The sequence below is a fragment of the Homalodisca vitripennis genome, chromosome 5, assembly GCF_021130785.1.
Source record: "Homalodisca vitripennis isolate AUS2020 chromosome 5, UT_GWSS_2.1, whole genome shotgun sequence".
Taxonomy (NCBI): domain Eukaryota; kingdom Metazoa; phylum Arthropoda; class Insecta; order Hemiptera; family Cicadellidae; genus Homalodisca; species Homalodisca vitripennis.
Window position 1 is genome coordinate 36007304 of NC_060211.1, and position 72089 is coordinate 36079392.

Below are 72089 nucleotides of genomic sequence, written 5' to 3' on the forward strand. Positions count from 1 at the left end.
TTTAACACCCTATATAAGAAAATCCCTGTCAGAAATTTAAAGTTGTTAAAAACGTTTTTAAGAACATCTCATTACATTTATAGAACTTAGAAACCGTGGAAGTCTACCATCTTGGCCCAGGTTGGTACCAATCTAGATTTATGACTCTATTGCATCAAATGAAGAGCCTTCGAGGAAACAAAATATTTTATAATTTTCCAAAAGAAACCATGCTACAAAGCTTAAAAGGTATAAATTACTTGGTACTCTGATGTTAGTCAGATCCAAAGCCATCAGTCCATTGCCATATATCTGGGTGAAACTGTAACATTCTGAGTTATTAAAATTATAATGGTTTTTTGATTATATTTATAGTGAAATTTTCATGAACTTAAAATGCTCAAGCATTTCCAAGAATAGAATTAAGTTATAGCTTTAAGAGCTAGTAATGCAATATTCGATTAATTTATTAACTAAATTCATGTGATTTTATTATTAGAACTCGCCTTCGGGCTCGCTGGGGCTACGCCCCCAGGCCCCCAAAGTAAACGCTTGCAAAATTCGGGGATAAGCGGAATTCGGTGACTGGTTTAAGTCCGGACATTAAGTAAAATGACAAGGGATTTAAAAATTGAACCTTTTTTTTCATAGATTTTTTTCCGGATTCGTAAAAACTTTTTTGAACTTTGAGGGTCATTTTGCGGTTAAACCGTTAGAGATACGACAAAAAGTGAACTGGACCTTTCTTGTTGGAAATTTAATTTTGTCTTTCGATTGTGCCCTCAGATCTGATCTACGACCTATGGTTTAGCCAGAAATGAGCTCGGGAGAAAAGTCTGCACGGGTCAGCTATCTTGAATTGTTTAGTATAAACATAATAAAAACCGACCTCAAGGCAGTATTTTAAGTCGAACAGGGGGTTTTAATATCACCAGGAGACTATCTAGTCAAGGCGAGAAATTCCCTGGGTGGGTGATTAATGTTAAGGAGGTTAAGACAAGAGGGGGTTTAATTTCGTCAGGATATTGTCTGGTCATATGAACAAATTCCCAGGGGGGTTAACGTTACCGGGGGATAAGTCTCCAGGGGGTTATCTGGTCATACCAGGATCTTCCCAGGGGGGGGGGTTAAGAGATTTGGTGACTGGTAAAATTTGGACATGAGGTCATGGCAGGAAATTCCCTGGGGGGGTTTAATGTTACCAGGGGGGTTAAACACATCAGGGGGTTGAATGTACAGGAGGTTATCAGGTCATACCAGGAAATCCCCGGGGGGGGGTTAATATTACCGGGGTTAATGACACACTTTGGGCCTTTTTTAGAGGGTATTGTGTCTGTGAACATAATAAATATTCCTCTGTCCCTATCTACTATTGACGCTTAGCTAACGCTCAGCCAACTCCCGAAGTCACTGAACCTTTTCTGTAGATCACGTGATTTCCTAAATCCCGTTTAAAATTTGTTTTTTGAGTTACGACCACCGTTTAAGCCGCTATCAAGCCCGGAATGTAAATTTTTTAGGCGAAAATGTCCAATATTTTCACTTAATCGCGTTTTGCGGTCAAACTAAGGGAAATATAGTAAAAAGTCACTGGACCTTTTTTTGTAGGTCATCTTATTTCCTAAATAAAACGTTAGTCTTATTTTGACCTCCGACCAAATGGTTTCGCCGCTATCGACCCCAAAAACAAAAGTTTCGCGTAAAAGTTACAACAAAATTGTACATAATCACGTTTTTCGGCCAAACCAATCGAGATAGGGCAAAAGATTACTGGGACCTTTTCTGTAGATCGCGCAATTTGCTAATTTTTATGGGTCAATCAGATTTGAGCTACGACCAACGGTTCGGCCGCTATCGGGCTTGAAACATTATTTTTTATCGAAAAAATCTCTGGAATTTCAAATGTTCGAGCGTTTTGTCGCTTAAAACCATGGAAGATAGAGCAAAAAGTCATTAGACCTTTTTTGTAGTTCACTTCATTCCTGACCATGAATTTTCCGTCAGATCCGAGCTAGCTCCAACGGTTCGCCCGCTATCGGGCTTACAAAAAATGCCTGCAGGGGTGAAGAATGCGCGATTTTTTGGGAATTTTTTTGAGGGGTTGAAAATGAAAAATTCTCACTTTTCGGGATTTTCCTGTGGTTACACGTGGAAAGCTATCTGTGTACCAAATTTCAAGTCTCTAACTCATCTGGAAGTAGGTTAGAATTAGTATACGTGAGTGAGTGAGTCAGTCCAGTCAGTCAGTCAGTTACACATGCGGTTGTATAATATATTAGACTCGCCTTCGGCTCGCTGGGGGCTACGCCCCCAGGCCCCCAAAGTAAACGCTTGCAAATTCGGGGATAAGCGGAAATTCGGTGACTGGTTAAGTCCGGACATTAAGTAAATGACAAGGGATTTAAAAATTGACCTTTTTCATAGATTTTTTTCCGGATTCGTAAAAACTTTTGACTTTGAGGGCATTTTGCGGTTAAACCGTTAGAGATACGACAAAAAGTGACTGGACCTTTTTCTTGTTGGAAATTTAATTTTGTCTTTCGATTGTGCCCTCAGATCTGAATCTACGACCTATGGTTTAGCCAGAAATGAGCTCGGGAGAAAAGTCTGCACGGGTCAGCTATCTTGAATTGTTTAGTATAAACATAATAAAAACCGACCTCAGAGGCAGTATTTTAAGTCGAACAGGGGTTTAATATCACCAGGAGGACTATCTAGTCAAGGCGAGAAATTCCCTGGGTGGGTGATTAATGTTAAGGAGGTTAAGACAAGAGGGGGTTTAATTTCGTCAGGAATATTGTCTGGTCATATGAAACAAATTCCCAGGGGGGGTTAACGTTACCGGGGGATAAGTCTCCAGGGGTTATCTGGTCATACCAGGATCTTCCCAGGGGGGGGGGGTTTAAGAGATTTGGTGACTGGTAAAATTTGGACCATGAGGTCATGGCAGGAAATTCCCTGGGGGGGTTTAATGTTACCAGGGGGGTTAACACATCAGGGGGTTGAATGTACAGGAGGTTATCAGGTCATACCAGGAAATCCCCGGGGGGGGGTTAATATTACCGGGGGTTAATGACACACTTGGGCCTTTTTTAGAGGGTATTGTGTCTGTGAACATAATAAATATTCCTCTGTCCCTATCTACTATTGACGCTTAGCTAACGCTCAGCCAACTCCCGAAGTACACTGAACCTTTTCTGTAGATCACGTGATTTCCTAAATCCCGTTTAAAAATTTGTTTTGAGTTACGACCAACCGTTTAGCCGCTATCAAGCCCGGAATGTAAATTTTTAGGCGAAAATGTCCAATATTTTCACTTAATCGCGTTTTGCGGTCAAACTAAGGGAAATATAGTAAAAAGTCACTGGACCTTTTTTGTAGGTCATCTTATTTCCTAAATAAAACGTTTAGTCTTTATTTTGACCTCCGACCAATGGTTTCGCCGCTATCGACCCCAAAAACAAAAGTTTCGCGTAAAAGTTACAACAAAATTGTACATAATCACGTTTTTCGGCCAAACCAATCGAGATAGGGCAAAAGATTACTGGACCTTTTCTGTAGATCGCGCAATTTGCTAAATTTTATGGGGCAATCAGATTTTGAGCTACGACCCAACGGTTCGGCCGCTATCGGGCTTGAAAACATTATTTTATATCGAAAAAATCTCTGGAATTTCAAATGTTCGAGCGTTTTGTTTTGTCGCTTATAACCATGGAAGATAGAGCAAAAAGTCATTAGACCTTTTTTGTAGTTCACGTTCATTTCCTGACCATGAATTTTCCGTCAGATCCGAGCTAGCTCCAAACGGTTCGCCCGCTATCGGGCTTACAAAAAATGCCTGCAGGGGTGAAAGAATGCGCGATTTTTTGGGAATTTTTTTTTGAGGGGTTGAAAATGAAAAATTCTCACTTTTCGGGATTTTCCTGGTGGTTACACGTGGAAAGCTATCTGTGTACCAAATTTCAAGTCTCTAACTCATCTGGAAGTAGGTTAGAATTAGTATACGTGAGTGATGAGTGAGTCAGTCAGTCAGTCAGTTACACATGCGGTTGTATATATATTAGACTCGCCTTCGGCTCGCTGGGGGCTACGCCCCCAGGCCCCCAAAGTAAACGCTTGCAAATTCGGGGATAAGCGGAATTCGGTGACTGGTTAAGTCCGGACATTAAGTAAATGACAAGGGATTTAAAAATTGAACCTTTTTCATAGATTTTTTTCCGGATTCGTAAAAACTTTTGAACTTTTGGAGGGCATTTTGCGGTTAAACCGTTAGAGATACGACAAAAAAGTGACTGGACCTTTCTTGTTGGAAATTTAATTTTGTCTTTCGATTGTGCCCTCAGATCTGATCTACGACCTATGGTTTTAGCCAGAAATGAGCTCGGGAGAAAAGTCCTGCACGGGGTCAGCTATCTTGAATTGTTTTAGTATAAACATAATAAAAACCGACCTCAAGGCAGTATTTTAAGTCGAACAGGGGGTTTAATATCACCAGGAGACTATCTAGTCAAGGCGAGAAATTCCCTGGGTGGGTGATTAATGTTAAGGAGGTTAAGACAAAGAGGGGGTTTAATTTCGTCAGGATAATTGTCTGGTCATATGAACAAATTCCCAGGGGGGGTTAACGTTACCGGGGGATAAGTCTCCAGGGGGTTATCTGGTCATACCAGGATCTTCCCAGGGGGGGGGGGTTAAGAGATTTGGTGACTGGTAAAAATTTGGGACATGAGGTCATGGCAGGGAAATTCCCTGGGGGGGTTTAATGTTACCAGGGGGGTTAACACATTCAGGGGGTTGAATGTACAGGAGGTTATCAGGTCATACCAGGAAATCCCCGGGGGGGGGGTTAATATTACCGGGGGTTAATGACACACTTGGGCCTTTTTTAGAGGGTATTGTGTCTGTGAACATAATAAATATTCCTCTGTCCCTATCTACTATTGACGCTTAGCTAACGCTCAGCCAACTCCCGAAGTCACTGAACCTTTTCTGTAGATCACGTGATTTCCTAAATCCCGTTTAAAATTTGTTTTGAGTTACGACCAACCGTTTAGGCCGCTATCAAGCCCGGAATGTAAATTTTTAGGCGAGAAATGTCGCAATATTTTCCACGTTAATCGCGTTTTTGCGGTCAAAACTAAGGGAAATATAGGTAAAAAAGGTCACAACTGGACCTTTTTTGTAGGTCATCTTAATTTCCTAAATAAAACGTTAGTCATTATTTTGACCTCCGACAACCCGCAATGGTTTCGCCGCTATCCCGGACCCCAAAAACAAAAAGTTTCGCGGTAAAAAAGTTACAACAAAAAATTGTACATAATTTCACGTTTTCGGCCAAACCAATCGAGATAGGAGCATAAAGATTACTGGACCTTTTCTGTAGATCGCGCAATTTGCTAATTTTAGTGGGTCAATCAGATTTGAGCTACGACCAACGGGTTCGGCCGCCTAATCGGGCTTGGAAACATTATTTTCTATCGAAAAAATCTCTGGAATTTCAAATGTTCGAGCGTTTTGTCGCTTAACCATGGAAAATAGAGCAAAAAGTCATTAGACCTTTTTTGTAGTTCACTTCATTCCTGACCATGAATTTTCCGTCAGATCCGAGCTAGCTCCAACGGTTCGCCCGCTATCGGGCTTACAAAAAATGCCTGCAGGGGTGAAGAATGCGCGATTTTTTGGGAATTTTTTTGAGGGGTTGAAAATGAAAAATTCTCACTTTTCGGGATTTTCCTGGTGGTTACACGTGGAAAGCTATCTGTGTACCAAATTTCAAGTCTCTAACTCATCTGGAAGTAGGTTAGAATTAGTATACGTGAGTGAGTGAGTCAGTCAGTCAGTTACACATGCGGTTGTATATATATTAGACTCGCCTTCGGCTCGCTGGGGGCTACGCCCCCAGGCCCCCAAAGTAAACGCTTGCAAATTCGGGGATAAGCGGAATTCGGTGACTGGTTAAGTCCGGACATTAAGTAAATGACAAGGGATTTAAAAATTGACCTTTTTCATAGATTTTTTTCCGGATTCGTAAAAACTTTTGACTTTGAGGGCATTTTGCGGTTAAACCGTTAGAGATACGACAAAAAGTGACTGGACCTTTCTTGTTGGAAATTTAATTTTGTCTTTCGATTGTGCCCTCAGATCTGATCTACGACCTATGGTTTAGCCAGAAATGAGCTCGGGAGAAAAGTCTGCACGGGTCAGCTATCTTGAATTGTTTAGTATAAACATAATAAAAAACCGACCTCAAGGCAGTATTTTAAGTCGAACAGGGGGTTTAATATCACCAGGAGACTATCTAGTCAAGGCGAGAAATTCCCTGGGTGGGTGATTAATGTTAAGGAGGTTAAGACAAGAGGGGGTTTAATTTCGTCAGGATATTGTCTGGTCATATGAACAAATTCCCAGGGGGGGTTAACGTTACCGGGGGATAAGTCTCCAGGGGGTTATCTGGTCATACCAGGATCTTCCCAGGGGGGGGGGTTAAGAGATTTGGTGACTGGTAAAATTCGGACATGAGGTCATGGCAGGAAATTCCCTGGGGGGGTTTAATGTTACCAGGGGGGTTAACACATCAGGGGGTTGAATGTACAGGAGGTTATCAGGTCATACCAGGAAATCCCCGGGGGGGGGGGGTTAATATTACCGGGGGTTAATGACACACTTGGGCCTTTTTTAGAGGGTATTGTGTCTGTGAACATAATAAATATTCCTCTGTCCCTATCTACTATTGACGCTTAGCTAACGCTCAGCCAACTCCCGAAGTCACTGAACCTTTTCTGTAGATCACGTGATTTCCTAAATCCCGTTTAAAATTTGTTTTGAGTTACGACCAACCGTTTAGCCGCTATCAAGCCCGGAATGTAAATTTTTAGGCGAAAATGTCCAATATTTTCACTTAATCGCGTTTTGCGGTCAAACTAAGGGAAATATAGTAAAAAGTCACTGGACCTTTTTTGTAGGTCATCTTATTTCCTAAATAAAACGTTAGTCTTATTTTGACCTCCGACCAATGGTTTCGCCGCTATCGACCCCAAAAAACAAAAGTTTCGCGTAAAAGTTACAACAAAATTGTACATAATCACGTTTTTCGGCCAAACCAATCGAGATAGGGCAAAAGATTACTGGACCTTTTCTGTAGATCGCGCAATTTGCTAATTTGATGGGTCAATCAGATTTGAGCTACGACCAACGGTTCGGCCGCTATCGGGCTTGAAACATTATTTTTATCGAAAAAATCTCTGGAATTTCAAATGTTCGAGCGTTTTGTCGCTTAACCATGGAAGATAGAGCAAAAAGTCATTAGACCTTTTTTGTAGTTCACTTCATTCCTGACCATGAATTTTCCGTCAGATCCGAGCTAGCTCCAACGGTTCGCCCGCTATCGGGCTTACAAAAAATGCCTGCAGGGGTGAAGAATGCGCGATTTTTTGGGAATTTTTTTGAGGGGTTGAAAATGAAAAATTCTCACTTTTCGGGATTTTCCTGGTGGTTACACGTGGAAAGCTATCTGTGTACCAAATTTCAAGTCTCTAACTCATCTGGAAGTAGGTTAGAATTAGTATACGTGAGTGAGTGAGTCAGTCAGTCAGTCAGTTACACATGCGGTTGTATATATATTAGACTCGCCTTCGGCTCGCTGGGGGCTACGCCCCCAGGCCCCCAAAGTAAACGCTTGCAAATTCGGGGATAAGCGGAATTCGGTGACTGGTTAAGTCCGGACATTAAGTAAATGACAAGGGATTTAAAAATTGACCTTTTTCATAGATTTTTTTCCGGATTCGTAAAAACTTTTGACTTTGAGGGCATTTTGCGGTTAAACCGTTAGAGATACGACAAAAAGTGACTGGACCTTTCTTGTTGGAAATTTAATTTTGTCTTTCGATTGTGCCCTCAGATCTGATCTACGACCTATGGTTTAGCCAGAAATGAGCTCGGGAGAAAAGTCTGCACGGGTCAGCTATCTTGAATTGTTTAGTATAAACATAATAAAAACCGACCTCAAGGCAGTATTTTAAGTCGAACAGGGGGTTTAATATCACCAGGAGACTATCTAGTCAAGGCGAGAAATTCCCTGGGTGGGTGATTAATGTTAAGGAGGTTAAGACAAGAGGGGGTTTAATTTCGTCAGGATATTGTCTGGTCATATGAACAAATTCCCAGGGGGGGTTAACGTTACCGGGGGATAAGTCTCCAGGGGGTTATCTGGTCATACCAGGATCTTCCCAGGGGGGGGGGTTAAGAGATTTGGTGACTGGTAAAATTCGGACATGAGGTCATGGCAGGAAATTCCCTGGGGGGGTTTAATGTTACCAGGGGGGGTTAACACATCAGGGGGTTGAATGTACAGGAGGTTATCAGGTCATACCAGGAAATCCCCGGGGGGGGGGGTTAATATTACCGGGGGTTAATGACACACTTGGGCCTTTTTTAGAGGGTATTGTGTCTGTGAACATAATAAATATTCCTCTGTCCCTATCTACTATTGACGCTTAGCTAACGCTCAGCCAACTCCCGAAGTCACTGAACCTTTTCTGTAGATCACGTGATTTCCTAAATCCCGTTTAAAATTTGTTTTGAGTTACGACCAACCGTTTAGCCGCTATCAAGCCCGGAATGTAAATTTTTAGGCGAAAATGTCCAATATTTTCACTTAATCGCGTTTTGCGGTCAAAACTAAGGGAAATATAGTAAAAAGTCACTGGACCTTTTTTGTAGGTCATCTTATTTCCTAAATAAAACGTTAGTCTTATTTTGACCTCCGACCAATGGTTTCGCCGCTATCGACCCCAAAAACAAAAGTTTCGCGTAAAAGTTACAACAAAATTGTACATAATCACGTTTTTCGGCCAAACCAATCGAGATAGGGCAAAAGATTACTGGACCTTTTCTGTAGATCGCGCAATTTGCTAATTTGATGGGTCAATCAGATTTGAGCTACGACCAACGGTTCGGCCGCTATCGGGCTTGAAACATTATTTTTATCGAAAAAATCTCTGGAATTTCAAATGTTCGAGCGTTTTGTCGCTTTAACCATGGAAGATAGAGCAAAAAGTCATTAGACCTTTTTTGTAGTTCACTTCATTCCTGACCATGAATTTTCCGTCAGATCCGAGCTAGCTCCAACGGTTCGCCCGCTATCGGGCTTACAAAAAATGCCTGCAGGGGGTGAAGAATGCGCGATTTTTTGGGAATTTTTTTGAGGGGTTGAAAATGAAAAATTCTCACTTTTCGGGATTTTCCTGGTGGTTACACGTGGAAAGCTATCTGTGTACCAAATTTCAAGTCTCTAACTCATCTGGAAGTAGGTTAGAATTAGTATACGTGAGTGAGTGAGTGAGTCAGTCAGTCAGTTACACATGCGGTTGTATATATATTAGACTCGCCTTCGGCTCGCTGGGGGCTACGCCCCCAGGCCCCCAAAGTAAACGCTTGCAAATTCGGGGATAAGCGGAATTCGGTGACTGGTTAAGTCCGGACATTAAGTAAATGACAAGGGATTTAAAAATTGACCTTTTTCATAGATTTTTTTCCGGATTCGTAAAAACTTTTGACTTTGAGGGCATTTTGCGGTTAAACCGTTAGAGATACGACAAAAAGTGACTGGACCTTTCTTGTTGGAAATTTAATTTTGTCTTTCGATTGTGCCCTCAGATCTGATCTACGACCTATGGTTTAGCCAGAAATGAGCTCGGGAGAAAAGTCTGCACGGGTCAGCTATCTTGAATTGTTTAGTATAAACATAATAAAAACCGACCTCAAGGCAGTATTTTAAGTCGAACAGGGGGTTTAATATCACCAGGAGACTATCTAGTCAAGGCGAGAAATTCCCTGGGTGGGTGATTAATGTTAAGGAGGTTAAGACAAGAGGGGGTTTAATTTCGTCAGGATATTGTCTGGTCATATGAACAAATTCCCAGGGGGGGTTAACGTTACCGGGGGATAAGTCTCCAGGGGGTTATCTGGTCATACCAGGATCTTCCCAGGGGGGGGGGGTTAAGAGATTTGGTGACTGGTAAAATTCGGACATGAGGTCATGGCAGGAAATTCCCTGGGGGGGTTTAATGTTACCAGGGGGGTTAACACATCAGGGGGTTGAATGTACAGGAGGTTATCAGGTCATACCAGGAAATCCCCGGGGGGGGGGTTAATATTACCGGGGGTTAATGACACACTTGGGCCTTTTTTAGAGGGTATTGTGTCTGTGAACATAATAAATATTCCTCTGTCCCTATCTACTATTGACGCTTAGCTAACGCTCAGCCAACTCCCGAAGTCACTGAACCTTTTCTGTAGATCACGTGATTTCCTAAATCCCGTTTAAAATTTGTTTTGAGTTACGACCAACCGTTTAGCCGCTATCAAGCCCGGAATGTAAATTTTTAGGCGAAAATGTCCAATATTTTCACTTAATCGCGTTTTTGCGGTCAAACTAAGGGAAATATAGTAAAAAGTCACTGGACCTTTTTTGTAGGTCATCTTATTTCCTAAATAAAACGTTAGTCTTATTTTGACCTCCGACCAATGGTTTCGCCGCTATCGACCCCAAAAACAAAAGTTTCGCGTAAAAGTTACAACAAAATTGTACATAATCACGTTTTTCGGCCAAACCAATCGAGATAGGGCAAAAGATTACTGGACCTTTTCTGTAGATCGCGCAATTTGCTAATTTGATGGGTCAATCAGATTTGAGCTACGACCAACGGTTCGGCCGCTATCGGGCTTGAAACATTATTTTTATCGAAAAAATCTCTGGAATTTCAAATGTTCGAGCGTTTTGTCGCTTAACCATGGAAGATAGAGCAAAAAGTCATTAGACCTTTTTTGTAGTTCACTTCATTCCTGACCATGAATTTTCCGTCAGATCCGAGCTAGCTCCAACGGTTCGCCCGCTATCGGGCTTACAAAAAATGCCTGCAGGGGTGAAGAATGCGCGATTTTTTGGGAATTTTTTTGAGGGGTTGAAAATGAAAAATTCTCACTTTTCGGGATTTTCCTGGTGGTTACACGTGGAAAGCTATCTGTGTACCAAATTTCAAGTCTCTAACTCATCTGGAAGTAGGTTAGAATTAGTATACGTGAGTGAGTGAGTCAGTCAGTCAGTCAGTCAGTTACACATGCGGTTGTATATATATTAGACTCGCCTTCGGCTCGCTGGGGGCTACGCCCCCAGGCCCCCAAAGTAAACGCTTGCAAATTCGGGGATAAGCGGAATTCGGTGACTGGTTAAGTCCGGACATTAAGTAAATGACAAGGGATTTAAAAATTGACCTTTTTCATAGATTTTTTTCCGGATTCGTAAAAACTTTTGACTTTGAGGGCATTTTGCGGTTAAACCGTTAGAGATACGACAAAAAGTGACTGGACCTTTCTTGTTGGAAATTTAATTTTGTCTTTCGATTGTGCCCTCAGATCTGATCTACGACCTATGGTTTAGCCAGAAATGAGCTCGGGAGAAAAGTCTGCACGGGTCAGCTATCTTGAATTGTTTAGTATAAACATAATAAAAACCGACCTCAAGGCAGTATTTTAAGTCGAACAGGGGGTTTAATATCACCAGGAGACTATCTAGTCAAGGCGAGAAATTCCCTGGGTGGGTGATTAATGTTAAGGAGGTTAAGACAAGAGGGGGTTTAATTTCGTCAGGATATTGTCTGGTCATATGAACAAATTCCCAGGGGGGGTTAACGTTACCGGGGGATAAGTCTCCAGGGGGTTATCTGGTCATACCAGGATCTTCCCAGGGGGGGGGGGGTTAAGAGATTTGGTGACTGGTAAAATTCGGACATGAGGTCATGGCAGGAAATTCCCTGGGGGGGTTTAATGTTACCAGGGGGGTTAACACATCAGGGGGTTGAATGTACAGGAGGTTATCAGGTCATACCAGGAAATCCCCGGGGGGGGGGTTAATATTACCGGGGGTTAATGACACACTTGGGCCTTTTTTAGAGGGTATTGTGTCTGTGAACATAATAAATATTCCTCTGTCCCTATCTACTATTGACGCTTAGCTAACGCTCAGCCAACTCCCGAAGTCACTGAACCTTTTCTGTAGATCACGTGATTTCCTAAATCCCGTTTAAAATTTGTTTTGAGTTACGACCAACCGTTTAGCCGCTATCAAGCCCGGAATGTAAATTTTTAGGCGAAAATGTCCAATATTTTCACTTAATCGCGTTTTGCGGTCAAACTAAGGGAAATATAGTAAAAAGTCACTGGACCTTTTTTGTAGGTCATCTTATTTCCTAAATAAAACGTTAGTCTTATTTTGACCTCCGACCAATGGTTTCGCCGCTATCGACCCCAAAAAACAAAAGTTTCGCGTAAAAGTTACAACAAAATTGTACATAATCACGTTTTTCGGCCAAACCAATCGAGATAGGGCAAAAGATTACTGGACCTTTTCTGTAGATCGCGCAATTTGCTAATTTGATGGGTCAATCAGATTTGAGCTACGACCAACGGTTCGGCCGCTATCGGGCTTGAAACATTATTTTTATCGAAAAAATCTCTGGAATTTCAAATGTTCGAGCGTTTTGTCGCTTAACCATGGAAGATAGAGCAAAAAGTCATTAGACCTTTTTTGTAGTTCACTTCATTCCTGACCATGAATTTTCCGTCAGATCCGAGCTAGCTCCAACGGTTCGCCCGCTATCGGGCTTACAAAAAATGCCTGCAGGGGTGAAGAATGCGCGATTTTTTGGGAATTTTTTTGAGGGGTTGAAAATGAAAAATTCTCACTTTTCGGGATTTTCCTGGTGGTTACACGTGGAAAGCTATCTGTGTACCAAATTTCAAGTCTCTAACTCATCTGGAAGTAGGTTAGAATTAGTATACGTGAGTGAGTGAGTGAGTCAGTCAGTCAGTCAGTTACACATGCGGTTGTATATATATTAGACTCGCCTTCGGCTCGCTGGGGGCTACGCCCCCAGGCCCCCAAAGTAAACGCTTGCAAATTCGGGGATAAGCGGAATTCGGTGACTGGTTAAGTCCGGACATTAAGTAAATGACAAGGGATTTAAAAATTGACCTTTTTCATAGATTTTTTTCCGGATTCGTAAAAACTTTTGACTTTGAGGGCATTTTGCGGTTAAACCGTTAGAGATACGACAAAAAGTGACTGGACCTTTCTTGTTGGAAATTTAATTTTGTCTTTCGATTGTGCCCTCAGATCTGATCTACGACCTATGGTTTAGCCAGAAATGAGCTCGGGAGAAAAGTCTGCACGGGTCAGCTATCTTGAATTGTTTAGTATAAACATAATAAAAACCGACCTCAAGGCAGTATTTTAAGTCGAACAGGGGGTTTAATATCACCAGGAGACTATCTAGTCAAGGCGAGAAATTCCCTGGGTGGGTGATTAATGTTAAGGAGGTTAAGACAAAGAGGGGGTTTAATTTCGTCAGGATATTGTCTGGTCATATGAACAAATTCCCAGGGGGGGTTAACGTTACCGGGGGATAAGTCTCCAGGGGGTTATCTGGTCATACCAGGATCTTCCCAGGGGGGGGGGGTTAAGAGATTTGGTGACTGGTAAAATTCGGACATGAGGTCATGGCAGGAAATTCCCTGGGGGGGTTTAATGTTACCAGGGGGGTTAACACATCAGGGGGTTGAATGTACAGGAGGTTATCAGGTCATACCAGGAAATCCCCGGGGGGGGGGTTAATATTACCGGGGGTTAATGACACACTTGGGCCTTTTTTAGAGGGTATTGTGTCTGTGAACATAATAAATATTCCTCTGTCCCTATCTACTATTGACGCTTAGCTAACGCTCAGCCAACTCCCGAAGTCACTGAACCTTTTCTGTAGATCACGTGATTTCCTAAATCCCGTTTAAAATTTGTTTTGAGTTACGACCAACCGTTTAGCCGCTATCAAGCCCGGAATGTAAATTTTTAGGCGAAAATGTCCAATATTTTCACTTAATCGCGTTTTGCGGTCAAACTAAGGGAAATATAGTAAAAAGTCACTGGACCTTTTTTGTAGGTCATCTTATTTCCTAAATAAAACGTTAGTCTTATTTTGACCTCCGACCAATGGTTTCGCCGCTATCGACCCCAAAAACAAAAGTTTCGCGTAAAAGTTACAACAAAATTGTACATAATCACGTTTTTCGGCCAAACCAATCGAGATAGGGCAAAAGATTACTGGACCTTTTCTGTAGATCGCGCAATTTGCTAATTTGATGGGTCAATCAGATTTGAGCTACGACCAACGGTTCGGCCGCTATCGGGCTTGAAACATTATTTTTATCGAAAAAAATCTCTGGAATTTCAAATGTTCGAGCGTTTTGTCGCTTAACCATGGAAGATAGAGCAAAAAGTCATTAGACCTTTTTTGTAGTTCACTTCATTCCTGACCATGAATTTTCCGTCAGATCCGAGCTAGCTCCAACGGTTCGCCCGCTATCGGGCTTACAAAAAATGCCTGCAGGGGTGAAGAATGCGCGATTTTTTGGGAATTTTTTTGAGGGGTTGAAAATGAAAAATTCTCACTTTTCGGGATTTTCCTGGTGGTTACACGTGGAAAGCTATCTGTGTACCAAATTTCAAGTCTCTAACTCATCTGGAAGTAGGTTAGAATTAGTATACGTGAGTGAGTGAGTGAGTCAGTCAGTCAGTCAGTTACACATGCGGTTGTATATATATTAGACTCGCCTTCGGCTCGCTGGGGGCTACGCCCCCAGGCCCCCAAAGTAAACGCTTGCAAATTCGGGGATAAGCGGAATTCGGTGACTGGTTAAGTCCGGACATTAAGTAAATGACAAGGGATTTAAAAATTGACCTTTTTCATAGATTTTTTTCCGGATTCGTAAAAACTTTTGACTTTGAGGGCATTTTGCGGTTAAACCGTTAGAGATACGACAAAAAGTGACTGGACCTTTCTTGTTGGAAATTTAATTTTGTCTTTCGATTGTGCCCTCAGATCTGATCTACGACCTATGGTTTAGCCAGAAATGAGCTCGGGAGAAAAGTCTGCACGGGTCAGCTATCTTGAATTGTTTAGTATAAACATAATAAAAACCGACCTCAAGGCAGTATTTTAAGTCGAACAGGGGGTTTAATATCACCAGGAGACTATCTAGTCAAGGCGAGAAATTCCCTGGGTGGGTGATTAATGTTAAGGAGGTTAAGACAAGAGGGGGTTTAATTTCGTCAGGATATTGTCTGGTCATATGAACAAATTCCCAGGGGGGGTTAACGTTACCGGGGGATAAGTCTCCAGGGGGTTATCTGGTCATACCAGGATCTTCCCAGGGGGGGGGGGGGTTTAAGAGATTTGGTGACTGGTAAAATTCGGACATGAGGTCATGGCAGGAAATTCCCTGGGGGGGTTTAATGTTACCAGGGGGGTTAACACATCAGGGGGTTGAATGTACAGGAGGTTATCAGGTCATACCAGGAAATCCCCGGGGGGGGGTTAATATTACCGGGGGTTAATGACACACTTGGGCCTTTTTTAGAGGGTATTGTGTCTGTGAACATAATAAATATTCCTCTGTCCCTATCTACTATTGACGCTTAGCTAACGCTCAGCCAACTCCCGAAGTCACTGAACCTTTTCTGTAGATCACGTGATTTCCTAAATCCCGTTTAAAATTTGTTTTGAGTTACGACCAACCGTTTAGCCGCTATCAAGCCGGAATGTAAATTTTTAGGCGAAAATGTCCAATATTTTCACTTAATCGCGTTTTGCGGTCAAACTAAGGGAAATATAGTAAAAAGTCACTGGACCTTTTTTGTAGGTCATCTTATTTCCTAAATAAAACGTTAGTCTTATTTTGACCTCCGACCAATGGTTTCGCCGCTATCGACCCCAAAAACAAAAGTTTCGCGTAAAAGTTACAACAAAATTGTACATAATCACGTTTTTCGGCCAAACCAATCGAGATAGGGCAAAAGATTACTGGACCTTTTCTGTAGATCGCGCAATTTGCTAATTTGATGGGTCAATCAGATTTGAGCTACGACCAACGGTTCGGCCGCTATCGGGCTTGAAACATTATTTTTATCGAAAAAATCTCTGGAATTTCAAATGTTCGAGCGTTTTGTCGCTTAACCATGGAAGATAGAGCAAAAAGTCATTAGACCTTTTTTGTAGTTCACTTCATTCCTGACCATGAATTTTCCGTCAGATCCGAGCTAGCTCCAACGGTTCGCCCGCTATCGGGCTTACAAAAAATGCCTGCAGGGGTGAAGAATGCGCGATTTTTTGGGAATTTTTTTGAGGGGTTGAAAATGAAAAATTCTCACTTTTCGGGATTTTCCTGGTGGTTACACGTGGAAAGCTATCTGTGTACCAAATTTCAAGTCTCTAACTCATCTGGAAGTAGGTTAGAATTAGTATACGTGAGTGAGTGAGTCAGTCAGTCAGTCAGTTACACATGCGGTTGTATATATATTAGACTCGCCTTCGGCTCGCTGGGGGCTACGCCCCCAGGCCCCCAAAGTAAACGCTTGCAAATTCGGGGATAAGCGGAATTCGGTGACTGGTTAAGTCCGGACATTAAGTAAATGACAAGGGATTTAAAAATTGACCTTTTTCATAGATTTTTTTCCGGATTCGTAAAAACTTTTGACTTTGAGGGCATTTTGCGGTTAAACCGTTAGAGATACGACAAAAAGTGCCCCCCACCCCCCCCCCCCCCCACCCCCCCCCCCCCCCACCCCCCCCCCCCCCCACCCCCCCCCCCCCCCACCCCCCCCCCCCCCCACCCCCCCCCCCCCATTTATTACAAAAAAGTATATTTATTTATATGTGGTCAGTAATGATAGTACTAAGTTTTTATAATAATTATTAATTGCTTATATTTGTCATTTCATTTCGGGAATTATCAAGTCCTGGAGACAGGGGACGCTTTTTAATACACACCCCTGTTTAAATAAAAACAGGCCATCTTTACCCTCTTACACTTTAGGAAAAAAGTGATAAAGGAAAGGGTCCAAGTCCAAAACAAATGCTGCAGGCTATTTTTAGAGCGGTAACTTATAGAGTCAAGTTACAAGAATGTGGTTTTTTCAATATCCAGTATTTCCAGGTTTCAGTGATCAAAATTAATGATTTTTGAAAAGTCCACATCCAAGCAGAAAAACTGGACTGACTCCTCAACAATGAAGCCTGTTTTCATTCAGTCTTTCTGGACAACGTTTTCATGATGTAAGTAAAATCCAACTGCACGTGACGTACCTCTAATTTGAAACAAGAAATGTAAGATGTAAAAAGTACAATACACACCTATCATTTTGGTGTAAGAAAAACTTTAACTTTTTTACTTGGAAAGTATGAATTTTAACTTTAAATACACAGTATAAATTTCCTGTTGAATTAGTTTATGAAAATTGAGCATCTAACTGTAATTGATTGGTACTAACCCAATATAACCATTATATGGTTTGAGCTAGCTCCCACTTGTTGTCATACATTCACGTCCAAGCACAAATCTACCTACCCTTGTGAAGAGCTTCTTGTTGCTCTCTAGGTCCTGCGCATAAAATTAAACTAAACCGAGGAAAAATCATTTTTTTCAATTTTAAATTAAAACATTTTAGATAATCTGTTTTAAAAGCCTCCTTGAATATTGTATTTATTCATCTTCAAAAAACATTGTAACTTAGAAGATACTTTCCCATAAACAAAGACCTAGGTTTGATTAATGCTGACCAATAAATATTCTACTTATTTTTAATATTCTAGAAGACAACTACAAAAGTTTGTTCTTATTCACATATTAAAAAAGTTTATTTGTAAGATCATATGTTTCAACAATTATAGAAGGTGTGTTTATTTACCCAAGATATCTATGTTAATCTTAGCATGGGCTTTAACATCAAGTACTTGACTGAAGAAAAAAGTGTGTGAGACACAGACAACTTAACTTATTTACCGTGTATTCCTGACCAAATAATGGTTGCATATAGTGGATAAAATATTAGGTGAAGCAGCAATGTTTATTTATTTACTTACCAATTGGATAAACCATTTATATTTAAAATAACTTGCCATAATCATTTATTCTTCATGTTGCTTAATAAATAGTTAATTAATTATATTCAATAAAAATGAGGAGATATAAGGTGTGAGGGAGTCTGGGATTAAGGAAATTAAAAAAATTTAAAAAAATGGGTATGAAGTCCACCCATGGAAAATTAAAAAAAAAAATTATCTTCTAAAAACTTAACTTCAACTTTGATTCAAGTTCCAATCCTAGTATTTGGAAAATAAGGGACTCACACTTGAATTAAAAAAAAAGGTTTTATATAAGAATTTGTTTTAAATGCTATTTCGGTACATACAAATATTATATAGGTACTGTATTATTACTTTCATAGATCAAATAATGTAAGATTAAACAGATAAAAACATTTATTTCCACATATGTAAAAAGCACTGTATATACATTAATAAATGTGATAAATTAATTTAATGTGTTTGTTACCAACCTCATTATACAGGGTGATTCAAAACTAAACGGCAATCTCTCGAGAGCTTATTCTATAGCTAAAAACAAGTAAAAAAGTTCATATAACCATATGCCCGGAAACGCTTCGTAAGCGAGTTACGCCTAGCGAAAGATTTCGCCTGATTTCAGAACCCTTGGTAAAGTCAGGCCGTATAAAAATGGTAAAGGTAGATTACAAAGATACAAATACGATTGTTTTTTATGTTTTTATATCTGACAAATTTATTAAAATTCGTCCCAGAGCTGTAAAATGCAATACTTTCAGAGATATCTTACGTAAAACACAAGAATTGGTGCAAAGAAATAACAAATTTTTGTGTTTAACGTAAGCTTACTTCCATAAATGTTAAATAAAGGTCATTTTTTTTCTTAAACAGATTTGTAGAACATTTAATTCTGAAAAGATTCATGTGAATTACTTAGGAAAAAAATTAATAATAGGTATTGAAATTTAGCTTTATTTAAAAATAAAACAGACACACAAAAATGCATATTCTTATCTGCATAAAATATTAACTAATGTTTAGGTTGTGAGTAACAGCTGATCATTTATTCAACACTTTTTATCGTCATATTTTCTTTGCAAAGGTTGGCAATATCAGCTGATCAACAATTAAGTTCATGAAGTAATATTTGAATAACCTTTATGGAGGTTTTTGTATTGTGGCGTGTGAAGATTGTATTTTTGTGAGATCCTGTGATTATTTGGAAATATTTTATACAAGTGTATAAAATATTTTATTAAATATTAATTTTTAAAATATTTTATTTAAATATTAATTTTTAAAAATATTTTATTAAATATTAATTTTTAAAATATTTTATTAAATATTTTTATAAAAGTGTATGTAATTATCTTAGTAAATAATGTGCAGATAAATGTAAATGGTATGTATTCGTTTGAAGATATATACGGACATGATACTGATTTACGGCAAAGTTAACAAGAATGGTTTAGCTGCAGTTTCAGGAATATCGTGATACTTTTCCACATCGAAGAACACCTGATCGCAAAACATTTGAAGCTGTGGAGAGACGACTTAGAGAAACTGGTAGCTTTAAAACCGAAGCGAATAGATACTGGTCGTCAACGTAGCGCAAGGAACTATAATAATGAACAAGCAATAATAAATGCTGTAGAATTATCACCAACCACAAGCACCAGACGATTATCACGTCAGTTAAATATTTGCCAGTCAAGCGTATGGCGGACACTTCATGAAGCACAGTTGTACCCATTTCCATATAACACGTGTTCAAGAACTTATTACCGCAAGATCTTAATAAACGGAAGATGTTCTGTCTTCTGTTCTGCCGCTGGTTAAGAAGAAATTGTTTTACGACATCAGTATTTTCTTCGGCGTATTTCGCGTTACTGATGAATCCTGTTTTACTAGAAATGGAATTGTAAATTTTTCGTAATACCCATACTTGGGCGTACGACAACCCACATGAAACCGCGACGAGGCATTTTCAACATACATTTTCAGTCAATGTATGGCTTGGTGTTCTGGGTGATAATTTGATTGGTCCATTTTTCCTCCCTAATCGACTTAATGGAGTAGCGTACTTAAATTTTTTAAGAACAAACCTGCCTACCCTCTTGGAAGATATTCCTGTTCAAAACAGAATAAAATGCATGGTTTATGCACGACGGCAGCACCTCCACATTTTTTTCTAAATGTTGTGAAAAACTAATTTTAAATGATACATTCGGTAGACAATGGATTGGTCGAAATGGACCAGTAAAATGGCCACCACGTTCTCCTGACCTCACGCCAGCAGACTTTTTCTTATGGGGTTGGATGAAGTCAATTGTTTATTCAAAACGGATTAACACCATAGAGGAGTTACGTAATCGCATTACAGAGGCGGCAGAAACTATCAAGAATGCTCCAAACGTTATGAAACGCGCTAGAAAAGAGTGGATTCGTCGTGCGAAAACGTGCATTGCTAACAACGGAGGACACTTTGAGCAACTATTATAGGTGATTATTACAGTTTTTATAAAGGTAAATACATTTTATGTTAATGTTCAGTCTAGAATAAAATGATCAGCTGTTTACTCACAACCTAAACATTAGTTAATATTTTTATGCAGATAAGAATATGCATTTTTGTGCGTTGTTTTATTTTTAAATAAAGCTAAATTTCAATACCTATTATTAATTTTTTTTTCCTAAGTAATTCACATGAATCTTTTTCAGAATTAAATGTTCTACAAATCTGTTTAAGAAAAAAATGACCTTTATTTAACATTTATGGAAGTAATCTTACGTTAAACACCAAAAAATGTGTTATTTCTTTGCACCAATTCTTGTGTTTTACGTAAGATATCTCTGAAAGTATTTGCATTTACAGCTCTGGGGACGAATTTTAATAAATTTTGTCAGATATATAAAAACATAAAAAACAATCGTATTTGTAATCTTTGTAACTACCTTTACCATTTTTATATGGCCTGACTTCACCAAGGGTTCTGAAATCCGGGCGAAATCTTTCGCTAGGCGTAACTCGCTAACGAAGCGTTTCCGGGCATATGGTTATATGAACTTTTTTACTTGTTTTTAGCTATAGAATAAGATCCCGAGAGATTGCCGTTTAAGTTTTTGAATCACCCTGTAATATATTGACTAACACTGCACTGAGTATACCTGTTTCAGAAGCTTTTCATAACAATTGCAATAATATTCTTATAACCATGAAGAAGTTACAAAATCACATCCCTGCAGTCAAAAAACATCAGGTAGTTTTAATGGAATTTCTTCAAAAATATATGAAAATAAATAAATAAATCTTTCATCAGGGAGTTTTTTCCAAGCATGTTGAAAGTTGTAAAGGTTTGTCCAAAATTTAAGAAAGGCGAAACAAAAAATCAAGAAAACATATCAGTTTCTCCCGACTGTATCTATACTTCTTGAGAAAATCACTCACACAATGCTGATGCATTACATACTAACAAACAATCCTATACCAGAAGAACAGCATGGATTAATACCTGGGGTCACTCTATATCAACAGCTTTAATCCACATTACAGAATCTTAAGAAATCTTTAGAGGAAGATGATACAGCAACTGCTATTTTACTAGATTATAGCAAGGTTTTCTGGCAGTCTAAGTCATGAAATGTTGCTATGCAAGTTGGAAAATATCGGTTTTAAAAAACTAAAGAAATTAATGTGCTTCAAGAGCTTTCTTAAAAATCAAACCCAATCTGTTGAAATATATTAACTTTGAAACAAAAAGACCCAAAATAGCTGTGACCACAGGTGTGCCACAAGGATCTATTCTGAAACCAATTTGTTTCATAATATATGTAAGTGATCTTCCAAGCTACTTTAGCGAATATTGTGCATCCTTAATGTGGATGGACGACACTGATCTCCTTCTCCAGAACCGGACACTTGAAACACTGAAACCTGAAATCAATCATACATTGCAGTTTGTATGACCCAATAGTACTGTAGTGCAAATTATTGGTTCTTAACAAAATCAAAAGTCAGCAGATTTTCTTTGTAGGATTAAAAAGATGAGACAGCTGAAATACCTGAGCTGACTAGAGTGTACCAGACAAAATATCTTGGAGCATTGATAGATGACTAACTATCCTGGAACCCTCATGTAAACCAGATTTGTAAAAAATAAGCTCCTCTTTATATATATTAAGAAGGCTTAAGCAGATGAGCAGTCCCAAAACAGTTAAAATAGCCTACCATTTTTTGTTTGAAACCCATTTAAGATATGGTCTCACTGCTTGGGGAAACTCCTCTAAAGGAAAACCTTTATATGATCTTGGTACTCCAAAAAAAGGCAATACACATTCTCTCTAGGCCACTGGACTCTTTCAACAACTCATTTTAAACATCTCAATATCCTAACTTTTCATCCTGAAGATAGTTAGTTACTTATGGAAACTAGCAAAATCTGACAAGAAGAGCAAACATCCCCAATTACCAGACAAGGAGGCAAAAAAGTTATGCCCTCCTATCCATTGCCTTACAAAACAACCATTATACATTGGTGCCAAATACTGAAACATTTTTCTTGATAAAGTCAAAGTTCATTGCTTACACCAGTAATTGAGGAAAAGGATCTACCAATGATTGCTGAACCGGTCATATTACAGACTAGAAGAGTTTTTTAAACCTTGACACTTTATATTAATCGTATGGATATGACATATCTTCAACATTGTATTACCAAGATAAAAGACACTATGGTAATGACTACGGATTAGAGACAAAGAAGACACAGGAACAAAGTTGGGGCTAAATAAAGATTGAGCTGTTACGAGTTAGAAGTTAGCATCCTCTTGTTTATTTCTCGACATGGTTTCCTCATCAGAACATAAACTTCCATGTCTAGAGTACTGTACACATGAAACTCTCAACCAATATCATCACCTAATTGTTTCATTATATGTCACCTGGGATTGTTTGAGAAGTACAAAAACCAATGCCCAACCTTTACTATTGTTTCCATCATATTCTATGTTTCTTAGGTGAAATTACTTCTTTTATAAGTGAATAAGGTTCACAGTGACACCAATGTCATCCCACCACTCACCAGTACCAGGTAACAAGCTCTTTTAAAGACTCAGCAGCATTTGAATTGTTTTGTACACATTTTTTCCTTCACGTTTATCACAGTTTTATATCTGATAAACTTGAGGGTTTGAAATACGTTGAATCACTCGATTTGTATTATAGTTTGACAATGGTGTGAATCTCCTATGATGTTTTTTAACTTTATTTGAAACTGCATTCTGTTTCAAGTTTCAATCTTTATTTAACAAGTATTATACATAAAGTTACAAATAAATGGTGTCATTAATACATAAAACATTCTTCTAAGCCTAATATGAACCAAAGGTTTTTAAAGACTACAGAAAAAATTCTTCAAAAGAAACCATTTAGTTGTAGAAGTAAAGACTGTCTTATTTTTACCAGGTTAGGACTAAGGAGCTTTAACACTTAACCTGGAGACTAATGGCTTAAAGGTGACTTCCGATGGGCTGCTTGCAAGGACAGGATCGCTCAGTGGTCACCCATCCCAGCAGCAGCAACCATGGTCTACATTGCTTGATTCAGTTATCTTACAGTAAACCGCTGCACTGCCCCATTGGTAAAGAAGTTTTTATTTTATTTTGCACAATTTCATTATAGAGAAGCTTTTTGGATTTTTTCAGATTTGGAAGCGAATATATAAATTTACTTCCAATATAAATTTTAATTTAATTTCTTGAGCAGTTAAGGAAATATTACTTCTGTGCCTTGTTACATATGTACTGTATGATTTCCTTTCATAGTGTATGAACAGCAATACTCATCATCATCATCATCATCATCGTCAGACGTTTCCGTTCTCACGGGTCGTCGTAACACAGCCTCCTCCACTTTAGTCTATCCTTCCAGGTCTCCTCTTCATCCCACCTGTATTTTCGGTAGTCCCCTTCTCTCTATATCTTTCCACACTTGGTCCTCCCATCTTCCTCTCGGTCTTCCTCTTGGTCTTCTTCCTCCTTCCTCCTTCTCCAGTGCTATTCTAGGCATTCTATTATCTCCCATCCTCTTCACATGCCCCATCCACTGTATTCTTCTTCCTTCCATTGTCTCTTGCAGTGAAACTACCTTCAATCTTTCTCTGGTTATTTCGTTCCTTATTCTATCTCTTCTTGTAGTCTTCTCTATCCCTCTTAAAAATCTCATTTCTGCAGCTTGCAATCTGCTTAAATCATTTTTAGTCCACGTCCACGTCTCTGCTCCATATAATAAAAATTGGTTGGAAATAAGATTTATACATCAATACTTTTGATTCTTTCCCAATGTTCCAACTCCACACAATCTTCTTCACCATATTGAAAAACTTTCCACTCTTCCATATTCTGTTTTCCTATCTCTTCTCTTATTGTGCCCCTATCTGTTATGATACTTCCTAAATAACAGAATTCCTTCACCTTTTCAAGTCTTTTTCCTTCAACTAACACGTCTTTGTTATTTCCATCCCTTCTCTCTACTTTCATTACTTTACATTTTTGTATGTTCATCTCTAAACCATATTTCTTCGCCACTTTTGCCCATTTGTTTTAACTCTCGTTCTAACTCTTCTTCCCTATTTTCCCATATCATTATGTCATCCGCATATGCTATTGTCTTAAGTTCTTCTGCTCCTCTGTTTCCTTGTACTTCTAGAATAATTTCATCCATTATAATATTGAAAAGGAAAGGTGACAATATGCTTCCCTGCCTTACTCCTCTCTCTGTTTTAAAAGTTTCTGTATATTTTTCTTCAATTCTCACCCTGTTTTTACATATGCCGTACAGGTTCTTTATTCTTTCTACTATTCCCTCACGCAATCCTCTCTTTCTCATACTTCTCCCATATCCTTTCTCTCAGTACCTTATCATATGCCTTCTGTAGGTCTATAAACGCTACCATTGTATCTTTTCCGTATTTCCCACCTCTTTTCTAACACTTGTCTCATCACAAAAATAGCATCCACCGTTGACCTACCTTTCCTAAAACCACATTGCTCCTCTCTTCCTGTTTCTTCCAGTACTGGTCTAATTTTCTGCAACAATATTTTTTCATAAATTTTTTGTGTATGGCACAACAAAGTTATTCCCCTGTAATTCTCGCATTTTTGCTTCAGCAGCTAATTAGTGAAAAAAATCAATGATAAATATAAAGGCTATAGATAATAGAGCAGTCCACACAAAACTAATCTGACTACATCTGAGACGGTGTGTCCATATTGCTGCTGACCACCAGCTGTTCCCTGATGCTGGAGGGATATGTTGAAATGTTTGAAAGATTCTTTAACAGGCTATTGCTGATTTAATTTTAGTGTAGTTCATATGGCTCTTTGTTGTAAAACTACTACTAATATAGTCATATTTTTCTAGACATGCCTCCATAGATACTAATTCAAAGATATATTTGTAACTGGAAAGTTACAGCTGCGCTGTCTCTGTGGTGCAGGGATACTGTTATGAATATTATCTTTTGTCCAACAAGAAAATCAAGAACGTCAAGTTTTGGAACAAAACAAAGATGCAAATGCAAATAGCAGCATCTTCTTAATTTATAATCACAATCAATAAAGCAACTAAGGCTCATATTAAACAATAATCTTTTATGAATTAAATCATGGTCAATATTCATTACAATTCTTCATGCTATATAATTCTGCTTTTTTTTGTGCTATAAGAATGAAGCAAAACATAATAGCACATCATGGCATTATCCCTAGATTTTCAACCCTGTGTACAGGAATCTGAAAGATTGCCAATACAGTACTGTACAACTTCTATTAACCATCATGTACCAGGACTGAGAGTTATATGGTTAAAACTTAGGTTGTGATATGTTGTAAGATTATTCAAAATCACTTAGTAAGTATTTTTATGCCAAACTTCAAAACTATCATCTAATACCTCACCATAGGCTAAATTGTTTCACAAAAAAACTTACATACGTTTGATCCAAATTTCTTAAAATCCATTCCACTGGCTATCAAACAAGAAACATAACATAAAATATTTAAAAGAAAGCTTAAAGTATACTTGATGGACAGGGCTTTATATTAAATGAATATTTTGATTTGCAAATCAGGTAGTTTTTATTTTAGTTTTATTATAGCCTTATTTTATATTACGTTTTTTATTTTGTTTAAATTGACACCATTTAAATGTTACAGCATTGTAACTAAAAGGAATAAAAACTTTTTGACTTTGATTTGGACTTAATAGAACCACAATGGAGGTATTAACCATCAGGTACCAAGACCAAGAGTTAGATGGTTAACACTTAGGATGTGGTATGCCATGAAATTGTTCAACACCACTAAATTTACAGAACCACAATGTAGGTGTTAACTACATGTGTTTTAGCGAGACTGTTTATTGTTCATAAGTTTAACACAATGGCTGTGGAGAACGCCCTAAGGGGTGCTGTGTTTTTAGGCTTCTCAAGATCACTCAGTGTAGTCACAGTGAAGGTATAGGATATAAACGGATAACAAAAATATCTAAATAGAATATAAATTATTACTATAAAGACAGATTTTACTATTCTTTTAACATGAAAATGAATTAGTCACATTTATTTAAAAACTGTATTTAATTAAATATGCCAAAAATCTACATGGAAAATATATATACAAACTTATGAGAATAAAGAGCTTAGATTTAAAAGTAGTCTACAATTTTTTTTCTGTTTCTTTGACGCAAGCACTATTGCTGCAGCAATATTAAGTTCTTGCATCTCCACTAAATTGTGAATATTTCGCTCTCTTAAAGACATGACAAACAGAAACTTATAGTTTAAGAGTGAAAGCGTAGATATGGTGAAAGGGTTGATTCAATTTGAATGTTGATTTGAGATCCATTTCACCTTCCGCTTAGTGAAGCGACTGAAAATCTGACACCCTCACGTATACTTCACACCTGAAATCTAGAGTCCATGTCCCACTGAAGAAATCCAAAAAAGTTGTAATGAAGACGTTAAAGAAAAAACTTTTCGTATCATTCCAATATTAGAGCCACCAAGACCATAAAGAGCTCGGTCTGGTCTCCCAGCAGCCGTCTAGTGTAATATATATGAATAGATGTTCTCATTGTCCCACCAAGTGCACAATTATTAGAGGCATATTATTACAGAACTAACTATAATCATTCAGAAATTACTAGTGGAACAAAACACTGAACATTATAGCCATTGTTAGGTACTCAAACACTGTTAGTTCTTTAGTACCTGTTGAGGTTGGAATGGTTTAGTTTATATCAGGGCAGTGTGTAAAATAACTGTGTGGTTTAAAGAAATAAATTTGAAAGATTTAAATAACCTAATTTATTTGTTCAATACAGTGGCGTAGCGAAGGGACCCCCCCGAAATTTTAAGACATATTAAAAAATAAAGCATGGAGCAGGAGAAAAAAAAGGAGAGTTATCATTATTCTTGTCTACAAACATTAAATTGATTGATGTAATTGATTAAAGTGACTATTGTTAAAAATATAATTGTCCTTTCTTTTAAATCATAAATAAGCAAACGATACTTTTGGGCTCGGCCTTTCGGATAGTGTAGTGTAATCATGGTATTTCTATAGGGTGCGGTCACGTGACGTCGCAAAGTAACCTGAACCGTAACACGGCGAACAGTTTAAATTAACGACCACTTCGTTCAAATTCGTTTTGGGGACGTAAAATGGCTGCTTAGTATTAAGTTACGACGTTGATTTTAGGTGTCATTAAACTGTAGACGTGTATATAATTATCGAAAAAAAATATAAAAAATCACTTTCGGTCGGAAAATACACTTGAAAAACACTACTGATTAGAACTTAACTAATTTGGACTTCAGTGATTGAGGTAAACGTGGCGTTTTACATTGAGTTAGGACGACGATTTTTTATTATCATTAAACTGCACACTGTACCTATATAATTATCGAGAGAAAAAAATCACTTCCGGTCGGTAAATACCGAAGAAAAGCTCTCTACAGATTCAAGTTTTGACGATTTTGGATTTCACTGGTTGAGTGGTTGAGGTAAAAGTGGTACTTAGAATTACGCCGAGTAATACATATATAATTGTCGAGAAACAAAACAATAAAATCACTTCCGGTCGGAAATACCGAGGAAAAGCTCTACTGATTCCAGTTTTGACGATTTCGGATTTCACTGGTTGAGTCGTTGAGATAAAAAAGGTAGCCTACTTAAAATTATGTTAGAACAGCGAGTTAAGGTATCAATTGAACGCCGACTAATTCCTATATAATTATCGAAGAAAAATTGAAAAAATCGCTTCCGGTCGGATAATACACCGGAAAAAACTCTACTGAAGAAGTTCCGACTACTTTGGATTTCACTGGCTGAGGTATTATTTCATTTTCCTTAGTATATTCCGATCGGAAATGATTATTTTGTTTTTTTTTTCTCGATAATTATATATTTATTAGTCGGCATTGAATTGAAACCTAATATCAATGTCCTAACATAATTATAAGTACCACTTTTACCTCAACCACTCAACGAGTAAAATCTAAAATCGTCAAAACTGGAATCTGTAGAGCTTTTCTTCAGTATTTACCGACCGGAAGTGATTTTTTTTCTCGATAATTATATAGGTAGTGTGTTCAGTTTAATGATAACAAAAAAATCGTCGTCCTAACTCTCAACCAAAAGTACCACGTTTATCTCAATAACTGAAGTCCGAAGTAGTTGAAGTTCTAATCAATTAGAGTTTTTTTTCAGGAGTATTTTATTTACGACCGAAAGTGATTTTTTTCCCAATAATTATATACTCGTCTACAGTGTAATGATACAAAAAATCGTCATTATAACTCATTCATAAATACCTCAATCAGTGAAATCCAAAGTAGCCGAACTTCTAATCTGTAGAGTTTTTCGGTGCATTTTCCGACCGTTAGTTTGACCTGTACCCGAGCAACGCTCGAAAATTGCCCTCCTTTTCTAAAGGGTATTCGGCCCGCCAGTGGCCCAATGTCTCCGAAGGGGTATTTCATCTTCTCCACAGAATATAGTTGTGTCAATTATAAGCTTGAGTGAAGCTCTGTTTTGTTCTTTTTCTTTCTTATCCGTTGAATCCAACATCACTTTGGTGCCTTCTACTCGGCCAGAATCGAACTTCGTAAAGTTTCTGTAGCTATACAAGAAAATTTGTAATACTAGAGTTGCTGTGATAGTTGAATTTGCCTATTACACCTTTCCACTTTCTATAAGGCGTAGTTACTAATGCTCCATATTTTTGGTATTTACCTTTTACCAGTGAACTCATTGGCAAATAACACAGAAAACGTCACCCGGATCCCCCGATTTCGGACCCCCCCCCCCGAACGAAATTTCTGGCTACGCCACTGGTTCAATAGTAATACACTGTACACTGTGACTGACCCTATTACAAAGTGTTGTGTAACAGGATCCACAAAGGTTGCATGCAAACATTTTGTAGCTCATTTAATTCCTGAGATGTCCTGCAAATAGATAGACAGACAGGCAATCATAGAGAAAAGAACATTTTCTTTTTGCTGTATGAATAAGCTACATGTAATAATATAGCACATGTTAAAATATCAATGATTTTACTCAGTTTGTTTATAAACTTATTTATTCTTGTTGCTTTCATGGTTACCTATAATATACCCATCATATACTGGGTTATATAATGACAAAATGATGATTTTTGCGCTACATGAGAACTTAGCCCCCACTTAGTATTAAGAATAAGTCTGAACAGATGAGTTAAGAAAAATAGTGTTTTTTAGCGTAACTTTTCAATAAAACTTTGACAAGCTGTTGTTTTGTACTGGATTGAGATAGAGACCTCTAGTCTGTGGCATTGTTTCTTTTATAAAGACCTTTAAAATGAAGTGTCATTTGATGGGGGTTTGCATTTTAAAATTTTGACTTGACCCCCCAATGCCCCATTTTGGGTTGAGGGGCTAAGTTCTCATGTAGCGCAAAAATCATCATTTGTCATAATATAACTATCCCCTAAAGGATATTGGTTTTGTTTAATTCCGTTCAAAAGTTAGAAGGGGGGTGGGACTTTTGGGACACCCGGTATATTTACTATTGCTTAGAAAAAATCCCATGGAGTGGCATGGCACCATCACCATCATCTAACCCAGTGTTGCCTATATAGAAAAGTATCTTTGTGCTAAATTTTGTTTGTGCAAAAGTTTGTTTTTGAGGTGTATGTGCACAGACAGACAGAATGAAGTTTTTCCAGTCCCTTAAAGTGATAGGCTTTGCTAATGCTCATTCTTTGAAATTACAATCAATTAGAAAGCACTGGATGAAATATTTATATATACAATAGCAAAAATAAATTGAAATAACTATTTATTAACACAACTCAAATGGAGAAAAAGTTACACATGAAAACTGTGTACTTGTAACTCCAAAATAAGAGTTGGAACTACATCATAACTTGTGCTGTAAAGCTGAAAAAAAATAAAAATCGATTATTTTATTGAAACATACAATTAAGTAAGTCTAAGATGTACTCTAGGGATATATTATAATTATGACAAGTTTTAGGAAATTTAATATTTAATATACATTACAGAAAGAAAATGGCATAAAAAAAATGTAATATAAAACTAAAACTATAAGGACGGATATACTATCAGTTCAATTACTATATACATTACTAACTCACTGTTAGTCTAAATCAAAACACAAAAAAACGAGTGATTTCTACAGTCATTTGATGTGTTCTGCACCTCATAAATTAGTATTCTGCAGAAATAATAAATATGGTAAACTATACACTTAATATTTAACCTTCTGACGTATGTATCAACATTGTGACTTACGAAAAAAAACATGGCAATAAATTTTCCTCTCAATATTTTAATACACGAAAACTGAATAAATGTTATTTGCAAATGTTTGTATTGTCTCTCAGGATAACAAATGCTATGAGTAAAGGAAAACAAATTTTCAAACACACACTACAAGAACAAATTAAAAAACACCTTGCAGTAAAATTTTCTCTACTACTTACTTAATTATATACCTAATTCATATTTGTAGTACATTTTATTATCTCACTAATTCCACAACTATTAATTTAAACATCTGTCTGAAATGGGAACTGTTTAAAGTTAAACAATATTTATCTAGATTGTGATGCTGAAATAGAAAAAAAAACAAAGTGAATTTGTAACATTACTTTTATAAGCCAGTAATGTAGGCCTACTTATTAGTAAATATTTAGATGACGGAATTCCTAAACTTTCAAACTAAAATACTCTATTAGCCAATCATACTGGTTTACAATCCATGTTATATGAATAAACCTCAAAAACTGCATCTTTTATATTTAAAAATGACAGTGACACATAAAATTTACCTGCCTTTCATTAAAGGAGTAATCAGTTTAAACACAGATCAACAAATAAATAAAGCATTACAATATTGATAGGATGTTACATTCATAAAATAAAATTGATACCGGTAATTACTTATGTTAATATAATAAAAACACTCTAAATAACAAATGTAAACATTTCAAAAATAAAAATAAACACAATTATTGAAAATGTTTATATTCCAAAAACTTAAGTAAATAAGCTGTAAAATATATTTGTATGGACAAATTTTAACCAGTTGTTTTTGTGGTGCTGTGTACATATTGAAATATCATTTCCACACAGCAATAAAAACTTTCTTATGGATAAAACTTATTTATAAACACAATCTCTAGGCTATTTACAATGGTGAAGTCTATTAACACAATTCACTTGTAGTGTTCATGGCCATGTTGGCTTCCCACTCTGATCCAATCGTTCTCTAGTGGTTACAATGCCACCCATCTTACTCAAGTTGAGATGATGTCTGTAACAAAGTTGAGAAGTTATATAGAGAGTCTTGCCTAAGTCAAGTCGATACAGTCTAATTCATGTTCACAATTTAGGCTTACTTATAGCTTTGATTATGGATCCTCCTCAGAAGGATCCATAATCAAGGCTTATAGTCTTCTTTGAAAACCATTATCGAATAAAGCAATTTTCAAGATTTGTTGTAAATATTTACAGAAAATACTTTTCATAAAACTTTTAGGGCTTCAATTATTTTAGTAATTGTTTAATAATTGTAATATAATTTGTAATGTAATATAATGTAATAATAATTTTAGTAATAGCACTTTAATAATTGTTTTACAACAGTACAAGACGTTATACTGTTATACGCATCAAAAGATTACAAATTTATTATGTACTATAAATCACTGTTCAGTTGAAATAATTGTAAGTTGCTTAAGTGTTTGCTTGGTTAGGTTATATTGACCTTTTCATTTCTTTTTATGATCAACATAAAGCAATTATTCTTCCAGTAGTTTTTACAAGTGGAAAGAGAAAAATAGTAGAAGACAGCTCCTTCTAACATAAACAAACTTCCCTGCAGTGCATCTGTGATGAGAGTGTGCTGAATTTATTACTGAAGGAAATCCAATTATCCCGGCAAGCTAGTGACAGTAAATTCCTCATTAAACGAAGCTATTATGATGGGAAGGGTCGATTCAGTGTGAATGTTGAGTTCAGCTCCATTTTATCTCCACTTAGTGCTTTGGGATCATATCTAAAACATCATAGTGCACTCAATTGTGCTGTGCGCCTTATGAGACAATGAGAATGCCTCTTCAACTAGATTACTTTTGATTTTGTAATATAACTGTCTCTGATCTCAAAGCAATACAAAGAGGTAATTTTAAGCTTTTGACACCAACTTTTTTTGGATTTCTGTCACAGCATCAGATTTCAGATGCTGCACTAGGCCTATGTGGAAGGTGAATTGTAGCTGATCTGGACATTCACAATAAATTCTTTATATACATAACTATTTTCAAAATAATTTATATTTTAATACAGTTTTGTTTCTGTTATTATTATAAATAAATAGAGACAAAGTATGGTATAAATCTTGTATCTCTTAGCACAAAATATTAGTGAGTGGAAAGACCATGAGTTTTAAACTCATAAGAAAAATTACAAACATCAATCACTTTTAAGCCCTCATTATGAAGTGTCTATTTATCAAAGTACACAACTTGAGATGTTTTTGAATAACCAATGAAATAACATCAAACTATAATCGAATTTTGGATTAACATCTGTAACTGAAGATGGCTCTCCATAGTAAAGCCGAAATATTTCAAGAAGTTTTACAAGCAGTATTTCAACGTAGTGTGAACCAGAAGGCTCTGATGTTAGAATTATGACACCGTCCGTGCAAGTCTAACAAGATAACCAATAAAAGTCTTTAAAACCCCAAAAAGGTTTTTGGATGAATATTAATTATATCTTTAAAATGAGACATCTTCCATAATTCAAATAAAGTCGCAAAAGTCTTTGAAGTTGAACTTTATTCTTCTGGAGCTAAAACCAAAATGGCAACCAGTACATCCGGTTCTCAAATAGCAAAGTCTGATGTGGTCATCTAATGTAATGATGAATCTATAACATATAAAATATTATAAAGCTCAATACTTACAACTCAATTTTCATCGACTCTTTTTTATCGTGGGATCTACCAGGACTTTTGACTCCTTATCTGATCCAGCAGTCACCACAGAGTAGGAGCGCTCAACCCTGGTAGATAGAAGAGACTCCTGACTCTCAGTCGCTGGCACAGGTGTCACCACATAGACCTTCTCTTTAGTAAGAGGTGATATGGAGACTTGGATCTTTTCCCAAGCCTTTGATGTTGGGACTGCTTCTGTGACCGATTCTTCAGTTATCGGTTCTTCCGAAGTTGTTGCTGGAGGCATAGTCATTTTCGTTTCCAAAAGTGACCAGCCATTCAGTAGATTCTCTAAGGTTCCAGTGGCTTCCTCCTCTTTATCCTCTTGATCTTTGGAGTGGATGTCAGGGTGGACTTTGACTTGGTGCTTCTGGCTTTCAGCTCCCTCATGATCTTTGTCAACATCAGATTTATTCTCGTATTGGGAAGAGTTTGAAACGGTTGGCTCAGTAGACGTCAAGTATTCATCCGGAATTTTCTTGGAGTTAAATATGTGAGGGATTGTCGTAACCGGGATGAAATTCACTGAGGGTGAATTTTGTTTGTAGCCTTCTGCTGTCCAATTATCAATGTTTTTCTGAAGTCGAGCAAAATCTACAGAGTCCTCCTCACCTTTTAAAAGACCTTGAAGATTTGAGGAAAATATTTGTTGAAGATCTTCTGATCCGGTTGGCCAAGACGCGGGCTGTTGGTTCAAATTTAAGAATTGATTAATTACATGAGGAGGGAGATTAAGTGGTTGGCTAATCCTAACTGGCTGTAACTGTTGGGGAGCAATGGTACTAGATCCAGAAGAACTCAACGGAAAGTTTCCAAAAGGAGATGCATTATTGGAATTCCCAGTGGGAAAAAAGTTCTGATATCGTTGCATTTGATCGAATCCTGTAGTTGATGGAAAGGAATCAAAATTTGGACCTGTTGGGACTTTTCTTCCTTGATTTGTTGGAGGTAATGGAGTCCAGCCAATGTTGTTTGAAGGGTCCTGAGCTACAGGTGGAGTCTGTTTATTTGTTGTGTAAGGAAACAATTATCTGGTGGATGAGTTTACCTTTCTTGCTTGGAATTGGAGCAGGTCTGTTCTCAAATCGACCTCTGGGAGGACTGGCAGATGGCATCACAAACGGTTGAGGAGTGTTTCCCCATCCTCTCCCATAGGTGGGCATACCCCAACCTCGTATTGCTCCAGGACCTACAGGGAAATCGTTAAATTGTAAACGGGGAGGGGATGGTGAGCTAACGCTCGTTGCAGTAACTTTTTGCGATGATAAGTAAGCAGGGTCTTGGTAATGAGCTGAGTTTGCAGGATTTGGAGTTTGCAATTCATTATTAGATTCTTTTTTAGGGCTTGATGTTACGTATTGACCTTGAGTAGTTAAATGATCTTGAGAGGTAGAAAACTGTACAGTTGTTGACTGAGGTCGATTCGTTGTTCCCTTAACTTTGCTTATGTGGAATATTTGGCTTGGTCTTGTGGTTGCCGTTGAATGAAACTGTGTGGTTAGAGAGAAGGGTGAACTGGTGAAACTTTTTTCGGTTGTGCCATAATTATTCCCTACAGTTTCAATGCTGGGTTTGTGATTATGGGGCAGACTGCTTGGTGACTCACTGTCCCCTTCTGAAATATTTACGTTGTCCAGACTTCCAGATGAATTATAATCTTGTGATGTGATGTTAGATGCATTTGGTTCATGATTTATAATCAATGCATTTTGTTGGGCACTGCTTTGAGACTGTTTCTGATCATTCGGTTTTAAATTGTTCTCCTGCAATAGCTTATTATTATCTATTACTTGTGGGAAATTATGATAGCCCAGATTGAAGTATTTTGGCAAGTCAGGAACATCAAGTATTGGAGCTTCAATGATCTGCATTGGGTATTGAACAGATTCTAGGTACTCTGCTAAAGGCACACTCTTAACAACCTGTACATCGGGTTTTAAATGATTCAAGGAAGTATCTCTGAGTGTGACTGTTGTTTTCACTATGTTCTCAGTCACGTGTTCCGCTTGAGCAGGCTCTGAATCTGTTACTTTACTCTTTTCCTGACATTTTTTACAGACATCGTCTGTTTCTGTAATTGTAAAAAACCACATTTTGGGGAGCTGGAGGTTGCAAATAAGGTTGCAGTTGAGCTTGCTTTCCGTCATTGAAGACCTGGTACTCGTATAAGGGAGGAAGTTGGATTTTACTCATGGTGGGGAAAGGTATCGGCTTACCAACAAGGACTGGTTTTTTTATAGACTCATCTCGGTACTGAGATCCTGCAGTGCTTGGCTTTGCTCCATTAGGTGGTGGAAAGTTGGAAGGTGGATGAGATGCTTGAGGAGGAGTATTTGCATTGAATGGTGGACCGTGCTTTACAGATGGATGGAACTGAAAGTTTGGAAGAGGTGGAGGTGGAAGATATTGAAGTGAAGAAGGGTTTATATTCGATGGAGAAGCATATTGTGTTTGTGGCTGAGGTGGCCCATATGTTTTCGTGGGCATTAGAAATCTCTGTGGTAAAGGTGGTGGAGGAAGGCCTTCCTTGTCATCCTCAGGTGGTCCATATTGGTTTTGAGGAGGGATGTTATCTTTGGCGTTACCATTTGCTGGGGGTGGCAAAGGAGGTAGATATTGTGATCCTGTGGGTGGAGATGCGTTTGATGGACCTGAAGGTACATAATTTTTTGTTGGTGGCCCATACTGTTGGTTTGGTGGACCAGGATTTTGAGGAGGAGGCCCAAATTGTTGAGGGGGGTGGTCCCGAATGTGGCACTGGTGGTCCGTACTTTTGAGGGGGAGGTGCTGAGTGTAAAGGAAGAGGTCCTGAGTGTTGTGGAGGTGGTCCGTACTGTTGGGGAGGAGGTCCATACTGTTGAGGAGGTGGTCCTGAATGTTGAGGAGGAGGTCCTGAATTTTGAGGAGAAGATCCTGAATGTTGTGGAGGAGGTCCGTATTGTTGAGATGGTGCATTTTGTGAAGGAGGACTCAGCTGAGCTATGGGTATTCCATAGTTTACTGGAAGAGTTAACTGTATTGTTGGTATGGACAGAGCATAATGCTGGGTGTTAAGAGCCCTTGCCATGGGAACCCAAGGCACCCGATCACAGGGATTGCAGTCCGAGGATCTGCCACGCAAGCTAGACAATACAGGTATAGCAGGAGCTGCCCAGAGGATGGCCCTTGCTTCCTGCTGCTTTGGCTCTAAAAGGTCTTTCTTCTCTTGGACTTTTGATTCCTCAACTGCCTTAGAAGAATCATTCCTCGGCCTCCTTAACACGCTCTCTAGGGATTCTTTGGGTAGATCCTGTTGCTGAGGTGGTGTCAGGTGTTGAGCAGGCTGTGGTGGTAGCCTGCTGATTGCTGACACCAGGACAGGTAGCAGCAGCAGAAGAACCGTCATCTGTAACAACAAAATATAAAATGTAATCAAATTGCTTGTTAGATTCAATCCGGTAGTTTTATCTTTTTAAATTTCATTTTTGTGTTTCTCTTGGTTGAATAATGATGCAAATTACGAAACTAGTTATCATCTTAATATAAGAAACTGCGTTTCGAAACCGTACAAAACAAAATCATTATTGTGGCATCATAAATGAGGAACACTTATGATTCCAATTGATAAACCTCATATCAAGCTGATGAATCGCGTAGAACGAGGTCGGTGATAGGATGGACATCGTCGACCTCGTATATCACTCACTCACTAGTGGACAACTTCATGCCCGACACCATCAAATCATAGCCCGAAATGATGCGGTGGGGCGGGCGATGGCAGAGTATGAAACGGACTCGACCCTTGCCCTTGAAATTGTTGACGAGAAAGTCAATTCATCCAATCTTTTCAATCGTGGAGCGCTCTTCGACAGTAAATTGCCAAATAGGTATTATTTTGGCAATCACTCATGTGATCGTGCTAGTCCTTGTCAAAATAATGGCTACTCACACATTGGTTCGGTTAAAGCGAATTCAAATATTTTATAGACTGAATAATAACATTTAATTCGCTTTCAGAAGCCAATTTTGTTAAATCAATCTCTCAATTTTGTAGAATTTATTGTCTAAACCTTTGAAATTTGGGGTTTTCTACAGCATAAATCGATTGGAGTAGAAAATAAATTGTATCTATCATAGTAATAATAAAACTATACTGCTAGATGTAATGATCGTCTAGATGTTAGCAACAAGAAAAACGTGAGTAAAGAAATTATTACACAAGGAATACCAAAAAAATAACCATTAAAAGTAATACAAAAGGAAAAAACGGACTAATATGTAATCATATGCAAATGGTACAGAATTGCATTTTTACGTTTTTTAGTAAATTGCCAAGACATATGAATGAACCTTTATTATTTGGTTCAATAAAAAGGACAAACCCCTCCGAATATAGGTTGATCTTCGTGGTACTTAGTTGACAACAAATACTAATTCTGTGTTTAAAGTTTAAATTTTATAACGGAAGAAATTTGCAGGAAACATTACTTTTTCGGACATTTGCCATCGTTCAGTGATAAAAAAAATCAGTGACTAGCTTTCGAGATCTGCAATCTGATCTCTTCCTCAGGTGGATAACTAACCTAACACGTAACTATAATCTAGATCAACAGAACGATGTGACACGCATAAGTCAGGAATCACAACAATCATGTTGTGTATCTTAATATTATCTCTAAAACATGTGCTTAATAAAAACATTAATTATTATTAAAACTGAACTAAAGGTCACAATAGGACAGCAACATAGTTGTTGCAATGCCTAACTTTTGCGTGCCTTAACGCTATGGTACGATCTGTTTATTTCAACCTAAATTTTATTTATGTGTTAGGTTATATGTTGATCACCTGAGAAAGGTCTTGAAACGTAGTACTGTATTACTAATTGTCTCACTGAACGATGGCAAATGTTCGGAAAAATACTTATTAGTGACAAGATCAAGCAAATATTCGTAATAATTAATAGTTATTACTTATATAATTTAGATCTTGTTCCATTGTCTTTGAAGCTCCAATTGTTGAAGAACAATTAGGCGTTTTGATTCTGAGTCCAAATTAGATAATGAGTTTAATTAAATTTTTGCCTTGGTATGGCAATTTTTAATCTTACTGTACCTAATCATTCTTTAAATTCATATGGTTATCTAGAATAAGAAATAATAATCGGCATATTATGTACGAAAGAAAAAAAAATGTTGGAAGCCGTTTAATTCAAACAGTTGTCCGAAAAATACAGAACATTTGTGAAATTCTTGGAAAGATGGTGTGGGGTTTCTATGTCCCTTCACATAGTGAAAAATCCCACAGTCCATAAGATAAAAGAGGAGATAAACAGTTGGCATAGTAAGGATGTGCCTTGTTTCCGTCCGGTGAGCGTAAAATTGGCGGTTAAGTCGGAGTGAGGGAATAATTGCCGCTTGTGGTGATGAGAGCAGTAAATGAGGGGGAAAGACACATCGTCAAACCAGCAGCTACTCAAATTTGAGAACTAGAATATGCTAATGTTTTATGAATACGTCTTGCCAACACGTATATCAAGGATGGAATTACAGAGACGTTCATTGAATTTCTAGCTTAGTGTCAGATTACTTGCTCTTGTCTCGTTATATAGGCCGCTCACAATTACTGACTCTATTTGTATCCACTAAATTATACTTATGGATATTTACGTTAATATTGAATAATTACGAGTAAAAGCTATATGCGTAAGTTGCTAAATGTAAGGAAGCATTTTTATTTGTATTGATTAAACTGTATGAAGTAACCTGTTTTCTGACCCTCCGTCAACCTGGGCCTGTTCTAATCTCCAGTACTTTGTGACGCGCACAGATTTTTTTTTCTTAATTAGTCACCTTTTAGATTCCCCACTAACTTAAGTAACTTGTAATTCTTGAGCATACGCGGCCTGTGGTATGACCGCCTTCTAATTTTTTTTTGTGGAACACCATTTTCAGGCAATAGACGTTAAACCATAAACAGCGAAAAGAATTTCAAGATTTTAACTGAGGTCACACAAATGTTTCGACGTGGTGTGGACTCAAGTTTTGAAGATTGAAAATGTTGTGTGTTCCACTCGAGGGAAAACATCCAAAATATTTAAGATCTAGAATCATTTTATGAAACGATTTAAATGTGGATAGAAGTTCGAAAACTAATCCTAAATATCTCAACTATAGAACTGTAGAAATATCTTAACTCATTCTAAAAGATGGGGTAAACTAATATTTAAAGTGTGTTTATTCAGCCTAGAAAAATGTTGGAGTGTTATAAAAAAGCTAGTTTTAGACTACATTTTGGCCATTCTTCCTTTCTCAACTAGTTATAGAGAAATCCAGCCAATGGGAATGAGACACAAGAGTATTTTTAGGACTATAGAGCACATCCCCCGAACTATATTTAGAAAGTACCGATAAGCCTAGTTGCAGAGTCTATATTTAACTTGTTCTCTTGTTTTGTACTGATAAGATAAAGCCATATAAGAGTGTGTTCTCTTGTGTTCTGTGTGGACAGTTCGGTCTACAGGAGACAGGCCCATGGCATGTCTTCACTAATGACGACCGGAAGTAAAAATCTACATCCTGTATCACTTTCCAACGCGAGAGTGCCGACCTCTGTACCCCATCTGCACTTGACCAAGTCGTTACGGTTTATGGTGAGAGACACACTTCACTTTCGTTGAGCAGACACAATGTTATGTTTACACACCATCTCCTGTCCACCAGGCTGTTAAAATCTCATGTAAGTGTCTTATTATTATTATTGCATACCCAGCTACATTCTTCCTTCACAGCCACTACTGCAAGAAGTATGTGGGATCAAATTAGTCATAATCAGTTACACATTAAAATTTGCAATTTCCTCATCAATATACGTGGCAGTAAAAATCCCGTTCCGAGGAAACCAATGTTTAGTCTACAAACGCTTTAGAAACATCATGATCATTTAAGCCTTAGAAATTTGACTATTCCTGTACAATGCTCAAATTCCAGAAGTTGCTCAATTCTGACACCACCAGTCTAGAACGTGCTCCTAGGTTCTAAAAGCTGCATGACTCTGCATGAGGGTGGAGTCTACCTCTTAACCATCCTGAGAAGAAGTCCAAAGGGGGCCTTTTGCATAAGCTGAAACAAATAGGTTTATTCAATACAGTAAAAGATATTCGATTATACTAATTTTGTTTTAAATAAAGAAGAAACGCGAATAAAATTAAATTGGAAGAAAGAAATAAAACCTAGGACGTTGAGATGTAAGTGTTAAATGCTTGCTTAGGAGGTTACGATATTTTGAACAACATTATAAACAAAGAGTTGAGTGGAAATTATTATTTATAACTAAAGATCTCAATTATATCTGCTAATTGAGTTAAATTCCACTATTCTTTATATGTAAACTTCGTATTCCAAGAAAGCAATTGGCCCTAAAAATAATGGATTTGATTTATAACTATATATGGACATTATTAGACTACACACAAATGTTATGGGAAGAACATGACAACCCCTAAGTACGCGTCAAGTAATCTCAACGCACATGTAATTCACTAACGCACAGCCCATTACTCCTGCCACAGCCGACATGACAAAACAAGACTAAGAGTGCGCGTGACAACGGCAAGGACGTGGTGACCGCAACTTTCGTCGCTCCGCGATTTCACGTGCGGTTAACCCGAGACATTTCTCCACGTGTGGACCAGCTATTCGAGTCACCCGATCACTTTTTCCGGCGGACACACGAAAGCACAAGCTAATGGGCGGTGGATTTTTGTCCTGAGCTTTTCTCAGGGCGACGAAGAAAGTGGATTCTCTAGAGTTACCATCCTGTGCACTATAATACAGGAAGTTTCAAGAGAGTGACGCTGATTCGAATAAAACATTCGGATCAACTTCCGCCTCTAGCCCTCCGTGAGTCGCATGAATTTCAAAACGCGAGAGGTCGCACACGGAGGTTACTTCCAGGTGACTAAATTAAATGTTATTTTCACGAAACTTAATACTTTTATTTACAGTAATTTCAAAACAGTATGTAGAATCATATAAAAAAGGTAAAACTTATTTTAGTACCAAAAATTATAGTAAAAAAAAATATGTATGTGAGTGTTGAAATTACAATACATTTTAAATCAAATAAATTAACAAATGTAACCCTGATACTGTATATACAAAAAAATGTCGTTTGTTAACGAAGTTTCTGATAACATACTAATCATGAAAAGAATACAATAAAAAAGAAAAGTACAAAAAATTATATAATAAAAACAAAGAAGATTGATACACTTTTTTCTGACTACTAAATCAGAGCTTATTCTGAGTCTGTGTGAACTTCTTCCTCACTTACTGCGCAGTTGACACACATCACTGGTGCAGAGTGCTCACGACAGATGAAGTTTTTGCAGCTGTTACATCTTGTTTTGGACAAACGGTTTTTTCCTCCAGTTGCATGAGTAGCATCTACCTGAAGTGTCCTCATCAGCGGGTGCGGGTCGTGCCTCTTCTTCATTCAAGTCCAACATCTGTCGAAGCCTTTTCTTGGTTGCAGTTGGAGTACTTATTACAGTTATTCTTGTTGCCATGTGTTCTCTGCATAGTTCTTTGGCTAAAGTTCGTAAAAAAAGTCTTCGCTTAGCCACAGAAGAGTTCACATTTTCTTTGTGAATAATGAATGAGTTCAATCCACCTACATTCAGCATTGAATAAAAGATCACCATAGACCATCTGTTTGAGATTCTTGCTACATCGTAATGTGAAACGTATTTATCCACTGTATCAACTCCTCCTTTGCTACAGTTATAGAAGAGTATTACCTCTGGCTTGCCGTAGGTAGCTGAAGCTTCATCTCTGTCTACAGCTGCGTCGTCATGCATGGATGATAACAAAACAACCTTTTTATTTTGTTTTGCTTTGTAAGACACTAAAGTCATGTCTTTTTTGAAACCAAATTTAGAGCTTCCTACGTCTCCTTGTTTTTTGTCCACAAAAGCTGGGGGGAGTTCTTTTTTATTTATCCTCAACGTACCAACAAGTGTTAGTTGGTGATTCCTCAAAAGGTCGACACAAAGAGGTATGGAGCAAAACCAGTTGTCGACCGTAACATTACGTTTACTGCCTGATATTGGTGCTACAATACGTTCAACGACAGACTTTCCAGAGTTATTGACCTGGTATGGACCGTCTGGTTGTTTTCCAGGGTAGATTTCTAAATTGTTGGTGTAAAATGATTTGGCACAAACAGATGAAAAAACCTTAACTCCGTACTTTGCAGGCTTGTTTTTTATATATTGCCTGAAAGAACATTTGCTCCTGAATTTTAGTAGCATTTCGTCAACAGTGACAAACTCGCTGACGACATAATTTTCTTGACATTTTTGCACAAACTGTTCGAAAACTCTTCTTACTGGAGCCAGTTTATCATTGACTTTCCTTCGTGGCCTGGTACGAATATCATCGAACCTCAATGCTCTAAGCAGTAATTTGAAACGCCTAAGACTCATGGCTAGTCTAAAGAATTCAATTCCGCTACCATCTGCTGCCCATAGGTCATCCAAATTTAAATGAGAGGCTTTGTATAAGCCAGCTAAATACAACAAACCAATAACACATTTTATTTCTTGAGGTGTTGTATTGGTACAGTCTCTTTCTCTGTTGTAATTACTTTTATTTTTATCAATCCAAATGTTCGTGCACTCAGTAATTTCTTCAATCATTTCATTACTAAAAAACAAACTCCACACTTCCAGAGGAGTATTAGCATTTTTTGCAGCATTACTGACGTGTCCCATTCTCATCAGAATAATATTCCTTTGTCTGTTGCGATTTTGTGGCTTGGGTTCTACATCCCATAACATCTTACGATTTTTACTCATGAAAGCTAACTTATTGTTTTGTCTGCGTACAATTTCACCGTTTAATCTTTCAGCAATTGGTAAAGCTTCTAAATCAGAAAAGTCATCATCGTCTAGTTCTATTTCACTATCATCACCTAAGTTATTTTCTAAGTCATTTGGAATATTATCATTTACCTCATCTCCAGATTCATCAGGATCATCAATAATTCCATCGTTGACTGCCGCGTCATCGTCAAAAAACCAATACTCTAGGGAACACTCCTGTGGGTCGTTGAACTTGTAATTCTTCTCGTTCCACACTTGCCAAAAGGCGAGCAATTCTTCTTTCTTCGTCTGATTCCATTTCCACAACGATAAAAAAATTTTATAAAAAATGACTATACAAAAAAAACTAACAATATATACACATAGACTAAATTATATACAAAACAGTAAAAGCAAACAGCACGCTTTGAAGTTTAGTCCTATTTAGCACCAGTGCGCGAGAAGTCGCATACGGAAGTTGCCTCCGGGTGAGGACAATACACGAGAAGTCGCACACGGAGGTTACCTCCAGTCCACTACGAAAACTGAACTGAACTAATAAGAGAAAGTCCGGCAGGGTTGGGGTTGTTGTCTTTAGTTCCAGGAAGGAGGCTCGTGAGGTACGGCGGAGCGCCGACACCACACAACCTCACAAATGTCATTTATACTGAAAATCGTAGCTACCCGGAGGTTACTTCCGTGATGCGACTCACGGAGGGCTAGGAAAGATACATCCCCTATGGTACCAGGTTATGGGTGTATCTGAAGATTTTCCTAATCTTATTCCTTCCGCAGTATGATCTCAGTAAGCGCATTCATTCTGTACACGACACGGTGGCTGCGACTTTTCTTATTCACGATCACTTTCTGCGAAACCTGGTCAACTCAGAGAGCAAAGCTCTGGGTGGGCTTTAGCTTCACATATCGCTTACTTAAGATAATAACGACCAGAGTTCTTCGACACAGCCCAAATTTAGCTTGTTGAAGTGGCTCATATGAGCTTGTAGGAAAAGTGTGGGGTCAGATAGGTGCAACCAGTTTGCTCGGAAACAAAAAGGACCCAAATTATAAGGCAATCGTCGCAGTTATGTTGGAAAACTTCAAGAAATTTCGTTGTAAAATGAGCATAAATGTTCATTTTCTTCACTGACACTTGACTACTTTCTAGTAAACCTTGGTGCTGTAAGTGAAGAACAGTGGGGAAGGTTCCATCAAGGAAATAGAAAGATGGTATCAGGGAAGATGGTACCAGGGATGATAGCAGACTAATGCTGTATGTTTAAAAGGGACGACACTCAATAGACCCACAGTAAGGTGAGCACGGAAAGAAGCTTAGATGGGAAGCGCAAACACTTGCGATAAGAACTTTTTACTATGAAATCTACATTTTCAAAATGCTGTACTTTAGATGTAAATTATGGAATTTCTTTTGTGTTTAACAAAATCTATAACTTAAAAAAATGTGAAAATTGAGTTTCCCTGGGATTTTCCTAAAATGGTCCTTGTTTATGAGATAACCTGACGTGATAGAAAAATGGAATGTATTTTTGAATTCAGCGTTGAAAAGTACATATAATTCAGCTATCAAAATACAAACAACTCTCAATAAGTATTATTTTGTAGACCTGTGTAATTAATTCTGTAATCAATTACATGAGTAGGAGATGAGTAATATTAAAAATAACCTGGTATTAGGGGTTCCAGCACGTTTCCCTTCATACCTTTGCTATTTCATAATTTTCCTAATGTTATAAATTTATGATGCTTGTAGTGTAAAAAATTGAGCTTGTTAACTTTATGAATTTGCTTGGATAGGCTTTGCAGGATTATTCAAACACTTTTTTCTTAAGTTTAACGGTTTTTTGCATAAAATAAGAATAATATACTTTGAGAAGGTCGCCAAACTTGCAATTTTTAATATTATAGAATTTAAACATATTCCGGGGGAGGTATAGAAAATTCCCAGATTTTCCGGTAGTGATAACCCCCATTAGGCCGTCCTAGATACGTCTGTGCTCAAAAGTAAGACTTTGTATAGTACGGGATAGGAATTTCAGGCCCCAACTATTAAACAATGTGCGTTGTTAATAAAACAGTTGGGAGATAGCATGGAAGGAAAGGTGGAATTGTAAATGTTAGAGAACCATTACTATACTATTAACGGACGTAGCACAATCATCAGCCTTGCTTGCAATACTTAATCCCATCCACAAGGGCGTCGCCAAGGGGGCAGAGAGGGGCAGCTACCCCCCCCCCCTAGAGATTCTAAAAAAGTTACCAAATGTAAAGCATCCAAAGTCCTAAATCTTTGAAATGGTACAGAAGTTTACAAGAAATCCTCGAAAATTATGTTTTAATTAAAGGAATAAAAAAAGAATCTGTCGACCACTATCATATTTTTCTCATTCTCCATATCAGCTCCCCCCCCCCCCTTCTGGGCCATCGGCTGGCGACGCCCCTGCCCATGCACGTACAGCCGGACAGTAGGATAGAATCATGATCCCTCCTAAATCCTAAATCAGGTTGCCTAAGCTGTCCTGCCAGTTGTAGTAAGCCCGTTGAAGTCTCGGTCCACTGGGTCTTTCCACTCAACCAACACACATGAAACAAACAAACAAACCCTGAAGATGTCTAACCGTCTGAGATACATTGGGGAGAACCAGTAGTGGAAATTGATGCAATTAGTTCTGGAAAGCTACAAACCTACCGAGAAATGATTTGCTAACAGATGTATTATAACCAGTGCTTGTCAACTAGATTTGGTAAAAACTAAACACAGCCTGAGATAGATGCAAATCTCAGATTAAACAAGGAGCGAAGAGTATGCGTCATACAAACCGGTATAGCAGCGGTTCTGCCGAGGAAAACAATAGCAAGGAACAGTATATTACTACCAAGAAAACGAAATAGTAATCAGCATTAATTGTTTTGAATTCGTTGACTCCTGCATTATTACTTTACTGTTTGCTTATTTCGATCATGGTTATACATTTGATAAATATGGTAACAACACTTGAAGGTAACAATGAAGCACAATTTTATTGTTTACATTAGCCAACTATTTATCTTGCTCAAAAGAAACCAGTAGTAGTAAATTTTCATATTGGACAAAAGTATTTGCTCTGCTTAAGGATGCATCACATTATGGTGTCAATGGTAAGAACATTGCAGTACTATGTCGTTACATTATAATACTATTTAGTCAGTAATTTGCTTTACAGTGTGTTTTACAAATACGAAATGGCCTTAAATAGACATTAAATGCATTTTGTAATAACGTAAAGTAACAACTTCCTGCCTTTTCGCAGGGACACTGAAAGGATGTCGCGGCAGAATGCCTGACAAAACTATGCAGTTAAGCTGACGAATGTGACCAGCTAACAAGAGAAACGTTGGCATGAAGCCAAATAATTACGTCTTGGAGACCGAGAGGAACGAGCTGTATATGCAGTGCCACGGCGGTAATGGCCTTGAAGTGCTGAAAGTGGGAAGGCTGTCGTGGACGCTGAAGAGGTGCGGTTTTGCCGGTCACTAGCCCAGCTGAGTCTGTGCCACTTGTATCACGTCATTATCGGCCACCCGAGGCTCCATCACTACAATCAGCTGATGCGCATCTTTTCATTGTTGCAGCAGTGATGCCTCACTGTTTGTATTAACCTACTCAGGTTTCTCCCAGTCTTGCCAACTGCATAGCAGTAAAGGAGAACTTGGGCGGACTATTAATGGTTTATTGTTTAATTTAACACATAACTAAATACAGATTGTTTCAAATTTATATAAATTAATACACTATTTTACGTTTTGTATAGTGTTATAGAATCTTCAATATTTCTTGATGTAGCGACACGAACAATTCCTAGAAATTTGAATTATTTTACCAATTCTGTATTTTGATTTTTTAAATTGTGGACAATGCCGGACAAAGGGCATATAGGTGTTATGTGCCCTTTTTCCGGCAATTGCTTTATTGGATCCGCCATGTTGTTTAGAATGTGCCCTGAAAGTTTGAAAAAAAATCTCTATTCTTTGGTTTCTGAGAGAATTTTTTTTGCAGCTGTGCAGCTGACAAAATCCAAAACAATGACATCTAACATCAGTGCTGTTTCTATTTTCAGATTGTTGAATTATTGAGGTTATGTTCATTGTTCATAAGTTAAATCCTTTTAAAAACTAGAGCTATTAAGTGCAATGGATCACCCGAAAGTTAAACGCAAACGTAAACTATACAGTAACAATACAAATTTGAAACGTGAAAGTGCTAAAGTGAAATGATTTAAAGGCAAAGAGTATGTCGGTAGGTCTGGAAAGACTGTAAGTGGAAAGCAGTGTTTTTTTATGTTACCGAGTGTTGTAGTAAGAAATGTTTTGAAAGTTTTACTGCAGAACATCAGAACGAATTATTTTCATCATTCTACAACCAAGGTAAAGAGTTGCAAGACTCATTTATTTCTAAATGTATAGAAAAGATTGATCAACAAACTCAGACCATTCAACCCAAAAAAGGCCCGAATTAATATTTGGGGCCTATAGTATCAACGTTGGTGGTTTTAAGGTATCAGTCTGTCAAGGTTTCTTAAGAAAACTTTTACAAATAAGTCCTAAAAGAATAAGAGTAATCCAACAAAAAGTGTTAAATGATCAGGACTTTACAGAATGGAGAGGTCATCACACTAATCGACCACACAAATTGAAACATAATGTTTTTGATTTGATGAAGACACACCTTAAATCAATTCCATATAGCCTAAGCCATTATAGTGGCAATAAAACCTCTCTAAAGTACTTTGACAACCCGGAGCTCAATATTAAAACTCTTTACACATTGTTTCAAGAGTTTTATAGGTCTGAAACAAATGAAAACTTGAAAATGGGCTACCCCCCACTACTTTAAGTGTTTCAAAATCTAAGTTTGGCCATGAATTTGGTATGAGGTCACCTAAAAGTGATGTGTGCGATTATTGTACAGAATGCAGAGAAAAAACTGTCAAGAAATCCTAATGATCCAATCAAAGTACCTTATCAGATTCATCAGCGTAAATATAAAAGAAGACTAGCTTTAAAACATGAGTTCATAGAAAAAGCAAAAAACTGATTCTTCTTTTTTGGTATGTGAATTTGACTATGCTCAAAACTACCCAGTGCCAAGAATTAATGTGAACAGCCAATTTTACAAAAGGCTTTTATGGTTATATGCATTTAACGTACACATTTTCAATGATGACGAGTCTTACTTCTACTGTTTCATGGAATCACAAGCATCTAAGAATTCGAACAGTGTGGCTTCATTTCTGTACGATTGCCTTAAGAAATATATTGAAAAATCAGAAGTAAAAACTGTTGTTTTGTTATCGGACTCTGCTGGGGGACAAAAAACCGCAACGCCACAATGGTTAAATTTTGTTCGTGGTTCAGCAAAGTGTTTGACGTAGAAATTATACAGTTGTTTCCAGTTAGGGGCCATTCATTCTCACAATGTGACCGGAACTTTGGTCTTGTTAGGTCTCATATCAAAAAGAGAAGAGGTCATCGGAACTGCAAAGCCATGGCTGCAAGCTATGGTTCAAGGCTCGGCAGAAGCCTAGCCCTTTTACAGTAATAATGGATCGAAGTCTCATAAAAGATTGGGATAAGAGCCTTCAGCCTTTCTTCGAAGACTTTCAAAAGTTGGCTAAAAAAACAGAAGTTTACCAATCATGAAGTACGTAATAATTAAATACAAAAAGTGATGGAACTGTTGTGTGTTCTAGCACTTTTGTTCCTACCTACTCTCCTTTCAAGTTTTATGAACACTGTAAATAAACAAACATTAGGAGAAATTCAACCTGCAACAGTGCCATTTCCTGAAGTGTCGGAAGCTAAAATCATTGATGTCCGAAGTTTGATGAAGTACTTGACCGCAGATGACGAAATATGGCTGGAGCAAATTTTTGAGGAAAATTCTTGAAAACCTTATTTTTATGATTTTGGCTATGTGAATGTAATAAAGTTTGTTCTTTAATCAACTTGTTTTTATATTTCACTGCATTTATCCATTAGTTTAGGTTATAGGCTATGTATTGCTAAAAAAGGGCACATAACATCTTTTATAAATTTTATTTTTACTAATTAGTACTTTTCAGTAAATACAAGAGTAATAACATTATAATAAAGTTTATAAAATATTCCAGTACAATAAATTTTAAGCACAGGATCCCTTTAAGTGTTACAAAATATCTTTACAACTAAACTTTAAGAGCCGTTTCCCGAAAGTACAATATCTTACTATGTGCCCTTTGTCCGGCAAGGTCCTCAATTATTGTTTTTTTATCAGTCGCCTCCTTCAAGGGAAAATTAAGAAAGCTTTATAGAAGTCGGAAGACACCTTTTAATTATGTATATTGTTTATAGTTTATTTATTTTGCAATTCTAGTGTAGTTCGATAGTACTATTACGGTATTGTGGTTCTCTTGTGCTGCTATTAATTATTTATAGCTATATTATTGTTACTTCTGTTATTGTTTCTGCTTGTCTTTGGTGTAGTTTGATATTTAGTTTATACTGTTGTTCGTTATTTTGGTACAGCGTAAGTACTCACTGTGCTATGTCTACTATGAATAATACAATACGTAATAAAGTAAGTTGTTATTCTGTATGATGTTAGTAATTACTATGTTATAAAGTTTTAATTAATGGTTATACTCTATTCCTACTGTCATAATTAATTAATGTTATTGTTTACCATTGTTAAAGTCTTCTCTTGTTAGCAAGGACGTAGCCAGCAAGGAGGTCCAAGGGGACCGGACTCCCCCCAAAGTTTTAATTTTTTCAATTACTTTTTAGTAAACGTTATTATTTAAATAATTCAGTATTACTGCATGTACTGCTGAAAGATCGTTCTCAACAAAGAAACGGGTTAAGAACTTTTTAAGGAACAAAATTCGGGGCTATACGTACGGCCTACGTATGCGTACGGGGGCCTATGTCCACTACGAATAAATATCAGTTGTCTGCCCCCCCACATTTTTTTTTATAGCTACGTTCTTCCTTGTTATTACTCTGTTTTAAATCTACAGTTCATAATTTCCTAATCTCGTGATTTCTCATTTTGTATACATGAAATGTTGTAATATTGGTGTTATCCATTAATCATAATAAATTACAAGGTAAGAGTTCGCCACATCACGTGTTGTGTAACAGGATTTGCTAAGATTGCATGAAAAATGTTAAGTCTATAGTACATTATTAGAATTGATTGTGAATAACCCAGAATGGTTTATAATGACGAAAAATAGGTTTATATTCTATTTTAAATTGACCATTGTGTTGAGTGACGGTAGGATATAATCCTTACTTTAGTCACTAGCTTATTTTAATCTCGAAGTGTCCTGTGGGCAGATAGACATACAAACAATTATACAGAAAATACATTGTTACATCCATTTGAATCAGAAAAGAGAAACTACACGAGGGTACTGAGAGTGAGCAAAGTCTTTCCAATCAATCAGAAAAAAGTATTTTCACTTTTACACCCCCCTTAGTAGAAAAAATAGAAATAGTATCAGTCTACCGAGTGATAAGCTTCAGTGACGTTTAGCTATATTCCATGTTGGGACTTACACCTGTAGAACGTATTCTTTCATTCTTGTTAAGTAAAGATCTTTTTTTACCAGGCGAAGTTATGGCTAAGAAGCCCTCTCTAACACTTAACCTAGGGACCAACGGCTTAAAGGTGACTTCCGAACCACCACCAATGGCCGGGCAGGCGGGCTGCTTGCAAGGACAGGATCGCTCAGCGGTCACCCATCCAAGCAACAGCCACGCTCGACGTTGCTTGATCTGGTTATTTTGCGATAACCGTTGTACCCGCTACACATCGCCATTGGCCACTGTATATGCAGGAAGCTTTATGAAAACAGCAAAGTCTATGACATCTTTCTCGAAATATCTTGACAAATATAACACTGATTCAAATTTTTGTTCCTTTAGTTAGGTTTCTTTGCAGTGCTTAAAGAAATATTAAAAGTGCCGGTGAGCTAGGGTGGGTACTACATCTGTTGACTGATAACTTTCTACAGAGAGGCCGAAATATCGAAGGATAATTGCGTAAGCGATGTTTCGACGCGGTATGAATCGAAAGACTTCAATGTTAGTGGCTGCTGCTTCATCAGTTACTGTTTACCAGCCGTAGCTTCTGCATTAGAGACAGAGCCAGATTTCGTTTTCGGCAATGTCGTGGATCTCCTCCTAATCTCGGTTTAGTATGGGAACTCGTCTATGTTAGACGAAAGCTAGACCTTCACTATCTCACAGATAATTAATTGTGTGATTCTTAATTCGTCGACGGAAAATGAGGTTAATGTTCACTGCCTGCAGAGACTTGGTGGTCTACTGTTCTACTGGGATGTGTTGTACGCGAGCCTCAAGCAAATACAGTTTTCAGGAAACTACAATTTGATGTCTACCTGTAATGTTTATAAACACTGGGTTACGTGATCCTCTATACTTATTTACTTAGAATTAGACTTGAAATGTGATTATGGCCACTACTTTCGTACACGTAACGTGCCTATTGTGGGAAGAGTTTATTCAAAGTGAATTTTTATTTTAGCTCCAGTTCACCTTCCTCTTAGTGCAGCGTCTGGAATCTGACGCTGTCACAAGACTTGTGTCCTGGAATATGGAGTCATGTTTGTCTGAAGACATCCAAAAAAGTCTGTGACTAATAACCTCAAAACGATCCCCATACATCGTTTCAACATCAGAGACACATAGACTACAAGAAACAACAACAACTCTACTGTGCACCTGACGAGACAATAAAAATACCATTTCACCTAGATATTATATTTACTATCGTCAAGTAAATTAATGCTAGGTTAAACCGGTTTCTTTGTATTTGTCTCACCCAACTTGTGAAATAACACAGAATAATTTATCATAGAGGATTTACTTGTGGAAACGGATAAACATTACGTTCCATCTCATTGTTTCACATTTAGGGATACCCGGTGATAAACAAATGAAATCAAAATGCATCCCCTCCTCCCCAAAAATTGATTGGCTATACAGCCGTGTTCACTTCCTTGTCATAAAATCTTCAAAAACACAATATATTAACCAAATTCTGTTAATAACAACTGCACAAATATAGAATCCTAAAGACTAACATAGTTCATGAAATTAAAAAAATGGAATACCTACTATCGTAATTTCAACTAAATTTTATAGTAACCTAAAAGTTACATTAATACTTAACACTTTCACTGCGTGTCTTGTACGGCCCTAGGACAGCTGTAGTAGTGGAGCGGAGGGTCCCAGGGCAGTCATTGTGTTAATCGGAAATCAGGAGAATTAACCGACCAAACATAAAGAAGCAACAACTGTGGAATAAGTCTCAATGTATTGTTGGCTAAACAAACAATAATCAAAACGAGCTCAACAGCATTACAAGTGTGTTTGTGAGGTTAAAAGAAGCCGCCCAACAAGGAGGCGGAGATTCAATGCTAATAATTAACCACCATGATTCCATTGCGGGATAAACGACCATGTGACTTTCCCTTTGAATGAACCAGTCCAGGACTGCGAGGTGTGGGGAGAGCCCGGGCCCGGTCTCTAGCAGATTGCTACCTACAGACAGCTGAGGATTGTTAGGTCCATGTTAGACCAGACGTGAAATTAAATTACAGCTCAGACAGTCGGGCGGAAGTAGCGTATCAGTCCAATAAAAAAGCGGGCGTTTCTTTCTCAGCAGCGCCCAAGAGGAAGTAACTTGGTATCTGAACTTCAAACTGTAAAGATTGAAACAGAATTACAAACTGTTAATTTATTTTCAGCATTAAATCTTTTAATTATTCAACATACTTGTTTTTTCTATATCCTTGGACCTAAATAAATTGAATCTCAAAGAGAAATTACACACTTTAAACTTATCACGGATACTAGAAACAAAATCTTCGTTTCATATGGATCTTCACGAATAATTGGATTAGTAAATTGTTTCTAGCTTAAACACTCATTAGTAATTAACAATTATTTATGCTATCATATTTATTTTTCATTATTAAGTATTGATCGTGAGTTGAGTGAAGAAACTCGAAATGAGTGTAAATGTAAAGGATTTAAATTGAACAGGATTCCTCTATCGTGGTATCCTACCGGATACCTATTAACCCTTAAAAATATCAAAGTTGTTTATAGAGACTATTTACCTACAACTATAAATTACAGTAACGTTTCTTTTTGCACATCTTTCATTATTATTTTGTTTATTCTAGTTATTGTGAAAATCCTAACATAGTTGCATGAAACCCATGTCCAAGTTAATGAGACCAAGAAATACTTTAGAGTAGCGAATAGATAGTAAACATCAAGTGAAACAACATATATGGTTTGACGTCGTTGCCTCAGCCGCGCATGCGCATTAGCTGCTTTTAATTCTGTATATCCCTACGGCAGCGCATTCATCTTAGCTGAGCGTTAGCGAAGTCTATCACTCGAAGGTTTGGAAATGTAATTTCTGTCTGTAATGATATCCGAGACAAACTGACTTATTGACTTGAAATGTTGGATGAAGCTTCAATTCTTTGAGTTCGATGATGTCGCATGTCAATCCCTGGGATATGGCTGAGCGTTAGTGAACATTTGAACATTGGTCTTACGGGTAACCATGATGGCAACGAGAAGATCGCAGAGTAAATTTGTGTGAAAACTGAAGGCATATGACATGGTAACATATGTAATCTAACCTTGCAAGATATACCAAGAAAGATCTCATCTGAAAACTAAATTTTTAACGAAACTTCATTTTTACACAGACCTAGACAAGAATGAGTTTCATAATGGTGCATGTCCATCCATAGGATCTGTCTGAACGTCATTGAAGCTATCACGCAGTACCCTGGTTTCTGTTTTGTCTGCCGGGGGCCGTAAATTTGTTTTTTTTCGGTTTGAATGTTTGTCAGCAAAATATCTCGAGAATAAAATGTGGTATAAATCTGAAATTTTGCATGCAACCTCAACAAAACCTGTCATGCCACACGTGGTGTAGCGTATTCATGCATTGGATAGAGTAACTGCCATGAATTTGCAACAAGGAACAGCTAATTTATGAATTACTGTATGTCACCAGCGTTCGCTTTCCGCTTCATCTTCAACCGGAAGTCATCGAGAACATTTACTTGAAAACCCAGATTCGAATATCCTTATGTCAGTTTCAGTTATTGGGAGAAACTACCATTTCTCATCCTTATCTGCCGCACAAGAACGGATCGAACATTATCGAGTATCCTTATTTGGATAGCGAGATATCCTTAAGAATCCAAGAGAGTAACGTTTATTTGGATAAGACCCAATCTCAGGTTCCTGTTCCGTATCTGGACTCTGACAGCGTCATCATTATCCGAAAGCCAGAAATAACCTTTATTAAAGTCCCTATCTCCGCTCCATGTACTGTCTCATGGCATCAAACTCGGAAGCTAATGGCCTTCAACTAGGACATCCGATATTCTTACTTGGGCACCGATACGTAATCAAACATACAAGAGGTCAGAAATGGTCTTTGCACGAAATTCCAACTTTCACAACCTATATAGTCTAATATCATTGCAAATGGACACGGAAGCAAGTGACTTCCAACAGGATCATCATACCGGATATCCTTACCAGGACGATGAGAAGTCTTCAAGCATACAATAGAAATTTATGGTTACCGGAAAACTTAATCTCAGCACATTTCAGTCTCCCTACCTATTCTCAACGCAATAGGCCATATTAACAAATTTCTAGGATTTAATCTAATGGTTAAAATATTACTGTGCCTTTTCTTGTCGTTTTTACATTGGTCTTATGCTATGGGTAAACCATGATGGTAGCGCGAAATCGCAGAATAAATAAATTTGTAAATAAACTGAATAAATTACATTTGGACATGTGCCAATGTAGTAACACATGTACCTACAGCTTGTACATCTTGCGTACAGCTTCAGCGAAACCTGTTACGTCACATGTGGTGTGTATCTTGTTTTAAGTAGAACTGACAATAGCAGAACAAATTAAAGTGATTATAAAACCTTATGTAGAAGAATAAACGTAAAAGTTTATTCTTTAAAAAGCAGAGCCTTTCACTAAATACAAATGTCTGAAAGGAAGCATAGATTGCTTGTGTTTTATCTGGTATATAGATTACTAATATAATGCTTTTATGAATTCAAATACATAGTTTTTCCAATTCAAACCTTACTTGTTATATGTATGCTACTTAGTAAATTGTATTTTTTTAGAAAACGTAGAAAATGTAATGATCTTGCTGCATATAGGGAGATGAGAGTGCACTACACAGACACCCAACAGAGGTGCTGGCTCTATAAAGATTTGACAAGTTTGACAAATAGAAGCTATTTGTCAGTTCCCCCACTAGGGACACTGATAAACATATGGGAGTGTACAGAAATGGCTTCATACAAACGCGTTTATGTTCAACATGTAAATATTTTCGCTACAGATAAGATCGTCAGTGGACTCTGAGCCGATACGCGTATGTGTCATATAGATCTACAATCTTAGATAACTGTCGGTTTTTAAATAAAAAATTATAATTGTGTAACACAAATATGTTTATAAACATTGTTTAACGTTTTGATACAAAATCTTCTGTTCCCGTAGTACAACAAAACGCATACGCAAATAACGGACGGGGTTTTCCCACTATTTACTTTGGGAATTTGACGCATCATTAATGTGGTCTAAAAACAAATTATTTTTGTTTTTCCCACATTTTCTATCAACATCTTTGGCACTATTCAGATCATCTAACAGAATACTTCTCTTCTTCCTCTGACATAAAAAAATAAATGTTAACTTACATAGTTAGTTCAAATGCCGAGATCATTCATTACTCTGAACAACCACAGTTCCTGATGTAGATCCCTTTTCGTTTCCTCTATGTAGATTGATTATGCCTTTATCTAACTGTAGTAGGCGACGCTTTTTCTAGCCAACAATTTAATTAGTTTCCTTGATTCTTCATAATCTAGTTTGTAACACCTAATGTTCCCCATAGGTTCTACGTGTAGGCACTAAAAGTAATCACAGACAACTCAAGCCTGCAGACAGGCAGTAACCTTGTCCATGTAGGTTTGTTTCCGCAGATCGTCTTTGTTTGAGTTGTAATTATATTTCCACATTTTACTTCTTCTTCTAGGTTATACACTAATCATCTAAATATTCCAATAGTGCAGTTTATTTTTTTAAACTGTCAACAAATCTTCTCATTACGTTTCAATGTTTTCTAACCTGGCTTTAAATTCATTTTGAACTAGAAATCCGTCATCATAGCACTGTGTTCAGGAGTAAACAGTTTCATGTTCCATTCCACGATAAATCTAGTTCTGGAAGTCAATGACAACAAAACACATGCTATTTGGAAATGTCAACCTTTCACTTCACCAACATCTAATTGCGTAAAGACTATGGAACTTCCTAGTCTAGAATCGTGGGAATGAATTAACTTTCTCGAGTTAAGTCCAAAATCTGCTCTCGATTAGGAAGCAGGAGCTATTCTCAGGTTTAGGGAAATGTGTGTTTTACATTGAGACCCGCCCGTGGAGGCCAATGTCCTGCGGTGGTCTGTAATCTTCGACAACCATAGTCCGAGCTGATAGCATCGCACTTTCTAGAATGAGCGGTCAGAGTTTTGGCTTCAGCGAGGCATTGTCTTGTCTTGTTGATGAATTATGTTCAGAGTTTTGGAAAGAGGACTAATCCATTACTGATAACAAAACATTTAAAGTGCACCCAAAAAAGACACTGTCTCTTTAGTACACTCTAGAAACTTCTACTGAATAACAAATAACACCAAATCAACCAAAGCGCTCACTCAAAACCCATTTCTTTATGACGATATTGAGAGCCGGCTAAAGTGAAACGACTATGCTTTTTACCTGATTAGATTAGAACAATGTTAAACTTCAAACACTTTTAAGCCCTTACTTCTTTCTTTCCTGTTTAATACTCATAAAAACCCTTATGTTTCGATATCTTATCAGTTATTTAGAAAAACAATCTCAAATATTTTGTATTTTATTGCTTAAATATTCAAAACAGTATATATACTTTTAAATAGAAACTAATTTCAACCAAAAATAAGGGCAAAAAGTGTTAGAAGTTTTACATTGTACTTATGGTGGTAAAATGCATTATTTTCACTACGAGCTTTTGCAGCTATAAAATGTTAGATCAAATAGATTTATTTTTGTTAATCATTCTGAATAATATAACCTTGTCTCGTCTACGTTAACCAATTATTAAATTACAGTATTATAGTACCTTGACTACTGATTAATGACCATTATTTCTTTCAAGAAAAATACAACCCTACCACCTTGACGTCATAAGCGGAGGTGGAGGAATTGAATTACTCCGCCCACATCTCTGCACTCGTACTTGCCTAATTTGATCTGCGTTCTTCGAAATACATAGAATCTATAATTATAATTAGTACAAACATGGGAATAAAATGTCACCAATTATACCTAATTAGTATGATGAAGAATTAAAAACTAATAAAATTGGCAATTTATTTCGGTGATTGATATTTTTTATCACATTACCTCTAAACATTTATTTAACTCATTGTTTTACATGTCTTTTAATTTCCAAAACTTTTTAATGTTGTGTCATTAATTTGATTGGATACATTTTATAGCGATATACTACAAAATATAGAGATAGGCAGTTTTAACTAAAACTAAATAAATAAGTTATTTTACATACGACACGTGGTTAAACATTAATTGCCGCAGTATTGGAGCATTTCTAGTAAATGTCTTAATGTAGAGAAATGTCGTTTTTCTTGGATACGCAAAATAGCTAGAGTTTTTGCTTATAAGTGGCGAATAATGCACACAAAGCGTTTTTCAGACGCATAGGCTAATTGTATGGTAGGCTATAATTTCATAATCATCGTCTGTATTCTCAATCAACCCCATTCTCTTAAGAGAACTGTATAACGTGCATCCTAATATGTTACGAACAATCACAACAGTTCGGTCTGTGAACTTCCTAAAGTGCATATTGTGCTTATCAGCGGCACTATTACCAAAGATAACAAAGCCAGACGAGGGACGAGCGGGATAGAATCGCCTAATGCCTAATGTCGGGTATTGTGTTGGTGACCCGGTAACCGAGAGTGGGCCCACTTCCCACAGGCCGGAAATCCAGTTTCCACAACCCAGGGAACGCGCTCCAACACTTTTCGCATGTTGGCTGGGTAACGTGTGAACAACACTTCGGTGAATTCGCCGGTCGGTACGAGACGCCTTCTGTGCAGACTGGCGTTCAAGTCTCTTACAGCGCCGCGCTCAGTTAGCGCTTTGTTGTACAAACAGGACCGAGTTCAACATAGCTACTTTCTCAGACTACAATATCAATTATAAATGTATGTTATTAGTTAGTAATATTCAAAGTATAACTTGGAAGGCTATGAGTACGCTGGACAATGTGTCACGTAACAGAATTCCATAAGTTTCGAAGCTATGGACGTTATCTCTACTATATACTGATAGGATATGATTCATCCCATTGTCCAAAAAGCTCCCTTAGCCTAACTACTACCTAAAAGGTCTCAAATTTACCTGTAATTATGGCAGGAGAACTTCTGTCTCTACCCCCTCCCCCCCCACAGAAACACCACCACCGCTGTTTGAAGATAATGAATGAATTTACCTTTGACGGCATCCTGGCAAAATGGGAGATATATACTGAATGGACATCGATCTTGCCTATATAGAAATGAGGTTTTATCCAAACTTCACGTTCAAACCTTCATTCATTCTTAATATATTCCCTCAACCAAATCCCATGAATGGACATGCGCCATCATTGAACGTCAATGTTGCCTATTTATGAATAGGCAATTGCATGTAGCTCGAGACGTCACCTTGAGTAATGGGCTTTGCTAACACTCAGCAAAGTCCCATGGTGATACATAAAGAATGTATCCCGATGTTGCCTATATAGGCCTAGAAATCTAAATTTCAAATACCGTAACAGATATTCACTATATCGTTTATTAAACTTGCTTATGTAGAAGTGACTAAAATTTCTGAGAGTGAAACTGGCAATCATAATATGAAAAATTTTGCTATTCGATTGAGTGTTAGCAAAATACACATACTTCCAAGTCTACAACTACCCCCGTTCCTTTAACATACTGTATAAATTTCGGGTTTGCTCAGCCAAATCCCATGGAGGGCCATGCACCATCATAAACCTGATATTGCATACATAGTAATAAAATCTTATCCAAAAATTTAAGCCTATACTTCAATTAGTTTCTCGAGACAAAGTGCGGACAGACAGAGAAAATATAAATTTTGACAGTCCTTCTCTCCAGTATTTATGGATGGCCTTGGCTAACGTCTAGACAATAAAGACATTACAACAAATAAATGTCAACTAATCATTCACAAAACTATATTTTAACTAAGAAATTAATTAATTCTAAGTATTACCTTATTAAAGTAGTTAATATATATCCGTAGAGGTGATCGTGTAATGTTTATTGATTATTGCCTATTAATAGTTGGTGGAGGAGAAAGATTGTTGTACCCTAGGTATTCTTGTGATCATGATAATAATCTCTTTAATGCATTTTCACAATTTATATTGTGCTGCAATCGTTAATGTTATAGTTATGGCCCTTACATATACATTCACTTGCAATCAAACTTGTCACACATCCACGCTAATCCAGTCTTTTCCGTACATCTACATCCCTAAGGCTCATCATAAACTCGTCAACAGAGTAAAAAGCTTTAGACGCCAAAAAGCGTTTAAGACGAATTTTGAATTGGTATAGATTGTAGCATTGTTGTGTGTGTGTACCAAGGAGCTTGTTGACCAATCTGACCAACTTGTTGCTGTAGATATTGAGACAGCATCAATCAGAACTGTTCAACTCCAAAGTTGTATCTAATGGCATACTCGTGAACGTCCCCGCCACTTACCAAGGTACATCTTGATGACATCATACACACAGAGGCAAGGCAAATTCAGTAACCTCAACTCCTCAACAGCTTCCCTTCACGACTCTCTGTAATTCAGCTTGACGATTAATCTGGTAGATAAGTCTGAAGGCACTATCCATTTAGCTTTTGGCATAACTCCCCCACAGTCTCACGCCAAACACAAAATAAGAATGGAGGATGCCTTAGAAAGTAAGTTTTAAAATTTTTGGGGAACAGAATTTTGATAGTTGGTGCAATCAAAAGGCTTATAGCCTCGCGCGCACTACGACGGAACGGACGGAACTGACGGAAACGACAGAACGGACGATTGGAAATTTTAAGATAGGGTGCGCGCATTAGGACGGAACCGCCGCGCCACGCCAGACTCGACTTGGGTGTTTTAATCAAGTTCTCAATCTGTGTTAAAACATGTCAAAGATGCTTCAGTGCTTAGATGAAGAATTAATTATTGTTGCTGCATTCGTAATAGAAGAAGAAGAGGCAGAGAGAAGACGAAGAAAAGCCAGGTTTTGGGTACATAACATAAACACTAAAAGGTTAGCTTTGGGGGAGTTTGATACGTTATTCCCAGATTTGATAGAAGACGATGAAAAGTTTTTTCATCGTAACCGATTTCTTCCCAACAATTCTCTCTTCTATTGACGTTAAAATATTCAGGATGACGCATGTTGTACAGCTCGGTGTAGTTTTGAACAAGAAAAATTAACTTGGAGACATCCATTTTGGCTCAGAAGATATAGCTGGAATAGAGAAAATTTCCTTCCGTTCCGTCTGAGGTGTGTGCGCTTACAACACCGGACGGGACGGACCCGACGTCGCCGACGGAGCCGACGCGCAGAATTTGTTCAAAAGTTCTTTTCTTCAGATAATCTGACTTGACGTCCGACGCGTCCGACGCGTCTCTTCCGTCCCGTCCGTCCAAGTGCGCGCATCTCCATAACAATCAATACTATTCATATTTGAAAAATTCTGTCGTGTCCTTCCGTTAAGTCCGTTCCGTCGTAGTGCGCGCGAGGCTATACGTGCATGCCTGAGGAAATTCTAGCACATAGGTATGCTATGAACATGTTGGTCCCATCAAAAACATCCATGGAAATCTTGTAGAGTTGCCCCAGAAAAACATCATCCATAAAGATAGCTGGTTCTGCTCGATCATTTTTAAAGTACTAATTTCACAATCTCAACTTTAATTTAATATTCAACACTTCACTTAAGAACTTACGTTTTAACTGATCTTAAACTTAGTATTGAAGTATATTATTAACTTATTGTGTGGCTCTCTTTCTGAATCTTCTAAAATGTTTAATGCTCTTATGAAGGATACTGTATATCTAAAATATACCCTCCTGAGGGAACTAAATTATTCAAGTATATCCCTGTAATTAATGATGTATTTTTTTACAAAAGGAGAGGCGATCCCTTTTTACCTTCCTCATGGCCTGTGCGAGGATCTTATCAAACAGAATAAGAACGAGAGTCAAGACAGTACAAAATTCATAGTGCTGATAAAAATTGCTACGATCCCAGACAGGATTCGAACTTGCGCTATCTCTAACTCAGATTTAAAGTTCAATATCTTAGACCACTCGGCCATAGGCTATTCCCCAATAATTAATTCAGATTTACTATCTTTTACTTCCGGTGCAGACAAAACTCCAAGCAAACACCATCAATAGGCCACCCAGACGAGTTCAAGTAGCGAAACTACCATGAATGTGAGTGCAAAGTCAATGGCTTGCTCGGGCCGTGAGAGTGACTCTTCCGCTTTCTCTCAAGGCCGCAGGTCAGGGGCAGCGCCTACTCACTCCCGCATGGCACAACAAATAACTGATTCAATTTGGCATTTGAAAGATGGAGTTGGGACTCATAATGATTCGTCTGCGGATGATATAAGCATATGGAATACCTTAGGATCAGTGTTACAGATTTTAATATAAAACAAAATTTCACCATTTATCATATATTATAACGTTCTTCGTTCATAATATAATTATAAAATTTACATAAGTTGACTTAAACATTTTGTCTGCTCGAGATTTGATTTGGTCAACAAGTAACTGTCGACAAAAACAGTAGGTAGTACTTTTTTAATTAAAAAAGTTTTTTCTAATTTTATTGTGTTTTTTTTTATTTCTTACGTCATCTTCATGTTGATGACAAAAATTGCCCTGGAATCTTTTTTTTATTTACATTTTGTATAAGAATGAGCAGGTTTTATTTTTTATTCGCAATATATTGCCATAGTTGTTAGGATGTGGAAAGGTCACAGGCTACTTTACGACCTATACCTATATAATAAATTCCAAAGTTGCTACCTACACAGAGCCTAAGTAGCATCGCGGCGCCCGATGGTATAAAATAAAAAATCTGTAACATAATTGACTGATTCTTCATATTGATATAATGCGGTTAATCTGTTCATTCTGCTGTATCCCTTTTCACTTTCCCATTAACCCAATAAGGCCTACTATTAAAACCTAATCAATCAAAAGACGCTATAAAGAATGTCCTGTGAAGCAAATACATATTCGAATTTCAACAATCTGTCCTTAGTGAATCTCTTCCTTAGCTGAGCGTTAGCGAAGCCTAACACTCAGAAGGCTGACAACATTTGTATTCTGTATGTCTGTGCGCAGGATATTTCAAGAAACAATTTGGATTTAGACATGAAATTGAGCATTAATTAATTTATACGTGGTAATATCGGGTACGATGATTGCTTGACCTTCCATGGGATTTTCCTCTCCATCCGCAGAGAAGCGTATTACAAGACACGTAGTCTGGAGTACTCTTAGCAAGATTTAGATGGAATTACTGCAAGTGTAGATACTAAGAAGTCAAGGACCAATACGTTTTTGATTCCTGATTTGGGACAATAAAGAAAGGTGGTTATAGTATTGGTTCCATGACTTGAAAAAACTAAAAGTTAAAAAATTGTCGAAGACAAAAATATGAGAGTGGAGGAGGACGGTGCTAGGAGAATGTACAAAAATTACAGAATTCGCGGATGTTATCTAGTTGGTGGCTTAGAAAGTGTGGCGGTCAACCCTACAGTAACCGATGATGTAACGCTGGACACCCTTGACGCTCAGGAGGCAGTGGCGGGTCGGCGTGATGGGTAAAAGTGGCCAGGATCGGACCAGCCCCAGGGCTTATGTAAGTGGAGCGCCCACATCAAGTCTACACACCACCCCGGGCAGGCACTGCAGATCCTGGAATTATCTTCTGTAATCGGCTCTTCATGTGGCCGCTTTAAATTAATTACCACTAACTACAGAAATTGCTCTTATTTTCATACGGTCGTGATCAGGTTTTCATTCTTGAAATTTCAAAATCAGGTCTCGAATTTGTGTTTTCCTTTGAAAAATCGTCATCATCTCTTCACCGAGATGTATAGTTTGTGCATGGTAAACGGTTTTAGTAAACGTGCCTATGATTACATTTAGGCTACCTAGACATTTCTTCTACTTTATTTTATCTATTAGACACGAAGTAACATTACGTAGAATTTTATGAGATTATATTCCGTCCCTAAAGCGAACTTTTATACTTCCTTACAGGCTGTATTATCTAAATATACTCTACTCTTTCTAACTGGATAAAATAGTTGTAATAATGGGTTCCTCTTGTTGGATAATGGGTTTCATCCTAATATTTATAAACCAGTATTTAGGAAAGAATTAAATCCGCTAATCTCACTTAATCATCTAATCTCATTGCTTCGAAAATAGTTTCGAAGTCAGTTTCAGAAATAGTGATTCTTCTTTAAAGACTAGGATGGTGTATAGACTCAGGGATCGTTAAAGTTATTCAACAATGCCCTTGTTGTATGGCCAAAGATCCTAGACCTAGTGCAGCCACTCCGGACGGTGTGTGACAATGGAGGTTTCTTCCACAATCGTCCATCTACAGGACGTCTGAAGATATATCGCTATCCAGTTAGAGGCTGCTCAGCAAAAACGTCCCTGGAGTCCACGTACTTCCGGCTCTGATGCATCGAGATAAGTATGGTGAGTGACAGGAATTTCTCACAATAATCATTAGTGACTTCAGGAATGCTAGGAATATCTCGCCATCAAGTAAAAGTACCTGGTGACATTCCTGTTCGTAGAATACAAACCTCGATCCAACGGAGAGTATTTATGGAGACAGGGATTATACAATAAGGATAACAATCCTCAAGAGGATATCTACTTCATATAGATCGATAATGATGTAACCTGGTCAATGATAATTTCCTGTTCCGGCCAAGAAAATTTAGATTAGTGCAGCACAGATGAGACAGAAACCGAGAGATTTTTCATAATTGGCTTGACAACTTTGAAGTCTTATTACTTGTTGATATCCTCTTAATTTTCTGTCTATATTATATATATATATATATATATAAATATATATATATATATTTTGTATGTATGTTTTTGTTCGAAGCAATAAACCATTATATTAGTTATTAGTGTGGGACATAGTTAATTTTATATTTATTGATAATCTGTTATATATATATATATATATATATATGAAACAATGTTTTGTTTTTTTCTTGTTCCTTAATAACAACCGATATTCCAACTTTAAACAAATTGAGTTGTTAGAGTTGTGTAATACTTTCTAATGAGTTATCTTTGATATTATAATCTTCATGGGTACAAGATTTTATATGTAATGGAAACGTTTAAGTTAAAATATCTTCCTCAACCACAACCAGCAGCAGCTCTGACGTGTTAGAGCTGTCAAGAGTACAGATTGGTGCCCCGCGGAGGGTTTATGTTCGTGATAGATCCGGTCCTCTCACTATAGCAGCCTCTAGGGTCTTGACTGGTGAAAGGATTTCTGGATGGCATGGTCTGCACAAAAGCTGGTGATAGCTTGGATTATCATCAGAGGAAGCTAGAAACTACATTCGTCTTTACTGGCTATACTATTATAGATGGATGTAGTGGTGTACTATAGTTACGCACATTCAGTTCAAATTTTGGACGATTATGCATAAAGGATCGATTGTTCAAAGAAAATAACTTAAATAAAATCCAAGAATCTGTACGTCTTCCTGCAGGTCTTAAATGACAAGGATTAGGCGTAAGCAGATCCTCTCCTTCAAGCCATTAGGAAAAGATCTAAGATTTTTTCTGTTAAACAAATAGACCTAAATATTTAAAATTTGTACAAACTTTGCTCTTCACGAAGAAGGCCACCAATACATTTTGATAACCTTTGCTCAAATAAGGCCGAATGATTAATAAGAATAGCGTCAAATAAAAATAAAATATATTTTTGAATGGGTGAATTGAATAAAGTATTTGCTCATATTTACAGTGATTAAATTAACACAAGTAAAAACATATAAAACGAGTAGTATTTTGATGATTATGTTAAAATTGCCCCCCCCCCCCCCCACCCCCCCCCCCCCCCACCCCCCCCCCCCCCCACCCCCCCCCCCCCCCACCCCCCCCCCCCCCCACCCCCCCCCCCCCCCACCCAAAATTATCTTATCCCTCTGAAAAACAGTTAAATAATGTAAGTTATAAGAACAAAATACAAAAAATAGAGAACAATGAAGCAGCTTAGTAAAATAACTTAAAGCATGCAAATAAAAAAAAACGCGCACACATGGCATACTTTTTTAAACTTTGCTGATTGGGCGTAAGGAGTAGGGCTAGGTCGATTAGAATTTTAGGTTATGTGGAAATTTGTTTGTTTGTTTTTGTCTGATTGTTGGTACGATGGCTTCTTGTTTTATCCGCTGTTTACATGTAAGGACCAGTATTAAATATGGCCAGAAAGTTCATTGTTAGATGGATCAGTAATTCAAGTAGCTTCAAGATTTGGAGGCGAAGGTTGGTAACCATAAGAAATTCATTGTATTTTTAGGACAGGTCTTCAATACGAGGCCGTTCAGTTTTTATAACGTTATATAGCCATAGGGTTCATTAGGATTTTGGTGATTCAAACAATTTCCTCTGAACCTTAATGTAATGAAATTTTGCAGACAGTTTGTTCTTGTGTTCTTCCAATTTAAGTATAAAATACATAACTTAATTCTATACCACCCTCCGCCCCGGCAACAACCCTCTCATGACCCCATATTTTAAAAGTCGTTCCAACTTCTACAAAATCGTAAAAAAACTGTAAAACATTTTTGGGTCATTCCATTACAAATCAACCTTTGGTACTGATACCTGGACCTCTCAGATTTGTGGATGATTTTTTGTTTATGATGTTCTAAACTCAAGAAATAGTTAAAATCCAAAATTTCAAATTTTTTGGGCATTTTCGTTTTTGAGTTACAGGCATTTAAAAAAGCCAAGGTAAAATACAGTTTTCAGTCAATTTACGATTATTTAAAAAAATGACCTAGTTTCCAAAACTATAGACACCTAGAGAGCTAAAATTTGTTGCATTTCTCTTTCCCCCCCTCTTGAATAGTATTCCATTCAATTAGAGTCGGTATCACATGACTATGTTAGATACATTACAAATTTTCAAAAATATTCAAAAAACATTTTTGGAAATTTCCTAAAAGACGTTCCCTTGTATTTGAATCAGGAAAAATATATGTATTGCCCATTATCATTGACTACATACATGCAAAGTGTTCAGGATGGGGTGTGTGTAATATGGGGTTCATATTTAAAACAATTTTTTTCCTACTGGAATACCTGTCCGGTTATGTAGTGCTGTGAGCTGATTCTGGGCTACACATACTATTCTCGGGACATATATGAACTGATATGAACCTAAATTAATTTTAATTAGCATACCTTTTTAAGACTCTGTTTAGTTAAAACTTGGTTTTGAAAAATAATTCCTTTAACAAAACTTTTTAACAACTCATTGTATATTATAATTAAATAGCAAGTACAAATATGATATTAAAATATATAGGCTTGTACATGCTAATTTTATAGTATATTATATATATATATTCTTTATATAGTTTTATTAATTAATATTATTTTATTATGATTTTGTGTATAAAACCAGGCCCACTTGCCAAGAATGCATTCATAGAGAAAAATGTGGCAACCTGAAATGACAACGTGCTTTGCAGTGGCCCAGTCAGTGGTTTTCACGTCACAAACTTGATTTGCTGTGCCCTGTCAGTCAGTAGTTTTCCATGTTACAACTTGCTTTTCAGTTGCACCAGACAAGCCAGTTGCCTGTTGTCTTGGTTGTGTAAAAATCTCAGCACATTTTTAATCTTATATTATGATTTGTTCAGTCTTAGTTATAAAAGTGTTACATTAATACGGTTTAAAAAACTTATTCTTAGTGTATATAGTTACAAGTGATTTGCGGGTTGTGTGTTTTTTTTATTGGTGCCAATAAAATTGCAAATTATAATGTGAAGCAGGTACTGTACCTCTACAAATATTTATAAATAATTATACATTCACAGGCAATATAAATCACATTTAGCAAAATATTTTTTAAACTAAAAAATCTCTAGTTAAAAAAATATATTAATATTAACTTGCATTAAAAAAAAAGAACTTTTTTATAACTAAAATGGCATCTCAAAAGAATCTGCGGCAGTTATTTCCTCAAAATGTTGTTAACCCTTTTAAAACTGATAAACATAAGAAAATGTGTGCCAAAAATTCGCTACGAATGGTAACTGACTGGATGTGTTCTTTAGATTTAGGAATTATTAGTGGCATGAAAATTTGTGATACATGTCGGAAAAAGATTTATGAATCTTTACAAAACAGATGAAGGAGGTTTTGCAAACTACTGGAACTTCGAAATTGGATGAATCTTTTACTGATCCACAATCCTTTTTCCTTTAGATTATTTAAATAAATCACTGGAAACTAATCGGCGAGTCAACCCCTTAAGTTTTAAGAAGAAAAAGTTTAATGTACCAAGCTACACCAATAAAGAAATTGGATAAAATTAAAGTTAGCTTAAAGAAAAGATACTTATTGCCAGGAGTCAAAACCAACAAGGAAGTTGTTGAGCTTATTGGACGAGTCAGAATAATAGAGATGTTATTTGCAACAGCGTTAAAGAAAAATGTGCCAGTTCAAATAAAAGAAGTGAAAAAAAAAAATAACAATATTTGGTCTATTTTACCTAAAAAGTGGGGAGTTGTCAAAAAAAATTGGAAAAAAGGAATTTGAAGTTTCATACTTACATGGACTAGATACAAGCTAAAAAGTTGGTACAAGGAAAAAGGGGATTTCTTTCAATCCCTAACCCAAAAACCTGGGAAGAACTCTTAGTGAAGGTACCGCCTGGAATCTGTAAAAGATTTCTTATAATTCCTGATGAAGTTTAGCCAGATTGATGACCGGTGAAAAAAAAAAAAAGATTATTTGTAACAATCAGGAAATAAAGAAGGAAAACGCCAGATGACAACAAAAAAGATTGGTTTTGGCCAATTGCCATGAAATATACCAGGTTGATTCAAGGAAAAATTCCCAGGAGGGCGAAAACAATCACCTGATTGGTTTCTCAAAAATTTTGTGACTTAAAGCCCAAAAACTGCCATTTTGGCTGGGGAAGGAGAGGGAAAAGTGGGGACACTACACTGTATGTGTATGTGTTCCTTGGCACCAAAAACATTAAGCTGATGATGAAATGGATGCATAAAATTGCAAGATTTGAAATTTGATGATTGAAATACTACTCATAAAATCCGGTAATCATTTCCTGCGACCTGGCCAAGATTATGTGCAATCCACCTTATCAGCATTGTTACATGGATGTGTTTGTAATGAATGCCCCTGGTATTACTAAATTAAAATGGAACTATTTGACTACCACATTATAATGATGTAATGTTTGATGATGTAACCTTTATAAAGGTTGGGTAACTGTGGATAGGTGTTTGATGGAAATACTGTAGTCTATCATTCATAAAGTGACGGTTGATTTTATTGAGTGATTTTTTGGGAGAATAACAAACTTATGAAAACTCAAAAAAACTCATTCATTTATAGCCAACCAACAGAAAAGAATACTACTGTCGAAATAAAAGGTAATATTTGACTGAAGGTCACGTGGTAGTTAAATTGTGATTTTGCTGTGAAAATTATGCGATTGTTGAACAAGATGGAAATACAATCCTTCCAGTGGACCACATCCCAAGCAACCTTGCACCCTTTTAATCAATTATTACAAATAGAATGGCCGAGGGAGAAAATTGAAACACTTACAGTATAGTTTTTATCTCAGGAATGCTTAGAATAACATAATACAGAAGCCTCTCTACGTCTTTCCAGAAAAAACTACTTAGAAATTTAAAAAGATAGATTGCCTTTTACGCTCAAGGTAGTTAAAATAACTTTTCTGACGGCCAGCGCTGCCAACAGTACAAGAAACAAGAAAAACTTCTACAACTTGTGTTTTCAACAATGGCACGATTTCATTGTGGAGGCATGAGAGGCAATTCTTCGCAACATACTCCACTGGAACAAGAGTGCAATGCGATGGCCTTGGCGGGAACTGTTAAGCGGCTAGCTGCTGCTAAAAAGCCAGCTTACAAAAGACCGTATGACCAACAAATCCTCACACCTAAACAACTAGTATAATTTTGCTGTGACAAATATAAGAAGCATTGATTTTCAGTAATCCACAGATAGAGGACTACCAAAGCAGACCGAAAGAATTGTTGCAGTGCCTCGATTATAGTGAAGTAAAAGCAAATCACCAGGCACTCAAAAGTTTCATTTCGTTTTCAACCCCATACAAGAAATATCAAAATTAATCGTCTCAAGCCTTACTATTTTTATGCTTTGTTGGATACCTTGAATGATGCTGTGACAACCGTTAAAGTTAATAAATCCCAACTGACTTTGGAAAAATTTCAAGGCGGATTTTTTGTGACTGTGGGCATATGATGACTCTTGGTGGCTTGGGTGCATTGAAAAGGAAAAACTAATGACATTTACAAAATTTAATTTTTTGCACCCAAATAGGTCCAGCAATTCTTCTTTTTTTTATCCAACATGCCATGAAGATATACTTGATGTGCCAGGAAATACGCTCTTGGCAACATGCAGTGGGACCCAAACGGACAGCATACCGGAAGAAACATATTCTGTTGACACCTGAAAGAAATGAAGAGGCTCTTTCTAATAGCTATGGAAATTTTATCTAACAAAGATTAAGAAGAATTAATGTAAAGTAGTGTTCCCAGATCCAGGTAATAAAAGAGTTGTAACCGTGTAAATATGTAAATTACTTTCCTATACTTAGCATTAAATATTTTAAAAATTCTAAAAAAAGTAATACAGGGAAATTAGTAAATAACATGAAGTGTGTGGCGCATACATAAACTATTAGTATTGTTATTTTTAAATAAAGAAAAAAAACACTGCAAAAGATTATAACCTAGGTATTTCTGTCACAGAATTAAAAATTGGGTTTCATGTTTGAGCAAAAGAATGACAAAAACAAACAATAGGTTAAGTGGTGTTAGGCATATTACACATTTTCATTATAATATATTTTTTTTATTTATTTTTGTTTTAAAACCCTCTTAAAAATATTTTTTTAAAGGATTGATTTTAGCAGTTAATCAAAATAACTTTAAAAAAGTTCAACTAAAAACCAGGAGTCTATAAAAAGGTATGCTATTTTAAATAATTTAGGTTCATATCAGTTTATATGTCCCGAGGAATTAGTATGTGTAGCCCAGAAGCAGCTCCACGCACACATAAACCGGCAGAGTTATTCAGTAGTAAAAAAAATTGTTTTAAACATGAACCCAATTTACACCCCATTCCTGAAAACTTTTGCATGTATGTAGTCAATGATAATGAGCAATACATATTAATTTTTCCTGATTCAAATCCAAAGGAAACGTATTTTAGGGAATTTCAATAAAATTTTTTTGAATATTTTTGAAAATTTGTAAATGTATGTAACATAGTATCATGTGATACATCTAATTGAAGGGGTAATTTCAAGAGGAAGAGGGAATGCTTACAAAATTTTAGCTCTCTAGGTGCTATAGTTTTGGGAACCTAGGTTCGTTTTTAAATAATCGTTAAATTGACTGAAAACTTGTATTTTTTTGGCTTTTTAAAATGCCTGTAACTCAAAAAACGAAAAAGCCCAAAAAATTTGAAATTTTTGGATTTTAACTATTTCTTGGGTTGTTAGAACACAATAAACAAAAAAAATCATACAAAATCTGAGAGTGTTCAAGGTTCAATATTCATAGTGTAGAATTGGTTTTGATTTCGCATGGAATGACCCTTTTGTGATATGTTTAATGCTCTCAAAAAAAACACCCAGCTCAATTTTTCATACTCCATAATGATGACAGAGTGAGGGGGTGCAATTGCTTTTATACTTATCCCATGTTAACTATTTTGTTCAAAGTTTTTTTTTTAAGGGGGAATAAAACATTGAATGTAGCTTTGTGTGAAAATATAATACAATACATGTTTTGATCATTTTGAGCTATAATTGGGTTATCAACTTCAATTTATTTGATGAAAATAATTAAAGTACTTTTAGGCTATTTTTACCTTGTTAAAGTCCGCCAGTTGGAAGTTCATAACTCCTAAACAAATGAAGAAGTCTTAAAACAAATTGCAAATCTACATTCCTTTTAATAGGTAGTTAAAAATAAGGGTAGGGTACGATATTGAATAATGTAATTATCAATACCTAATATTCGCATCTCAAATTCTAGACTATTGATCGATATAAAAGTATCTACAGTCCTCAATAACAATCATATGTTTTAAATTAAAATATGAATTTAATGTTTAGAGTGATCAAGCAAAT

At 37.1% G+C, this 72089-nt stretch overlaps 2 protein-coding genes across 2 annotated transcripts in view; one reads left to right on the forward strand and one right to left on the reverse strand.

Moving 5' to 3' along the window:
- Positions 1-33477: 33477 nt before the first annotated feature.
- On the reverse strand, positions 33478-35984 carry LOC124363421. Its single transcript, XM_046818672.1, has 4 exons — positions 35714-35984; positions 35104-35568; positions 34546-34686; positions 33478-34379 (listed from the first exon to the last, which is right to left on the reverse strand). Exons 1-4 carry the CDS (start codon positions 35982-35984, stop codon positions 33478-33480), a joined length of 1779 nt encoding a protein of 592 aa, XP_046674628.1.
- Positions 35985-65990: 30006 nt separating this feature from the next.
- The window catches only part of LOC124363816 (39S ribosomal protein L21, mitochondrial-like), a 13886-nt gene continuing 7787 nt past the window's right edge, over positions 65991-72089 (forward strand). The window contains 1 exon segment of the mRNA XM_046819080.1: positions 65991-66181. The gene's annotated coding sequence lies outside the window, so the exon portion shown is untranslated.

What these genes read in the sequence shown, in the direction of transcription:
- LOC124363421 (XM_046818672.1), bottom strand. Translation starts at nt 35,984, where the DNA reads ATGCCCACGAAAACATATGGGCCACCTCAGCCACAAACACAATATGCT. An exon ending in AAATATTTCAGAAGGGGACA is followed by an intron (nt 34,687 to 35,103) that starts GTGAGTCACCAA and finishes ATTTCCCTGTAG; the next exon opens with GTCCTGGAGCAATACGAGGT. An exon ending in TCCAATTCCAAGCAAGAAAG is followed by an intron (nt 34,380 to 34,545) that starts GTAAACTCATCC and finishes CATCAACTACAG; the next exon opens with GATTCGATCAAATGCAACGA.